At 43.0% G+C, this 71,919-nt stretch overlaps 3 protein-coding genes across 6 annotated transcripts in view; 1 reads left to right on the top strand and 2 right to left on the bottom strand.

The window, feature by feature from the left end:
* The window catches only part of SMC6 (structural maintenance of chromosomes 6), a 26,066-nt gene extending 20,720 nt beyond the window's left edge, over window positions 1–5,346 (bottom strand). For 2 of the 4 annotated variants that reach the window (XM_068142997.1, XM_068143000.1), the window contains exons 1-5: window positions 2,420–2,786; window positions 2,219–2,317; window positions 969–1,115; window positions 522–610; window positions 1–45 (exon numbers count right to left, since the gene is read on the bottom strand). The exon at window positions 1–45 is cut by the window's left edge and continues 120 nt beyond it. In XM_068142997.1, coding sequence (XP_067999098.1) covers window positions 1–45; window positions 522–610; window positions 969–1,115; window positions 2,219–2,317; window positions 2,420–2,671 — 632 coding nt within the window. In that variant the 5' untranslated portion in view covers window positions 2,672–2,786. Of the gene's footprint in view, window positions 46–521; window positions 611–968; window positions 1,116–2,218; window positions 2,318–2,419; window positions 2,787–3,210; window positions 3,314–5,265 lie in introns of those variants that run through there. The other 2 variants (XM_068142998.1, XM_068142999.1) reach the window with 2 other exon arrangements.
* A 22,927-nt stretch (window positions 5,347–28,273) lies between these two features.
* Window positions 28,274–66,829, top strand: GEN1 (GEN1 Holliday junction 5' flap endonuclease). The gene is given in 14 exon segments (XM_068143269.1): window positions 28,274–28,526; window positions 28,734–29,014; window positions 29,099–29,269; window positions 45,984–46,160; window positions 47,675–47,785; window positions 58,183–58,256; window positions 58,726–58,817; window positions 60,065–60,215; window positions 60,333–60,369; window positions 60,415–60,495; window positions 61,858–61,988; window positions 63,887–63,948; window positions 64,432–64,575; window positions 64,795–66,829. Coding segments are annotated over 14 exon segments (3,204 nt in total). The 3' UTR covers window positions 66,234–66,829.
* LOC137443488 (uncharacterized) lies at window positions 31,153–34,351 on the bottom strand. The gene is made up of 2 exons (XM_068143253.1): window positions 33,473–34,351; window positions 31,153–33,360 (listed from the first exon to the last, which is right to left on the bottom strand). Exons 1-2 carry the CDS (start codon window positions 34,349–34,351, stop codon window positions 31,153–31,155), a joined length of 3,087 nt encoding a protein of 1,028 aa, XP_067999354.1.
* Window positions 66,830–71,919: the final 5,090 nt, after the last annotated feature.

Below are 71,919 nucleotides of genomic sequence, written 5' to 3'. Positions count from 1 at the left end.
TTCCTTTGTCTTTCTGAATTTTCAGGCTCTGAAGCCTGATTAGCACTAGAAAAGATCATACTTCATTATTTTAAAAACACATATTGGCAATTTACAAGTGACATGAACTTTGCATTATCATCTCTATCATACAAAACATTTATGCAAGAGAACATCAGTTATCTAAGATTCTGTGCATTTACAAGATTTACAAAGCATAAATACAAATTTTGTATTTTTAATTTGTAGTGACACATAGCTCTCCCCAGTTACATTCCTATTAGATTTAGTTTAAGGCATATTTGTTTTCCAACACCATGGAAGCCAGACAATGAACACTATCACCAAGAAAAAAATAAAAGCTTTTCTACTCCATTATCCAAAATCTTGGTATACAAAGCAGGATTATAAATATTTAACTCTCCTAAGGTTTAAATAAGTACTTTCTGTTACTGCAGATTCTTTCATTAATCAGAAGAGCTCACTCACTGCACAGCTACATCTTAATAAATATTCACCATAATCACTGTATCTGCCTTTACCTGCTTTTCAGTTCTTCAATCCGTTTACACAGCTGTTCATCATCTTTTCCTAGGCGTTTTAACTCCACTTTGGAACGATTATAAACTACCTATGAAGGAAGTAGGGTTCACTAGTTTAATAGAAGCAAGAAATAATTCCAAAAAGAACTACAGTTTTGAGTAAACAAACACTGAACTGCATCAAAACTAACAAAGGTAAAATCAAGCATGTGAAAAATTAACTTGAATTCTATTCTATTTTTACCTAAGCTTAGCACTGCGTAAACCTGTGTAAATATTTAAAGCCCAGGGCTCCCAAAAGAAAAGTTATTCTGAAGTCAGGCAAGAAATTACACCTATTTTAACTGCACTATGGATTCAGAAAACCTATACAGAGATGGAGAAGTACATGTGTATAGCATGGAAAAGATTTAAATTGGTATGAGACTTTTAAAGCTTTTTGCCTACCTCAGCTTCATTGATTCCTTTTCTTTTTGCTTGCACATCAGCCTTCAATGAAATACACTGAGGAGGCAGAGCTTGTGCCTCTTCACTTATTGTCATTAACTTCTCTTGAATTGCTTTGTATTTTCCTTCTGCCTCATTCACTTTTACCTTAGGTGCAAAAAGGGAATGACTCAAAAGTAGTAGCGAAGCACAAATTTATTCAAAAGCTCTTAACACTACAGAATAAGTATCTCTTTAAAAGACTCCATTTGACATGTCTCATTTCTTGGTTTGTTTGGGTTTTGGAGGGTAATAAATAAAATAAATTATAAACAAACAATAAAGTTACTGTTACTAGAGACATGCTAAACGAAAAATTAACAATTAAAAAAATAATTCCTGAAGAAATTAGGAAAACAAATGACTGAAATTTGTGAAGTAAACAGCAACCTTTTTTCCTAACTCACAGCTTACTCAAATACAGGACTCTATATACAATAAGACCAAGATATGGAAAGTGAAACTGGTATGTGGACAATGTTCTTTCAACAATAGACAGACATATCCAGTCATAAACTAAGAACAATTCAATTGTAAAACAAAAATGTATCTTTTAAAAAATGTTTTTAAACATAATTAAAAATGAGTGACAAATCAAAAAGTTTGGAGAAGTAGTATAAAAAAACCTACGAAGTTACAAATAATTATGTCTAGTGTTTCTTTGCAAAAGATGTACTTAATTTGTGAATCTGAATGTCTGCAAAATTATTCTTCCTTGCTACATACAGAAGTCAAGTGCCATCCAAAAAGCCTGTTAAATTTCAAGATGCCTGCTGCAATCAGACACTGAACTTCTCTACAAGCAATGATATCCAAGGAATCCTACATGACATCTCCAAAAGACACTCCAATCTTACAAAACCAGGCATCCAGGAAGTAATTGAAATCACTGTTCACAAATTCCTAGCCAAAATAATACAACCCCCATCTGCAACTAAAGTATCATCAAGAAAACCACAGACATATACCCCTTCTAAACACCAGGAAAAAAGAAAATAGAAGAAAAAGTCCTCATTTTATTAGCCAGTTCAATGTGGAATGCAAATGTTACCTCTAAGTTCTAGTTGGCTGGTAGGTGTATAAGTGGGAATGTTCTCATCTGTTTCTGAAAAGCTAAGATAGCCACAAGCTATTGAAGTCAGTTTAAGTATTATTTTTATTCTTGAGTCAAGGGGACACAACTGGTGACATAAGCTTTAAAACATACATACCTGGCATTCTTCTAGCTTCTGAACAAACTTCTCTGCATTCTCTTCTTCAGTTCTGATACCTTCTTTGATTGGCTGTATTTCTTTTTCCATCTCATCTACCTGAATAGAAGCATTTATAGAAGCATGTCAAAATGTCCACTAGGTTAAGACTAGGTTAAACTACATTTCATATGAGAAAACATATTTTAACAAGACATTTACCACTGCCCATGCCATTTTATGTTTCAAATCTTCCAGATGATTTCTCATGTCATTCACAAACCCAATGCTTTTGTAGCGCTCCTTTGTAATGGGTTGGGGCAGACCCCCTCCCCACCACGCGCAGAAATAACAACTCAGACAAATGGATTGCAAAAGTGATGGAAAGTTTAAATAGAACAGTGAGTGCGTGCAGAGAACTAGAAATACAGTGACAAGAGAAAAGAACCCAAAACAGACCCAGAGAAATCCCATCCCTACCTGAGGGTACACCCGAGACCCCCAGGGCTCCTTCTTCCCCCTCCCATTGCTAGGCTAGTCTCAGCTGGCCAGATCTGAGACTGCCCATCCCCCCGTGGCCTTGGGCCTAGCCAGGCCCAGAGCCAGGAGATCTCTCCCCCATGTTACCGACTGACGGAGGAGGAAGAAAAGAGGAAGTGCCAGACCCCGCTGCGAAACTTATAGTGGTGCAAGGGATCATGGTAGGAAATAACCTAGTTTCCTGTGTCCACCCACTGGGCTGGACTTCTGGACACAGGAAACACCCCTGTAGCAGAGGGCACCCAGCCCAAACTACGACATCCTTCTCACAATACAGCTGCTGAAGTTCTTGAAGACGCTTAAAAGAAAAAATGAAATCAAAGAGGTCAAATTGTGAGTGCAAAATAATGTGAAATCTTGAAAATATTTTTTTATTTAATGACACTGAGATCTAAACAAATCAAAACCATGCAGTTTAACTCCTATCGTTATTGCAGTGCCCCAGATCTGCACTAATAATTACTTTTACATACCTCTACTCCTTGTTCTATCTGTATACGTGTATTTTCTTTAGTTTTTATAATAGATGTAGAATCCTCTTTCATTTGTTCCAGCTGAGTTGCCTACATAAAAAAACTGAAGAAATAAAAACATGCAGATATCAGATTCCTAAGTTTATCTAAGCAAACTCATCTCAATCTGCTGAGGGATACCCCCAAAGTAAAATAACTACTGGTATTTTTCTGAATGAGAAACTAACTTAGCAGTGCCCTAATTTCTTTTTTTTAATGAATGTCTTTAGGGAACAGAGACTTCTAAAAAAAGTTGTGTTTGCAAGTGGATAACTACTACAGTGAGAATGTGTTCTGAGTCTGGATGGGATGGAGTTAAGTTTCTTCATAGCAACTGTTATGTTGCTATGTGTTTTAGATGTGACCAAAACAATGCTGTTAACATACTGATGTTTTAGCTGTCACCAAACAGTGTTTGCACAGTGTCTTGGCCTCCTCTGGTTCTCACCCAACCCTCCCAGTGAATACACCAGCAGGGTGTGCAACAGGTTGGGAAGGGATACAACCAGGCAGATGACCCCAACTAACCAAAGAGATATACCATCCTATAAAACATTGTCATGGTGTAAACCCAGTAGGAAGCCAAGTTTCACACAGCCACTTGCTCAATGCCTGCTGTGGGATGGGGAAAGAGAATTGGAAAGGTGAAAGTGAGAAAATTACTGTTGAGATAAAGGCAGTTTAACAGGCAACACAAGCAATGCAAAATAAGCAATTCATTTACTACTTCCCACTGGCAGGCAGGTGTTCAGCCATCTCCAGGAAAGCAGGAATACATCATATATAATGGGAAGACAAATGGCCGTCTTCCTTCTTCCCCCAGCTTCTTATTGCTGTCCATGACATCACATAGGAAGGAAAATCCCTTTGGTCAGTTGAGGTCAGCTGTTCCAGTTTCTCCTCCCAAATTCTTATATACCACCAGTCTACTTACTGGTGGGGTGAGAAGCAAAAAAGGCCTTTACTCTTTAAGTGATGCTGAGTAGCAATGAAAATATCCCTCTATTAACAACATTGTTTTTAGCACAGTCTGAAACATAGCCCTATACTAGCTACTTGTAATGGGTTGGGGCAGACCCCCTCCCCACCACGCGCAGAAATAATGACTCAAACAAACGGATTGCAAAGGTGATGGAAAGTTTAAATAGAACAGTGAGTGCGTGCAGAGAACTAGAAATACAGTGACAAGAGAAAAGAACCCAAAACAGACCCAGAGAAATCCCATCCCTACCTGAGGGTACACCCGAGACCCCCAGGGCTCCTTCTTCCCCCTCCCATTGCTAGGCTAGTCTCAGCTGGCCAGATCTGAGACTGCCCATCCCCCCGTGGCCTTGGGCCTAGCCAGGCCCAGAGCCAGGAGATCTCTCCCCCATGTTACCGGCTGACGGAGGAGGAAGAAAAGAGGAAGTGCCAGACCCCGCTGTGAAACTTATAGTGGTGCAAGGGATCATGGTAGGAAATAACCTAATTTCCTGTGTCCACCCACTGGGCTGGACTTCTGGACACAGGAAACACCCCTGTAGCAGAGGGCAGCCAGCCCAAACTACGACACTACTATGAAGAAAAACAACTCTTACATCAGCCAAAATCAGCACAGTCACGCTTAGCAATAAAAAGGGAGATGAGAGGGGTCGGGGGGGAGGGATTTACCCATCTTCTGTTCAGAAACTCACCAGGCATCCACCTACCCATGGGAGGCAGTGATTGATTGCCTTTGCATCTTGTTTTGTTTTGCTGTCTTTTTCTAGCTTTTCCTTCATTTTTTAAAACAATTATTTTCTCAATCCACAAATTTTCTTCTACTCTTCCTCTCTTCTCCAATTTCAAGCAGGGGGCAGCAGGGAAGGGAAGTGAGTGGCTGTGGAGTGCTTAGCTGCTTACCTGAGTTAACTCACAACTGGCCATTAAAATTAATAATTCTGATATTTATTTATTTTTCTTTCCTCCAAATGTGACCTCTAAGATTTTAGATGAGTAATTTAATGCTTAATTGAAATGTTAAAGGATTTTTCTTACCTTGTACTTGTCACCTTCATTTTTAGACTGTAAAAAGTGCTTACTCATCTCTTGGGTTAAAACAGACACAGGATTATCTACCTGCAAAAATAATTATTTTAAGTTTTAAAGTTTTCATAAAAACACATATCCATGAAACTGAGCAAACCACCTCCCTGTTGCAACCCCAGCAATTCAGAACAACTAAGGAAGTGTTTCCAGAATAGAGAGAGAAAGGCAGTGTCACTTTTTTTTCCATTAATTTAACAAGATCATAATTTGAAATTTTGTCCAATGATATTTAAATTTTCATTACTTGAGCAAAGCATTGTATTAAATGCAGTGGGTTGCCTCATATATTCTTATTTGAAAGGCTGAACATGTTGAATATTTTAAACTTCATGTGCACTACCTCATCTTTTCTTCATCACTTAAGCAGTAAAAACACACTCAAATTTCTGCATAGGCAGGAACTGAAATAATGAATGAGCCAAAAAAAAACAAAGCTCCAGGTATGAAAGAAACATATGGATGCTAAGACTTCTGTTAACAGGATACATGGTGTTCAACAAGGCCAAGTGTAGACTCCTGCTTCTGGGAAGGAATAACCCCACACATCAGAACAAGTAAGGGGTTCATTGTGACACTGTGTTTCAGACTCAAAAGTGATTAACTCTTTTTCTTCAATCCCCACAGTTCACTTGCTAGAATGCACGTTTGCAGAGAAAGACCTAGGAATGCTGGTAGACAAGTTCACAAAGAGCCAGCAGTGTGCCCTTATGGTCAAGAAGGCCAGTGGTATTCTGGGGTGCATTAAAAAGAGTGTGGCCAGCAGGTTGAAGGAGGTTCTTCCACCCCTTTGTTCTGCTCTGGTGAAGCTGCACCTGGAGGACTGTGTTCAGTTCTGGGCTCCCCAGTTCATGAGGGTCAGGAAATTACTAGAGACAGCCTAACGCAGGGCCACAAGGATGATTAGGGGCCTGGAGCATCTCTCTTATGAGAGCAGGCAGATAGACCTGGTGCTTTTTAGCCTGAAAAAGACTGAGAAGAGACTGTCTCAATGCTGATCAATAGCTAAGGGGTGGAAGTCATGATGATGAGGCTTGGCTCTTTGCAGTGGTGGCCAGTGACAGGAAAAGAGGCAACAGCTACAAACCAGAACACAGGAGGTTTCATGTGAACTTAAGGAGAAACCACTTTCCTTTGAGGATAACAGACCACTGGAACAGGCTGCCTAGAGAGACTGTGGATTCTCCTCCTCTGGAGACTTTTAAAACCCACCTGGATGCATTCCTGTGCAACCTGATCTGGGCGTACCTGCCTTAGCAGATCCTTTCTAACATTTACCATTCTGTGATTCTATGATTCATGGCTCATAGATGATATCAAATACTTACCTGTCTGGAACAGAGTCTTATTCTACATTGTCTGAGGTATAAAATTCAATTTTCTTTTGTTATTGCACTTGATCTTGAAAGACCACAAAGAGGTGAAGCTCTCATGTAATGAAATGGAACTTTTCATTTGAAGAATTATAACATCACATGATGACATCTTAAATTACATGGAACTTAAGCATATGTTTAATTACCTGTATATTAAAGTGATCCAGTATTCCTATGAGTTCCTCTTTCTTTGAAGAAATTAAGGTCCCTAGAGGTTGAAACAAAAAAAAGAAAAATACCAATAGGTCCAAAACAAAGAGATGTACAATGCCCTAGACTTTTGTTTGGTCTAGCAGTTCTTAGTAAATGTAGAATGTTAAATTAGTTTTGTAACACAGTTTTAGTTCTAAATGAGAAACATTGGTTGGGGGTTTTAATATTTCTGATCTATTTGCATTTGTACAGAACTACTTTTAATTAAAGTCCCTCCTTGCCTCATAAGTCCTTGGTGACTGAAATTACATAAATCAGCAAATTCAACAAAAGCTCAAAAAGATTTAAAACTAAGTTCAGCCTCACCGCTTTTGATGTGCTAAAACATTCTTAGTTTGGACATCATCCTTGAAAGGTGAACCAGATGTAAGCAAAGGATAAGGATGTTTCTCATCAAAGCATTTATAGCAATTAAAAATATTTTAAAAGCTAGTAAGAACAAAACAAGCTACAACCAACCAGATTTGCTCTTCAGTTTATAACTTCTGCTTCCATCCAGATTATTGTGCTGATTCACAATAATAGAGCTACCATACACTTCTGGTTTAAACGCATCTCTGCCTTGGTTTCGCAAGGTAATGGAAATATCTGCAGAACTGAAATAATACAAAAGACAATTGAAGTTAGTTGTAAATCTATTAAATAAATAGAATAACACTCTAATTTTCCACAAAAAATGTCACAACTGGTCATAGTACCAACCAGGACAAAATACATTTATGCTGTTTGAGCCAAAACAGCATGAGACAGGTCAGAAAGCTACCACACACTGGCCTGTCTCTTTAATCTGTGCTACAGATAAGTCATGAACCAAAGAAATAGCTGTGAGAGCAGATTTCTGTCACCTTCCCTTTCCAACTAAGTGCCCCCATCTTTAGGCTGCAGAATAAAGTTCTTTATTCTCCTGTCCACAGACTTGCTTCTGTAGAAACCAGTTGCTTAGCTTCTACAACCATCTCTAGCCAAAGTAATCTAAACATGTTATCCCCACTCCTGCACCAGACATGAATCCACCTCCTGCACGTTTAATAATCCACCTGTATGTCAAGGCCTTTATATTGTATATTCATTCATGTTATAAGAAAGAACCGGAATTAACCTCACTGCTCACAGAATAATGGTAACTAGTTTCCTATGGTCTTTTTTCTTTCACCTGTAGGATATTCAAGTACATAATAAGATGCACAAGAGTGGGGCAATAGTCAGGACATATCACTACGTTAGCTAGTTCAGAAGTAACAGTGTACTACTGGTAATTTACTGGTGGTATTTCTAATGTGTTTTTTGATGTGGTTTTTTTTTGTCTAAATATGATCTCTTTGGTATTATCCTTTTATTCAAATTTGGTAGATCAAAGAAGAGAACAGGGAATATAAAGGTGAACAGAAAACTGATTGAAAACTGACCACCCAACCAGGATGAGGCGGCTGATGAGTTGTTCTACAAGCAACTGGAGGCTGTCTCAAGATCATCTGATCTTGTCCTTGTTGGTGACTTCAACCTCCCAGATATCTGCTGGGAACTTAATTCAGCAGGGAGGAGGCAGTCCAGAAGATTCCTGGAGCGAATGGAGGACTGCTTCCTGACACAGCTGTTAAGCGAGCCTACCAGGGGACAGGCTCTGCTTGACCTGCTGTTCTGCAATAGGGAAGGGCTGGTGGGAGATGTGATCGTGGGAGGCTGCCTAGGGTGCAGTGACCACGAGATAGTGAAGTTTTCAATATGCAGGGAGATTGGGAGGAGCACTAACAGAACCTCCACCTTGGACTTCCGAAGGGCGAACTTCAGCCTATTTAAAAAACTTGTCTGCAAAGTCCCCTGGGTACCAGCCCTCATGAACCAAGGGGTTCAGGAGGGTTGGACCTACTTCAAACAGGAGCTCTTGAAGGCACAGGAATTGGCGGTTCCCATGTGCCGGAAGGCAAGCCGGCGGGGAAGGCGACCGGCCTGGATGAGCAAGCAGCTCCTGGAGGATTTAAGGGGGAAGAGGAGGCTGTATCACCTTTGGAAGGAGGGGAAGGCTTCTCGAGGTATGTTCAAGGAAGCTGTTAGATTATGTAGGAATAAAATTAGGGAGGCTAAGGCCCAGCTGGAACTGAAGCTGGCCACCTCAGTCAAAGATAATAAAAAGCATTTTTATAAATATATTAACAATAAGAAGAAAAGCAGGAAGAACCTGAACTCCCTAGTGGACCTGGAGGGGAACATAGTTACTGAGGATGAGGATAAAGCTGAGGTCCTGAACACCTTCTTTGCCTCAATTTTTAACAGCAAGGCAGGAGTTCAGGACGAGTGGTCTCCGGAGCTGGGCGTTGGGGTCAGGGAGCAGAGTAATACCCTGGAAATCCATGAGGAGTTAGTTCGGGACCTGCTGAGCCACTTGGATATCCACAAGTCCATGGGACCAGATGGGATCCATCCTAGGGTGCTGAGAGAGCTGGCGGATGTGCTAGCTAGGCCACTCTCCATCATTTTCCTCCAGTCCTGGCTCACTGGTGAGGTCCCAGATGACTGGAAACTGGCCAACGTGGTCCCCATCCACAAGAAGGGTCGGATGGAGGAACCTGGAAACTACAGGCCAGTCAGCCTGACCTCAGTGCCAGGGAAAGTGATGGAGCAGATTATCCTGGCAGCAATAACTGCGCACCTGAAGGATGGCCAAGGGCTCAGGTCCAGCCAACATGGATTCAGGAAGGGCAGATCCTGCCTCTCCAACCTGATCTCTTTCTATGATCAGGTGACCCGCCTGGTGGATGTGGGGAGGCCTGTGGATGTGGTCTACCTAGACTTCAGCAAGGCCTTTGACACCGTCCCCCACAGCAAACTGCTGACTAAGCTGTCAGCCCGTGGATTGGACCACTACACTCTGTGCTGGGTTAGGAACTGGCTGGAGGGCCGGGCCCAGAGAGTGGTCGTGAACGGTGCCGCATCCAGCTGGAGGCCAGTCACCAGTGGTGTCCCCCAGGGATCAGTGCTGGGCCCTGTCCTCTTCAACATATTCGTTGATGATCTGGATGAAGGGGTAGAGTCAGTCATCAGCAAGTTTGCAGATGACACAAAGTTAGGGGCAGATGTTAGTCAATTAGAGGGTAGAAAGGCTCTGCAGAGGGACCTCGACCGACTGGAAAGATGGGCAGAGTCCAATGGGATGGCTTTCAACAAGTCCAAGTGCCGAGTGCTGCACTTTGGCTACGGCAATCCCATGCAGAGCTATAGGCTGGGGTCGGAGTGGCTGGAGAGCTCCCAGACAGAGAGGGACCTGGGGGTACTGATCGACAGCCACCTGAATATGAGCCAGCAGTGTGCTCAGGTGGCCAGGAGGGCCAATAGCATTCTGGCCTGCATTAGGAATAGTGTGGCCAGCAGGAGCAGGGAGGTCATAGTGCCCCTGTACTCTGCTCTGGTTAGGCTGCACCTTGAGTACTGTGTCCAGTTCTGGGCTCCTCAGTTTAAGAAGGACATTGAGACACTTGAGCGTGTCCAGAGAAGGGCAACAAGGCTGGTGAGAGGCCTTGAACACAAGCCCTATGAGGAGAGGCTGAGGGAGCTGGGATTGTTTAGCCTGGAGAAGAGGAGGCTCAGGGGTGACCTTATTGCCCTCTACAACTACCTGAAGGGTGGTTGTAGCCAGGAGGGAGTTGGCCTCTTCTCCCAGGCAACCAGCACCAGAACAAGGGGACACAGTCTCAAGCTGCGCCAGGGGAGGTTCAGACTCGAGGTGAGGAGGAAGTTCTTCACCGAGCGAGTCATTCGGCATTGGAATGGGTTGCCCAGGGAGGTGGTTGAGTCATCGACCCTGGAGGCGTTCAAGGGGAGATTGGACGTGGCACTTGGTGCCATGGTCTAGTCATGGGGTCTATGGTGTCAGGTTGGACTCGATGATCCTCGAGGTCCTTTCCAACCTAAGTGATACTGTGATACTGTGATAACCTGAACCATGATCACTAAACAAGATGTTCAACCTTAAAACTAAAATAGTTTCACTTACGTCTCTCCATTTTGCACAAACATTTTTAATGAGGAACCCCTATTAGTTGCAGTGGCTTTTCCACCAAGTCCAACAATAAGAGCAGTTAATACTGAACTTTTTCCACCTGTAATAGAAGCATTGAAGTTTTTTTAAAAGGAAGCTCTTGCAACTCTTTATCCAGCTGACCCATACAAAATACCTTCATTTGACCATTATATATTCAAGTACTTCAAGTCAAAATACTGTCTTATTGAACAAACAAAATAGCAATAACTCTAGAAAAATATCTGCCACTTCCAAAGTTCTCCCCCCTCCCAAAAAAATGAAACAAACAAACAAAAAAACCCACCACCAAAAAAACAAACCCAGACTGAGTCAAACTTCTGTTGCTTCTATTGAGCAACTTGTATTCAGCCTGATGTGCTACACCAGGAGGAAAGAATCTCCCCTTCCAAGCATAATTCAAAAATCATGTATGTGACAACAGAAAATCAAGCACATATTACCAGGTACATAACTATCTGAAAGGTTTTAAGCTCTCTTTCAAAATTGACATTTAACTTTGAAATTCTCTCTCCAAAAAAAGTGAACTTGCATAAAAAGTATCACTACCTTCTTCTGTAACAGCTGCTACATGACATATACTTGGATGGTTACGGTGCATTTAGTAATGAACATGAGTATCTTTAGTGTAAATATAAATTCATGTACAACTTAGCCATGAAAGATTTATATTCACATTATCTTTTGAAAATCTCCAAATTTAACATCTAAATTTTTTACCACCTTTGACCTACTGGGATAGACCTGTGCGGTTCTCAAGTCTAAAAGTAAATCTGTCTCTGTTGATAAAAGATGGCTAGCAATTCTAGCAACTCTTTTTTTAAGAGTCTTCTAAATTATTAACAAAAGTGTCCTTTGTTAAAGAAATTATACAATTAACACTTACTTCCATTGTTTCCAACAACAAAATTGAGATTTGATCCAAACTGAAAAGGCCCCAACATTGAATGGCACATAAAGTTCTTCAGCTGGATACTTTCAATTATCCCAACTTCCCCTGCAGTCTAAGGGATTAGCAATTAAAAGTGGTTTTATGTATGCACTTTAATAAGACAAGTTTATCTTTTATAAAATAGGAGAATTAAAATGACAGCAAAAAAAAATGGTATACCCATTTTCAAGTTTCTTTCCAATCAAAACATGCATTTCAAACACTGAATTTTATTTTTTTTGAGTCATTTGAAAGTGTAAGCTATGGAAAACAAACAAGTATTTGATGCTTTTTAGTAAATAATTTGGGTCTAAACTATTTTCTCTATTAAACGCTAAACCAAATACACCATACTTCACAGAAAATTTGTCACCTTCCGTTGACAAATTTGTTAGTATTCATTCTATAAAATCAGAATGGTTACTTTATAATCAACTGTTACAACTACATAACCTAAAGAAACAAGATAAGAATGAACTCATGCAGAAGTCCTCATTATAGACATTACCTCTAGTTTCTGATACATTGGTTCCACTGAAACTTGCATGCAAGATATTTATTTCAACAACAACCAAAGGCATAGAACCTTTTTGTATCAACTTTTTTATTACCTGCACTCCCAACTTTTTAAACAACTTACCGACAGTGAGACGACACCACTATCAGCTGATGTCTGTGACTCTTCTTCATTAGACTCATCACTATGTTCATCTGTGTATTCTTGTCTTTGCCTTTTATAGGATCTGGGCTTTGAAATGCCTTCTTCCTTTCTCTTACCCATGAGTACTGAAAAACAAAAGCAACGAAAGATTGTAAATTTCAGTCTCCTAGCTGAAAATATACCTACAGATGACAGCACAGACATATCAATCTCCTTGCTTTGCTAAAAAGAAATACTAAGTTCATAACACATGTAACAAATACTTTTTCAGAACTGAAATCTCTGTGAATTTCAGCCTAAGCTTAGTATGAAAAAGTTGCATTAGAACAAAAGCAGCACAACTTCACTATTCTAACCAAGGTAAATTTGTTTATTAACAAAAACAAATCAACCTTGATTTTGCTTTCCTTGGTACATTAGATTTTGAGGTATTTGCTAGAATTATTTTTGGTTAGTATTGGAATCAAAGATTAAGTTGTAAAAAGTACATTAAAAAAGTTACAGCCATTCACTGCCCAGGAGGTTCTTCCAGTACACTGATGATAACTTCTTGATACAAATAGTGGATAAACCAACTAGGAGAGGAGCACTGCTGGATCTCATACTTGCTGACAACCAGAGTCTGCTTAAGTAAAGGCTGAGGGCAGTCTTGGCTGCAGCAACCATGAGATGGTGGAATTCAGGATCTCATGTGGTAGGAACAAAATACCAAGCAGAATCAAAACCCTGGACTTCAGCAGGGCCAACTTTGGTATTTTCAAGCAACTGTGAGGGGAAATCCCATGGGACAGGGAACTAGAAGGCAAACAGGCCCAAGGTAGTTGGTTAACATTCAAGGACCACTGCTTCCAAGCTCAACATGAGAGCATCCCCATTGGTAGGAAATCAACAAGGGGAGCCAGGAGACCTGCATGGTTAAACAGAGAACTGCTGGGAAAACTCTAGTGGAAGAAGACAGTGTAAAGACCATGGAAGGAGGCACTGGCCAATAGAGAGAAATATAAGACTGTTGTTAGAGAATGTAGGGAGGCAACTAGGATAGAGGTAAGGCCTCCTTAGAGTTAAACCTTGCAAGAGAGGTCAAGAACAGAAAGTGCTGCTGTAAATACATTGCAGACAAAACTAACAATAGTGGCAATGTAGGCCCACTGCTGAATGAGGTGGGTGCCCTGGTGACAGAGGACACAAAGGCGGCAGAGCTACTGAATGCCTTGTCTCTGCATATACTGCTGGAGACTGTCCTCAGGAGCCTCAGACCCCTAAGGCCACAGAGCAAGTCAGGATAGAGGAGGAGTTTGCATTGGTTGATGAGGACTGGGTTAGGGATCCCTTAAGCAATCCATAAATCCATAGGTCCTGATGGGATGCACCCACATGTACTGATAGAGCTGGCAGAAGTCATTGCTAGACCACTTTCCATCATCTTTGGTAAGTCATGGGGAACAGGAGAGCTGCCTGAGGACTGGAGCAAAGCAACTATCACTCCAGACCTCACAAAGGGCAAAGGGGATCCAGGTAACTATAGACTGGTCAGCCTCATCTCCATCCTTCAGGTGATAAAGCAACTTACCCTTGGTGCTGTCTCTAGGCATATCAAAGATAAGAATATCACTGGGAGCAGTCAGTATGGTTTTACCAAGAGGAAGTCATGTTTAACCAATCTGATAGCCTTTTATGAGGACACAACCACATGGATAAATGATGGTAGTGGAGTGGATGTGGTTTACCTTTATCTCAGGAAAGCATCTGACACCGTCTCCCACAGCATTCTCACAGCTAAACTGAGGAAGTGTGGTCTGGATGACCTGATAGTGAGGTGGACTGTGAACTGGTTGAAGGAAAGAAGTCAAGAGAGTTGTAGTCAATGGGACAGAGTCCAGTTGGAGGTCTGTATCTAGTGTAGTCCCTCAGGGGTTGGTATTGGGATCAGTACTATTCAATATATTCATTGATGACTTGGATGAGGGCCATTGACAGCAAGTTCGATAATGACACAAACCTGGGAGGAGTGGCTGACACACCAAAAGGTTGTGATGCCATTCTGTAAGACCTAGATGGGCTGTAGAGGACAAGGACAAGTGTAGGGTCTTGGATCTGGAAAAGAACATGCACATGTACCTGTACAGGTTGGGGACTGACCTGCTGGTGGGCAGTGTAGAGGAAAGGGAATGGGGGTTCTGATGGACAGAAGGACTACCATGAGCCAGTAACGTGTCCTTGTAGCCAAGGCCAAAAACATCCTGGGGTGCATTAGAAGCAGTGTGGTTAGCAGGTCCAGAGAGGTACTCCTGCTCCTTTACTCTGCCCTGGTGAATCCACATCTGTTATATTGTGTCCACTTCTGGGCCCCTCAATTCAAAACCTCAGGGAAGAGCTTGAAAGAATCCAGCAAAGTCACAACGATAGTGAAGGGAGTAGAACGTATCCCTTACAAGAAAGGGCTGAGGGATATGGGTCTCTTCAGTGTGGAGACCTCTGTACCTCTGATAAGGGTTATGTAGGACAGGGAGGTGATTTGAAACAGACAGCATGGCTTCACCAAGGGCAAGTCCTGCCTGACCAATCTAGTTCCAGGTTGTGCCTTTGTGGTGAAGGCACATTATGCCCAGATACTGAATCTTGTCCCAGCATGTGGGCAAGTTCCCCCTCCCTCCAGGAGGAAGACAAAAGCCAAGGCATTAGCCAGGCTTGCACGCACCCAGCGCATGCAGCGCTCGTGCTGACACCAAGTATGGGCATAATTCTAGCTTCACGCTTTCTATAGGCTGAAGCCAGTTGTTTGTGAGAGTGCCCATTGGTCAAGCCCAGCCTCGAGGAATCTAGAAGTATCACCCCACTTGGTAAACAAGTTGCCCCCCCTCATTCACTTTGTCTCTGTGCTTGCTCGAGAGAGTAACTCTCGAGCTGCAGCCTTTGCCATTGAGCTTATTGTTGTTAGCTTCTGTTATACATGCACACATACTGGAAGTGTCTGCATAGTGAAGAAGCCCAGAGGGAGGACCTTCGCTGTTTCTGAGGAATTCAGCGTTGCTAGAGCCAGTCATACCGACCGGGTGTGGTCAAGAGGTTATTAAATTTATGAAAATGAAATATGAATTATGAAAATATAATTTTTATTAATTATCAAACTATTAATAACCGATGAATCACCAACTTATATACATGTTCTAGTGCTTTGTGCCTCTGACTTCGCCAGTTCCCTTTCCAATTGGGAAACCTTTTGGTCAAAGAATTTAATTTCCTCCTGCATCTGTATAATACAAGATGCCATCAGGACAGCGTGTTCGCTGCTGGGTTCGCTTAGCTTTGCGAAAATGCCATCTATATTTTTACAATTTAATTTTGCCCATTCCAAGTCTGGGGCTGTAATTTTGTATCCCAAGTTAGGGAAATATTTCACAGCTGTGCACCCTGCTCGCTGCGCCATATTGTGGTGAATAGGTTATTAAATTTATGAATATTAAATATGAATTATGAAAATATAATTTTTATTAATCATCAAACTATTAATAACCAATGAATCACCAACTTATATACATGTTCTAGTGCACGGTCGTGAAATAGATTCCACAACTGGCTTAGTGTTATGATTATGACATAATTGAACTATCTATAAACCCTTTCTGTATTTATATAACGAAGGGTGCAGTTCTGCCGCGTGGCCACTAGATGTAGACTCGGCGGGACGCGGGCGGCTTCTGGCTATACATAGCAATATTATAATCTTTCTATGCGTCAGCGCTTACTCTGCTAGACGCAGATACTTTGAACTGAGTGCTAGTGGGTGGAAAGCACGTGGACGATATTCAATCCCCTTCAGACAACAGGCATCGGTCCTGGTCGGGGTCGGTCCGTGGGGTCAGCCCTCTAAAGTCGGCTCGCACGGCGGGGCGGGACGACGGTGGCCGGTAGATGGGCTCGAACGACGGAAGCAGGCAAAGCTACGAGGGTCGGCCCGATCACGGCGGTTCTCGGGGCTGATGCAAACAGCCTTGGGGAGAGAACGCGGCTGTGTTAGGCAGCGGATTCTCTTGTACTGAGGTTGAAGGAGCAACAGGACTCTCAGAGTGGTCCCGGGTTCGGTACAGTATAGGCATGAACAAAGCTTTGGTTTTCCCTGGGATTCACAGGGCTCAGAGCGGCACTCGGCGGCTCCTCTCCCGCTACGGTAGGGCTAGGCATACGTGGACTCGGTTATCAATCGAGTCCCTTCTCCCCGGTAACTGGGCAGATCTTACCCTCGAGGGTCAGTCCAGTCCTCCAGTGGCACGATGGGCTCTCCCGGTCGGCACGGCTGGCTGTAGCAACGCTGAGCTCCTCAGGCTCAGCCAAGGTCCTCCCTCAAGGCTTTTTCACTATGCAGACGCTTCCAGTATGCGTGCATGTATAACAGAAGCTAACAACAATAAGCTCAATGGCAAAGGCTGCAGCTCGAGAGTTACTCTCTCGAGCAAGCACAGAGACAAAGTGAAGGAGGGGGCAACGTGTTCACCAACTGGGGTGATACTTATAGATTCCTCGAGGCTGGGCTTGACCAATGGGCACTCTCACAAACAACTGGCTTCAGCCTATAGAAAGCGTGAAGCTAGAATTATGCCCATACTTGGTGTCAGCACGAGCGCTGCATGCGCTGGGTGCGTGCAAGCCTGGCTAATGCCTTGGCTTTTGTCTTCCTCCTGGAGGGAGGGGGAACTTGCCCACATGCTGGGACAAGATTCAGTATCGGGGCATAATGTGCCTTCACCACACCGGGACAGCCCATCGTGCCACCGGAGGACTGGACTGACCCCCGAGGATAAGATCTGCCCAGTAACCGGGGAGAAGGGACTTGATCGATACCGAGTCCACGTATGCCTAGCCCCGCCATAGCGGGAGAGAAGCCGCCGAGTGCCACTGTGAGCCCTGTGAATCTCAGGGAAGACTAAAGCATTGTTCGTGCCTATACTGCACCGAACCCGGGACCACTCTGAGAGTCCCGCTGTTCCTTTAAGCTCAGTAGACAAGAATCCGCCGCCTAACGCAGCCGCATTCTCCCCTGAGGCTGTTTGCATCAGCCCCGAGGACCACCGTGGTTGGGCCGACCCCCGTAGCTTTGCCTGCTGCCGCGTCGTCCGAGCCCACCTACCGGCCACCATCGTCCCGCCCTGCCGTGTGAGCCGACCCCGACCAGGACCGATCCCTGTTGTCTGGAGGGAATCGAATATCTTCCACATGCTTTCCATCCACTAGCACTCAGTTCAAAGTATCCGCGTCTAGCAGAGTAAGCGCTGACGCATAGAAAGATTGTAATATTGCTGTGTATAGCCACAAGCCGCCCGCGTCCCGCTGAGTCGCCGCCTAGTGGCCAAGCGGCAGAACTGCACCCTTCATTATATAAATATAGAGATAGTCTGTAACTAGTTCAATTAAGTTATAATCAAAACACTAAGCCACTTGTGGAATCTATTTCACGAATGTGCACTAGAACATGTATATAAGTTGGTGATTCATCGGTTATTAATAGTTTGATAATTAATAAAAATATTTTCATAATTCATATTTCATATTAATAAATTTAATAACCTCTTCACCACAGCCTTTAAAAAAAGATACCTGCAAATTTCCGAGCAAATCTACAGTTGGGTGTAAAAAGGAAAACAAAGGATTGTTTTAAATGAATTTCATTGGTCAGATGCGAGATATTCCTAGAGTGCATCTCACATCTTTCTCATTCTGTTCTCCCTGCTGGCACCCATGTCTGCAAAGAGGACCCTTATCAGCTAACCTTGAGATAAGACCACAGACTTTCTAATGAAACTTTTGAACTAACTGAAATTTCTCTAACATTTCTCCTTTTCTCTTTTCTTCTAATTAACCAGAGGAAAAAGGGAAGGGAGAGGTTAAGGGGGAAGTGAGGCAGTGTCATCCTGCCCAAAGAGGATTTCTGTGTTGTTTTTGCTTTGTAAATACCTGTATAATATTGTAAATACTGCATATTTGTACATATTTCATTGCATTCCATTATTGCTTGTAAATACAGCTTTTCTATTTTGCTTCCCCAACTGAGTTCAGCCAAGTTTTTGTTAATGTGGGTGGGTTAAACCATCACAGAATGATTATATTAGTGGAGAGATAGGAATTTAATGGGTGGCCTGCTCAGTGGATAATTGTTTGGATGGTCATATCCAGAAGATGGTGGTCAACAGCTCTATGTCCAGATGGAGATCTGTGACAAGTGGTATCCCTCAAGAGCATGTACTGGGACCAGTGCTGTTTAGTATCTTCATCAATGACACAGTGTGATTGAGTGCACCCTCAGCAGGTTTGCAGATGACATCAAGCTGAGTGGTGCACTTGACGTGTCAGAGGGACATGAAGCCATCCAGAGAGATATGGAAGACCTTGAAAAGTAGGCCTGTGTGAACCCCATGAGGTCTTGCACCTGGACAGGGCAATATCTGGTCTTAACACAGGCTGGGGAATAAAAACATTGAGAGCACCCCTGTGGAGAACTTGAGGGTATTGGTGGATGAAAAGCTGGGCATGAGTTGGCAGTGTACACTTGCAGACCGGGCAAAATGTATTGTGGGCTACATCAAAAGCAGCATGGCCTGAGAATCAAGGGAGGTGTTCTCCACATCTACTCCATTCTGTTGAGAGCGCACCTGGTGTACTGTGTCCAGCTCTTGAGTCCTCAGCACAAAAAGGACATGAACCCACTTAAGTGGATCCAGAGAAAGCCCTCTGATCATTTTTTGTGGCCTGAAACACTTCTCCTATGAAGACAGGCTGAGACAGTTGGTGTTTGTGACCGTTTGAGGCTGTCCCCTTAAGAAAGGGAATACGGTGGTCGGATGTTTGTAAACGAAAGACGGATATAAACTAATTTCATTGGTAGATTGGGGGGAAGCACCTTTTGAACTGGGAGTGCAGGAGAGAATCCTGGGCATTCCTGCACTTTTCTGGTTAGTCTGTCTTTCTCCTCCTTCGGTGGCTTGCAGCTCGCAGCTTCTGGGCTTTCGGCCAAACTTGACCTTGAAACTGATAAATTGCAAGGCCTGTATTAACCGCTTTCCAATTAACACATAACTGCTTTTAATTTTTTTTCTCTTTTCTCTCTTTCTAACCCTCTCTGGGGAAAGGGGGAGAGAAGGGGGAGCAGAGGTGGAGAAGAAGAAGACTAGGGAAGGTGTGGGCCCCCTCAGAAAGGAAACTGGTGACATGGTCACATGTGATGAGGAAAAGGCTGAGGTACTTAACTTCTTTACCTCAGTCTTCACTGCAAGGGCCTCTAGCCACACTCCTGATGTTATGGAAGTCAAAGCCAGGGACGGGGAGGAAGAACTGCCCATTGTAAGTGCAGATCAGGTTCGTGATCATCTGAAGAACCTGAAAGTGTTCAAGTCCATGGGACCCGACGGGTTACACCCACGGGTGCTGAGAGAACTGGCAGATGAGGTTGCTAAACCCCTCTCTATTATATTTCAAAAGTCCTGGCAGTCTGGTGAAGTCCCCACAGACTGGAAAAGGGGAAACATTGCCCCCCTCTTCAAAAAGGGTAAGAAGGAGGAACCAGGGAACTACAGGCCAGTCAGTCTCACCTCTGTGCCTGGAAAGATCATGGAACAGATCCTCCTGGAGTCACTACTCGCTCAAAAGAATAGTGAAGAGGTGATTGGGAACAGTCAGCATGGCTTTGCCAAGGGCAAATCCTGCCTGACCAACCTGGTGGCCTTCTATGAGCAGGTGACAAAATTAATAGATGAGGGGCGAGCAACTGATGTCGTTTACCTGGACCTGAGCAAAGCCTTCGACACTGTCCCGCACCACATCCTGGTCTCCAAACTGGTGACACATGGGTTTGATGGGTGGACCACTGGATGGATAAGGAACTGGCTTGATGGCCGCACCCAAAGAGTGGCTGTCAATGGCTCCATGTCCCAGTGGAGGCCAGTGACAAGTGGAGTCCCTCAGGGATCAGTCCTGGGACCTGTCTTATTCAACATCTTTGTGGGGGACATGGACAGTGGCATTGAGTGCACCCTCAGCAAGTTTGCTGATGACACCAAGCTGTGTGGTGCAGCAGACACGCTGGAGGGACGGGAGGCCATCCAGAGGGACCTTGACAGGCTGGAGAGGTGGGCACAGGCCAACCTCATGAAGTTCAATAAGAGCAAGTGCAGGGTCCTGCATCTGGGTCGAGGCAATCCCAGGCACAAATACAGGCTGGGCAGTGACTGGCTGGAGGGTAGCCCTGAGGAGAGAGACTTGGGGGTGCTGGTGGACAAAAAGCTCAACATGAGCTCTCAGTGTGCACTTGCAGCCCGCAAAGCCAATCAGATCCTGGGCTGCATCAGGAGAAGTGTGGCTAGCAGGTCGAGGGAGGTGATCCTCCCCCTCTACTCAGCCCTGGTGAGACCCCACCTGGAGTACTGTGTCCAGTTCTGGAGCCCCTATTACAAGAGGGATGTGGAGGTGCTGGAACGTGTCCAGAGAAGGGCCACGAGGATGATCAGAGGGCTGGAGCACCTCTCCTATGAGGACAGACTGAAGGAGTTGGGGCTGTACAGTCTGCAGAAGAGAAGGCTCCGAGGAGACCTAATTGTCGCCTTCCAGTATCTGAAGGGGGCCTACAGGAAGGCTGGGGAAGGACTTCTCAGGATATCAGGTAGTGATAGGACTAGGGGGAATGGAATGAAGCTGGAGGTGGGGAGATTCAGGCTGGATGTGAGGAGGAGGTTCTTCACCATGAGAGTGGTGAAACCCTGGAATGTGTTGTCCAGGGAGGTGGTCGAGGCCCCGTCCCTGGGGGTGTTTTAAGAGCAGGCTGGATAAGGCTCTGGGCAGCCTGATCTAGTGTGGGGTGTCCCTGCCCATGGCAGGGGGGTTGGAACTAGATGATCCTTGTGGTCCCTTCCAACCCTGAATGAAACTATGAAACCCCCTCAGCAGAGGGGGGAACTCTCATTTCTGTGCTATTTTGTTGTATATTTCTGTATATATTGTAAATACTGTAAATTCTGTATATATTTCCCTGCATTTCCCTAAACTGCTTTGTAAATATACAGCACCCACTGCTTTGCTAATTCAGCTGTGAGGTTTTTTTTTCCTTTCCCTTCAATTTTCTTTCCCTCTACTCACAGTGGGGGGGGAAGGGCCTGGCCTTTCCCCCAACCCTATGACAGTGTTGCTTAGCATGAAGAATCCTCTGGGGAGACTTTATTGTAGTCTTTCAATACTTTAAATGGAGCCTACATGAAAGATGAGGACAGCCTTTTTCGCAGCCTTTAGGGTCCATTGCAACAGGAGAGGGGGCAATGGTTTTAAACTAAAAAAGGGGAGATTTAGACTAGATATAAGAAAAATTTTTTACAATGAGGGTAGTTTCATAGTTTCATTCAGGGTTGGAAGGGACCACAAGGATCATCTAGTTCCAACCCCCCTGCCATGGGCAGGGACACCCCACACTAGATCAGGCTGGACAGAGCCTCATCCAGCCTGCTCTTAAACACCCCCAGGGACGGGGCCTCGACCACCTCCCTGGACAACCCATTCCAGGGTTTCACCACTCTCATGGTGAAGAACCTCCTCCTCACATCCAGCCTGAATCTCCCCACCTCCAGCTTCATTCCATTCCCCCTAGTCCTATCACTACCTGATATCCTGAGAAGTCCTTCCCCAGCCTTCCTGTAGGCCCCCTTCAGATACTGGAAGGCGACAATTAGGTCTCCTCGGAGCCTTCTCTTCTGCAGACTGTACAGCCCCAACTCCTTCAGTCTGTCCTCATAGGAGAGGTGCTCCAGCCCTCTGATCATCCTCGTGGCCCTTCTCTGGACACGTTCCAGCACCTCCACATCCCTCTTGTAATAGGGGCTCCAGAACTGGACACAGTACTCCAGGTGGGGTCTCACCAGGGCTGAGTAGAGGGGGAGGATCACCTCCCTCGACCTGCTAGCCACACTTCTCCTGATGCAGCCCAGGATCTGATTGGCTTTGCGGGCTGCAAGTGCACACTGAGAGCTCATGTTGAGCTTTTTGTCCACCAGCACCCCCAAGTCTCTCTCCTCAGGGCTATCCTCCAGCCAGTCACTGCCCAGCCTGTATTTGTGCCTGGGATTGCCTCGACCCAGATGCAGGACCCTGCACTTGCTCTTATTGAACTTCATGAGGTTGGCCTGTGCCCACCTCTCCAGCCTGTCAAGGTCCCTCTGGATGGCCTCCCTTCCCTCCAGCGTGTCTGCTGCACCACACAGCTTGGTGTCATCAGCAAACTTGCTGAGGGTGCACTCAATGCCACTGTCCATGTCCCCCACAAAGATGTTGAATAAGACAGGTCCCAGGACTGATCCCTGAGGGACTCCACTTGTCACTGGCCTCCACTGGGACATGGAGCCATTGACAGCCACTCTTTGGGTGCGGCCATCAAGCCAGTTCCTTATCCATCTAGTGGTCCACCCATCAAACCCATGTGTCACCAGTTTGGAGACCAGGATGTGGTGCGGGACAGTGTCGAAGGCTTTGCTCAGGTCCAGGTAAACGACATCAGTTGCTCGCCCCTCATCTATTAACTTTGTCACCTGCTCATAGAAGGCCACCAGGTTGGTCAGGCAGGATTTGCCCTTGGCAAAGCCATGCTGACTGTTCCAAATCACCTCTTCACTATTCTTTTGAGCGAGTACTGACTCCAGGAGGATCTGCTCCATGATCTTCCCAGGCACAGAGGTGAGACTGACTGGCCTGTAGTTCCCTGGTTCCTCCTTCTTACCCTTTTTGAAGAGGGGGGCAATGTTTCCCCTTTTCCAGTCTGTGGGGACTTCACCAGACTGCCAGGACTTTTGAAATATAATAGAGAGGGGTTTAGCAACCTCATCTGCCAGTTCTCTCAGCACCCGTGGGTGTAACCCGTCAGGTCCCATGGACTTGAACACTTTCAGGTTCTTCAGATGATCACGAACCTGATCTGCACTTACAATGGGCAGTTCTTCCTCCCCGTCCCTGGCTTTGACTTCCATAACATCAGGAGTGTGGCTAGAGGCCCTTGCAGTGAAGACTGAGGTAAAGAAGTTATTAAGTACCTCAGCCTTTTCCTCATCACTTGTGACCATTTCACCAGTTGCCTTTCTGAGGGGGCCCACACCTTCCCTAGTCTTCTTCTTCCCATTAATATACCTGTAAAAGTTCTTAGTGTTCCCTTTAATCTCCCTGGCTAGATTCAACTCAAACTCTGCTTTGGCTTTCCTAACCAGGACTCTTGCTGCTCGGGCAGCTTCCTTGTATTCCCCCTGTTCTACCTGTCCTTCCCTCCACTTCCTGTAGAGTTTCCTTTTAAGTAATAGTGTGTCCAGTAGCTCCTTGCCCATCCAGGCAGGCCTCCTAGCATTCTTACCTGCTTTTCTCTTTGTTGGTACACAGAGCTCCTGGACACAGAGGAGGTGGTCCTTGAATACTGACCAGCTGTCCTGGGTCCCTCTTCCCTCCAGGGCTTTGTCCCACGACACTTTGGCTAGCAGTTCCCTGAAGCGATCAAAATCTGCATGCCTAAAGTCTAGGGTCGTGAGCTTGGAATACTTCCTCCTGATTGCCCTGAGGATGTTAAATTCAACTGCTTCATGGTCACTGCAGCCAAGGCCGTCTATGAGCCTCACATTGCTTACCAGCCCTTCCCTGTTGGTGAGAACAAGGTCCAGCATAGCACCATTTCTTGTTGGTTCCTCCACCATTTGGAGGAGGAAGTTGTCTTCTATGCAGTCCAGGAACATCCTGGATTGCTGGTGCCTTGCTGTGTTGTCCCTCCAGCAGATATCCGGGTGGTTGAAATCACCCATGAGGACCAGGGCTTGTGACCTGGAAGCTGCGTCTATTTGCCTATGGAGGGCCTCATCTGCTTGGATCTGCTGGTCAGGTGGCCTGTAGGAGACCCCCACAGTAATATCTTCTTCCCCTGTCCTGCCTTTAATTTTGACCCATACACTCTCAACTAGCTTATCATCCCTCCCCAGTTGGAGCTCCACTGATTCCAACTGGCTATTGACATAGAGGGCAACACCTCCTCCTCTCCTTCCCTGCCTATCCTTCCTAAAGAGTTTATACCCATCTATGCCTACATCCCAGTCATGGGATTCATCCCACCAAGTTTCAGTAACAGCCACTATGTCGTGGCATCCCAGCAGCACAGTGGCCCTTAACTCATCCTGTTTGTTGCCCAAGCTGCGCGCATTCGCATAGAAGCACTTCAGCTGGGCTGGCCCTGTCCTCCTCTTGTGCCAAATCCCCTTGGATTCCACAGAATGTCCTGGTGGATCATTCGTGGCTTGCCTCAGGGTAGCAAGTTGAGAGCCCTTACCAGCTCTCCTTCTCTCTACTGCTGGTGAGCTGCCCCTCTGTTTGTCACCAGCCAGCAGGAGACTATTAACCCCTTCCCCCTTCAAATCTAGTTTAAAGCCCTATCAATGAGCCCTTCCAATTCCTGCCCCAGGATTCTTATCCCACTCTGGGACAAGTGTGTCCCATGAGTTGGTTTCAGCTCAGGTGCCTTGAAAACCAATCCATGATTGTGGAACCCAAAGCCCTGTCGATGGCACCAGCCCCTGAGCCATGAATTGATCTGTCGGCCCTTCCTCAGTGTGTCCTCATCCATTGCTGACGTTAGAGGGATGGCAGAGAACACGACTTGAGCCCCTGATCCCTTTAGCATTTGCCCTAAGGTTCTGAAGTCTTTTTTAATAGATTGTGAGCCTCTCATTGTTACATCGTCACTGCCCACCTGAAAGACCAGCAGTGGGTAGTAGTCCGAAGGACTCACGAGGTTGGGAATTCTATCTACAACATCTTTTACTTGGGCACCAGGGAGGCAGCTGACCGCTCTATGAAATGGGTCTGGTCTGCATATTGGGCCCTCTGTTCCCCTCAGTAGGGAGTCTCCTATGGCGATGACCCTGCGAGGTTTCTTTTCTGGGTAAGTTTTGATGGCTGGCCTGAGGCAACCTGTCATTGGTGCAGCTTCTGACCTTCTTGGGTCCTCGACCTTACCAATGACCTGTTCCTCCTGCAGAGCCTCATACCTGTTCTGTAACTGCACTGGAGGCAGCGTGCTGCTCACAGGAGCAGACGTCCTTTGTTTGCATTTCTTCCGTCGGGCAGAGACCTGTTCCCATTGGCCCTGCTCATGGGGGTTACTACAGGGAGGTTGAGAATCTTGCTTCTGGGAAGGTATCAAACTCCCTGTTCCCCTAAGTGTTACCCCCTGTTCTGGTTTAGAAGAGATTACATTATGGGAATTGTCAATTTTCTGCTCACCATCTCTTCTAGCTCTTAGCCTTTCCACCTCTTCTTTTAGTTTGACCACCATGCTCATCAGATCACTGACCTGCTCACACCTGAAACAGGAGCTGCTCCCTCCAGCCTCCATGTCGAGTGCCAGGTTCCAGCACTCACTGCAGCCACCTGCCTGAACATCTGCATGCTTGTGTGTGGTCTCTGTTTGGGTGCCCACTGTCCTTCTGTTAGCCTTTGCTCTAGTGGTGACCATCTTGCAGTAACCACCCTCTCCACACGGCTTTTTTTTTTCTTTTTTTTTTCCCCCCCCCCCTGTCAGTGAGAAGGCGAGCTGCGCTTCTCAAGCTGCCTCTCTCCTCAGCCACGCGCTGGGGTCTGTTTGGTTTGCGCGCGGTCTCCGCGGCAACCCCTCCCCCAACTACGTCACTGCCCTCCAGCAGGTAGGCAATCTGAGCCCGATGCCCCTCCTCCTCTCTTTGGAAAGTCCCAAGCCACCAGCCCCTTACCGCCTGAAAAGCACGGGAATCAAAGCCAAAAGCCAAACTCCCAGAGCTGCGCTTCTCAAGCTGCCTCTCTCCTCAGCCACGCGCTGGGGTCTGTTTGTGAAACACTGAAACAGATTTCCCAGAGGCTCCATTGCTGGAAAATTTCAAGATCAGACTGGATGGAGGATATGAGCAACCTGATCTAATTAACCTGCTCACTGCAGGAGTTGGGACTAGGTGACCTTCTAAGGTCCCTTCCAACCCAAAACATTCTGTGATTCTAATCTGTCACTTCCATTTGACATTACAGAGTTCAGTATCATACACATAGATGCCAAGGAGTAAATATAATACATTATTTCAGTTACATACCTTTGGTATGCTACTTTCGGTTTCCTACATTAACGTGTCTATGCTTGAACCACTCACACCAGGAAATAGTCACTTGTATGTTCTTGGAATTTATCCATCACCCAAATGTGAAGCCAAGTATTCATTCTCTCTAGAAAGAAGGGAAAAGAAAAGATTTAGGTGTTGTAAAGTCTGAAATAAAGATTAGGGCTATGAGTTCCATCACTATGCCATCTGGAAATTAAGAAAAAGAGTGTAAGAGTGGAAAACAGAATAAAGTAAGATGGAAGAAAATTCACTCATGCACTCTAAATATGAAGGCACCCCAGAACTCTTGAAAAGCTAGAATTGCAGACCGTACTTAACTGGAACAGCAAGCATACTTTATTGAAGTAACCTCAGAAGTTATGACAAATACCAGAGGATGCAATACCTAAACTGAATATAGAAAAGCCTGAAGGAAAGAGAAATTGACTGCAGCAACAAGGAATCCTAGAAAGACACCACAAGAAGCAAAGCTTTACAAGCCAAAGGAAGAAATTATCAACACTAAAAAAAAACCAAAACCACCCATAGAAACTGATACATACATTTGAATTTTACCTTTAGTCTTGACATTTTTTGGTGGGAATTTTTTTTTTTTTTTTTTTACATCAACTGCTCCCAAAACACTTTCACCAAGACACCTCTAATTTTTCTTCGTTGCATTTTTAATTGAAAAAAATATTTTTTTCAGTCTCAGTACCATTTACCATAACTTTAACAACAGTTTGGAAATTCATGACAAAGGAAAATCAACTGATATATCTGAAGGCTATTAAAATTGACAATCCTATGTAAGGGCAAAACATATCCTATTACCAAAAAACAAACAAAACAAAAGAATTACAGGATCACTACAAATTACTGAAAATAATTATGATGCATGAAATAAGAGCATGAAAGAAAAATGTAATTTTATACAGCACATTTGGAGATTATCAGGACTATGATCTGTTATAATAAAAAAGTATTTACCCCGTTAACATTAAAGTATAGGAAAACAGAAGCTGCATCCACTGGAACCAACATGAACTGATGCCCTTTCATAGAATCATAGAACTGTTGAAGTTGGAGGAGACCTTTGAGATCATCATATCCACCTGCTCACCTAGAGCTCGCAATCCCACAACTACCACTAAACCACCAATGCTGATGCATTGCACACTACGTTTGCTTAGAAAGACAAAGATGGTGATAAACAACAAATTTACTCTACCAGTTTATAATAATGAAAGAAGGTAACACTCACTACCTGTTGTACAGAAAAGGCACGTCTCAGAGAACATAAATCAGAACCCCAGCTTCATACCCAGCAGTGGAGTTCCATATATTTTTGGGGACTATGCAAGTCAGATGTCCCATGCTAGACTACACGGTTCTGACGTTCACGGATCCTCTCCAAATACGAAGCAAACATGTAAGTCTATACCACTCCATTCAGACACTGCGAGAGCACCATCTGACCAACATCGGCACAGAGGGCAGCTCCACTCCCTCGAGAGGAAGGAACAAAGAGGGGACAGAAATCCGCCGACCCACCCCCCACCCCCAACTCGCGCCACCAATCCCACGGTTGTTTGTTTCTTGGGCAACACTTTCTCCGGACGATATGACATGGGAGGATCTACTGAGCTCTCAGAGAAACGAAACTGGTCCCTTCGCGGCTGGGAAGCCCGACTTGCACCCACTCCCCAGTCTCTACCCGCTTCCCCACTGTCTTCACAGCGCCGGCTGCCATCACAGCGCGGGAGCCCTCACATCAGGCGGAGCAGCCATGCTGGGCAACGGGTGACAAAAAACCAGCTCCGACTGATAACAGGCCCTCACAAACCCACCTACGAAAGCCACCCCGGCGCGGGCAGGATGGGTGCGGCGGGGCTCCCAGTTCGGCACTGCCCTGAAAAAGCGCGCCGGGGCGGGGAGAGACAACACTGCTAACCTGTAACCGACCGATCTCCCTCTCTTCCTCCCGGCCACTTCCAAAGAGCAAAGGGGAGCCCAGCCACCACGACACCGTCCGCCAGGACCCCACAAAGACAGCCTACCCCTAAGCTACCTCTCCTTATCGCCGAAGCCGCCGGGGCCGTTAAACCGCCACAGGCTCAGAGCCTGGGAAGATCCCAAGCCCGCGTGGTGGAAGGGTTGGGCCAGGCAGCGACACAGCCACTCCGGTGCGACGGAAGAGAAGCCGCGGGCGCGGCGCCTGCGCGCTCCCAGTCCACGGCGCAAGAGGGCCGTTCCTGTGCGCCCGCCATTTTCGAGAAGGCGGAGCAGCGGCTGGGGTTGCGGACCGCGCGGCTAAGTGGCTTTGGGGCTCCTTTCCCTTCGTTTTTCTCTATTGTGGGGGCCTTGGGAGTTAGTGGCTAGGTCTGCTCGCCTCTCTCTGGGCTTCTCTGGAATGAAACCGGGATGTAAATTTCTAGTAATGCCTCACTGAAGGCAGAATCCCATTTGTCGGGGGCCTCGGCTCCGCAGGTGTTTGCTCACCGGCAAGAAAGATCGGCGTTGCGAGATAGCAGCCCACTTTCTGCCTCAAATATCAGTGTGCAGGGAGAACCCTCCGAAAGGCTGCTTGTCTGCCAGTGGGTGCGCGAAACGTCTGTCTCAGTGGTGCGTTGTATCTGTAATTCATATCAAGGCGGGAATTTTAATTGCTTGTGTTCAAAACGCTGATGCGTCTTGTTTCGCGTTCAGGCAATTTCTCGGTTGTCTTTTCATCGGGGGGAGGGAGGGAAAGAAGTTTTGACTTAGAGAATGACACACAAGAGACTCAGTAAGTTTCTTGTATTATGCTTCTATTCTGGCGCGCCTGACACAGGTAGAATCATTTCAAAAGACCTGTGTGTATTCAGAGAGTTTTGGGCAAACTTTTATACAAAAAGTTATCTGTCTATAATGGCAGAGGTCCAGATGCTTCCTATCTATACAAAGCTTATCTAGCTAAAAAGAGCAGAAGTATACATATCATGCAGGTGTCCTTTATCTTATACAAAAGATCATCTTGTCCAAGACTAACAGAAGTGAATCACTGAAAAATACTGCTATTCCTTATCTATCCAAAGGCTGTCTGCCAACCCCTCTCCCCCTCCCTGCATTCCAGCATTTCAGCTAACAAGCAGAAAATTCTTATCAACTCTGTTACTCTGTTAATGAGACTTTTCTGTTCATCAATTCCCCCCTTTCTTACAGCCAACAGTATATTCCTATACTATATTTTCTTAAAAGAATGTCCTGTTTCCAGCTCATGCCTGAGTTTATAATTTTTATAGTTCTGGTAGGATTCTACACCACTCTTTCCAGTACACATCATTATCTTAATCAAAACTAACAGTAGTATTATCCAACAGTTAGGGAGATTAGTTTACAAAGCCAATTCTTGACTAACATTTCAGTACCTATTTCCTTCCCATCCCTCAATAGTATCAACCAACAAACAAATCACAATTATCGATACAGCTTGAGCTTCAGGGGTCCCTGGGATTCAAGTTTCCATTCTTTTGCTGAAGTCTTCTTGACTCTGGTGTGGTGAATCCAAGCAGCTTGTTCCTTGATTTTGATGGCTGTGAAGGATGTCAATAACACCTGATATGGTCCGGTCCACTTGGGCTCCAGAGGGTTCTCTGAAAGAGATCTGACATAGACATAATCTCCAGGTTCCACATCATGGACTGGTCCGTCTAACCCTCTCACATTGGTTCCAATCACCTGTTTGTTAACAATGCTCAGGTTCTTATAAATTTGCTGAACATACTCGTTCAACATTTCTTCTCTAAATTGCCCTGGTTCAGAAGGGTCCATAGTTCCTACTACATAAGGTCTTCCAAACAGGATTTCAAATGGGCTCAACCCTTCCTTTATTCTTTGCTTAGTTCGAATTCGTAACAGGGCAATTGGTAATGCTTGTGGCCAAGGAAGGTTTGCTTCCTGTCCAATTTTTACTATCTGGTTTTTGATTAAATGGTTCATTTTCTCCACTTGCCCACTCGAATGTGGATTGTAGGGGGTGTGGAGTTGCCAATCAATCCCTAAAATTTTGCTCACCTGTTGTACCACCTTGGCCACAAAATGAGGTCCCCTGTCTGAGGAAATAGCAGCAGGTACCCCAAAACGAGGTATTATTTCTTGTAACACTGCCTTAGTAACCTCCCGTGCTTTGTTTGTGCGACAGGGAAATGCTTCTGGCCAACCAGAGAAGGTGTCAGTGAGTACCAACAGGTACCGGTATCCCCCCTTTCTTGGGAGCTCAGTAAAATCAATTTGCCATTGTTGTCCTGGATAATTTCCTTTGCTAATTTGTCCCAGTCTAACTCCTCTTCTTACTTTGGGGTTAGCCTTAAGACACATCTCACATTGCCGGGCTGCCTGTTCGACCGTGGTGTATAACTTCCGTGCTATACACTTCTGAACCAATTTTCGATACAGGGCTTCTGTTCCCCAGTGAGTCTTTGCGTGTTCCATCTGAACAAAAGCCCAGAGAAGGTTCGTGGGAATGATTAATTTCCCATCCGGTGTCCTGGCCCAGCCCTTTCCTGTCCTATTCCCCAAAAGGTCTTTAATTTCTGATCCTCTCTGCTATACACAGGTTCTGGCTCTTTTTGCTCAATTGACAGTTTACCATCTGGGATCAAAACAAACTCTGACACCTTTCTCCCCTCCCTGGCCACCCTTTTAGCTGTTTCATCTGCCAGTCTGTTGCCTCTTTCTTGACCAGTATTCCCTTTTTGGTGTGCTTTGCAGTGCATTATGGCTACTTTGCTTGGCTTCTGCACTGCTTCTAGCAGCCTCAGTATTTCTTCTGCATGTTTAATACCTTTTCCTTGAGATGTCAACAGTCCTCTTTCTTTCCAAATGGCTCCATGGGCATGTACCACCCCAAAGGCATACTTGGAGTCAGTCCATATGTTTGCACTTTTCCCTCGGGAAAGCTCAAGAGCTCTGGTGAGTGCTATTATCTCTGCCTTTTGAGCGGAGGTGTTACTTGGTAGGGCTTCTGCCTCGATTACCTCTTCTCCTGTACTTACAGTGTACCCAGCTTTTCTTTCTCTCTGGATCACAAAACTGCTTCCATCAGTGTACCAGTTATAGTCTGCCTTTTCTAGGGGTTCTTCCTTCAGGTCAGGTCTGCTGGAATAAGTGGCCTCAATTGTTTCCAAACAATCGTGAATAACTGGTTCTCCATCACCGCCCTGGAGGAAAGAGGCTGGATTGACAAAGTTAGCAACTTTAATTTCTATATCATCCTGCTCCACTAGGATGGCTTGGTATTTAAGAAATTGTTGTGGAGACAGCCAGTGTCCTCCCTTGGCTTCTAGAACAGCAGAGATGGTGTGTGATACTAGGACTGTGATCTTCTGCCCCATTGTGAACTTTCGAGACTCTTGAATGTTAATTGCAACTGCTGCCACAGCCCTCAGGCATCCTGGCCATCCTTTGCTTACCTCATCCAGTTGTTTAGAGAGGTATGCCACCGCCCTTCGGTAGGGTCCTAAGGTTTGTGCTAGAACTCCGAGTGCTATCCCTTGGCTTTCATGGGAATACAATAAAAAAGGTTTAGTGACATCAGGTAGGCCTAGTGCTGGTGCCCTCATCAATTCCTTCTTTAAGGTACGGAAAGCTTGTTCAGCTTCTCCATTCCATTGCAAGTCCTTATCAGTCTCTTTCAATAATTCATAGAGGGGTTTCACAAGCAGGCACCACCCTGTCATTCCCAAAAAGGTTCGGAGTGCCTTTACTGTGTTTGGAAGTGGAATAGAACAGATGGCCTCCTTTCTTTCAGGGCCCAGCACTCGTTGTCCTGCTGTTAATTCATATCCCAAGTAGGTTACTTGCTGCTGTACTATTTGGGCCTTCTGCAGGGAAACTCGGTACCCATTAAGTCCCAGGAAATTCAGCATACTCACAGTCCATCTTTCACATTCCGCTCTGGTCTGGGTGGCCAGCAGGATGTCATCTACATACTGTAGCAGAACTCCGTTGCCTTCTGGCCTGTTCCACTTTTCTAATTCTTTTGCGAGCTGATTTCCAAAGATAGTAGGGCTGTTCTTAAATCCTTGGGGCAAGACTGTCCAAGTTAATTGACACTTTCGGTTAGTTTCTGGGTTCTTCCATTCAAAGGCAAACAGTGGCTGGCTCTCAGGGGCCAGGGGTAAACAGAAAAAGGCATCTTTTAGATCCAAGCCTGTAAACCATTCTAATTCTGTTCTCAATTGAGTCAAGAGGGTATATGGGTTTGCCACCACAGGATGGATATCCTTTGTTATTGTATTTATAGCCCTTAGGTCCTGCACTAACCGATACCCTCCAGCTGGTTTCCTTACAGGTAAAATTGGAGTATTGTAAGCTGATTCACACTCTGTTAGCAGCCCATACTTTAAGAATTTTTCTACAATAGGCAAAACTCCTTCCCTATCTTCTTTCCTTAAAGGATATTGTTTTAATCTAACAGGTTGAGCTCCAGGCTTAAGATCTACTATCACAGGTAGGGCATTTTTGGCCCTTCCAGGCTGCTCAGTGTCCCAAACCCCAGGATATACTTGATCTTTTATGCTTTCTTTTATTCTGTTTTTCTCTTGTTGAGGGCTCATTAATGCAAGACTTAAAACCTCAATCAACTGTTCCTCCCTCACTCTGAATTCTACCTTCCCCTTATTAAATTTAATTTCAGCTCCCAATGCTTCCAACAAATCCCTCCCCAGCAATGACTGTGGGGCATTTGGCATATATAAAAAAATTTATGTAAGCCCCAAGTTTTACCATATTTATATTTAAGAGGTTTAAAAAATATGCCTTCTCAGTTTGACCTGTAGCCCCTACCACAGAAACATAGCTCTCATCCAGAGGCAGCAGTGCTTGATTTAAGACTGAAAAGGTTGCTCCCGTGTCAACTAGGAATTCCAGTTTATTTTCTTGTTCCCCTAGCTTCATTATAACCAGAGGATCTGCTAGGGTATTTATAGTCTCCTCCGCTCCTCCCAAATCATCCTCTTCTAGTTGTGCCTGTATTCTATTTTTCTTGTTCCTCTCTGGACATTCTCTTTTCCAGTGTCCCTTCTTTCTGCAAATCGCACACTGATCCTTTTCCAACCGCACTCTATTAGTCCCTTTAGTCTCCTTACTTTCCTGCAACGCTGCTACCAACATTCTCTTCTCTTTTCTCCTACTTTCTTCTTCCCTGTTAGAAAATACTCTCCATGCTACATCCAAAAGTGCCTCTAAATCCCTTCCCTGCAGGGGTGACAACTTTTGCAGCTTCTTTCTGATATCACTAGCAGATTGGCCAATAGATAGGGATACCAGTTGTTGTATACCTACTTCTGATCCGGGGTCAAGAGAGGTGTTTTTCCTCATGACTTCCCTCAGCTTATCTAAGAATTCTGAGGGTGATTCACCAGGTCCTTGTCTGACAGAGTATAACACAGACCAGTTAATTGCTTTCGGAATGGCTTTTTCTATTCCCCTGGCTACAAACTCCCGGTATTCCTCCAATCTAGTCCTTTGCAGGGCATTGTTCGTATTCCATTCCGGATTTTGGAGTGGAAATACATCTCCAATGTTTGCCCCCCTTCCCCGGGTTTGAATTCTTTCTGTTGCAAGCTCCAATCCATGTTTTTCAATTAATTGTTTCTCTGTTTCAGTCATTTGTTCTAATAATAACTGGATATCGTCCCAGTCTGGATTGTGCTGCCTAACCATGAATCGAAAATGTGTAGCCGTCCCTGTGGGATCATTACGATAATTTTTAGCCTTTTCCAACTATCCAAATCATGACTTGTAAAAGGCACCTTAATCCAGACTGGGTCCCCCTCAGGCCCTACTGCTTGTCGCAGGGGGCTTGAATGAGTACCTGGGAAGCCGGGGCATTTGCTTGCTGTCCTCGGGTCCTTCTTGCCACTGGGCTTCCCTGAGCATAGCTCTGGGAACTGACTCCAGTATCACTCTCTGAATTACTGCCACCGACATTATTTTCCGAACTCTCTGTCACTACCTCTTGCAATTTTCCTGGAGATTGATAAAATTCAGGCAGGTCTTTTATTTCCTCAAGTTTAAGACACCTCTGCCCTATGCTGCACGCAGAGCAACACCTTTTCAGCCGTGTCTGCCTCTTATTCTTGGCCTTGTTTTCTTTTTCAAGGGCCAAAACCATTGGATCTGAGGGAGCTCTAACACCACAGTCCCTTTGAAACTCCGGATGCTCTCGGAGATAGAAAAACATATCAGCATATATTGTCTCATCCCATTTCTTTTCTCTTCTTAAAAACAACATCAATTGCAGTAAAGTATCATACTCCATACTCCCATTTACAGGCCATTTCTCTCCACCATCTAATTTATATAATGGCCACCACCAGGTACAAAATTTAATTAGAGTCTTTTGATTTGTTGACCCTCCTGGGGGGCCTCCAATTTCCCCCAGTGGGCAAGTATACAACCAAGTGGGCTATGTCTTGGGATCTCACTACTTTGTCTCCCTCCCATTTTACACATTACAACACAGTACTTTCTTTTTACAGCACACAGAACACAAAACAAATGCAAATACAACTACAACAATAATGACCGGTCCTTATCACACAGTTATTGGCCACACACACTCAGCCACACATTCAAAACCTCTAGTACTTTATGTTCTTTAGGGACCCTCTTGGCCCCTCGCACACTTAAACAATACTTATAATTCCCTTTGGGACCCCCCTGGTCCCACACTACAAACAATGTTCATGATACATAAACAATGCTTATAGTTACCTTTGGGACCCCCCTGGTCCCAACCCAAGAGCTCTTTTACCTAGGGGTGCAATAAATGCCTCTCTCCCGCGCAGGGCGTCCCCTCGCGACTTACAGAGCTACCCCTTGTATAGAAGCATACCTTCTCTTTGCTGGCAGTCTTGTCCCTGCAGCGATCTGATGAGCAGCGGAGCTCTCCTCGAGAATTTCTCGGCGGGCCCTGAGAGGTCCGGCTCCTCAGCAGGTCCTGCAGCCAAACAGAGTCGTCCTGCCGTAGTCGCCAAATTGACTTAGAGAATGACACACAAGAGACTCAGTAAGTTTCTTGTATTATGCTTCTATTCTGGCGCGCCTGACACAGGTAGAATCATTTCAAAAGACCTGTGTGTATTCAGAGAGTTTTGGGCAAACTTTTATACAAAAAGTTATCTGTCTATAATGGCAGAGGTCCAGATGCTTCCTATCTATACAAAGCTTATCTAGCTAAAAAGAGCAGAAGTATACATATCATGCAGGTGTCCTTTATCTTATACAAAAGATCATCTTGTCCAAGACTAACAGAAGTGAATCACTGAAAAATACTGCTATTCCTTATCTATCCAAAGGCTGTCTGCCAACCCCTCTCCCCCTCCCTGCATTCCAGCATTTCAGCTAACAAGCAGAAAATTCTTATCAACTCTGTTACTCTGTTAATGAGACTTTTCTGTTCATCAGTTTCAGAAAGAATGTGTAAGTGCAGAAGCATGCCATTGCTATGTTTCAGGTGCTCAGGTTAATTGGCAAAGCAGTGCCGGGTGCTGGGGTATCGCAGTAGTGCGGAAGCAGTGAGGGAGTTGTTAATTGCGGTTTCCCTCCCGCCATCCCTTTTCCCCATTTTATTGTTTTTAAAGGCTTCTGTGTTTTCTGGCTGTGGAAAAACATCAATAAAAAACACACCCTTGTAGTCTTAAAACACAGTTTGTGGAACTTAAAAGCTATATATGGCATGATCTTTGCAGTAATTTCTAAGTATACAGAAAAATCATGTTCAGTCACATGTCTTTGGAAATTAATCACTGTAAGCAGGTTGGAGACTTGTGATGGATGAAGCTTCTCAATATAATCTGAATAGACTGATTACTTCTGTTAAAAGTAGTGGATCTCTTTGTATACAAGATCCAGATCCAAACATTTCACAGTATGCTCAGAAGAGCAGAATGGCAGGTCTTACTGATTTTCACAACTCAACCTAAAATGCATGTTGAGTGGTGATAAGGAAAACTGTTCAAATAACAATATTTTCTCACAATGGAGAAAAAAAAAAGGTTGGTTCTGTTGTTTTGGTTTGGGGGGGGTTGTAGTTTTCTGAATGTTTATAGTTAATTTTTCATTATTATTTGTAATCTTACAGTGTTCTTTGCTGATAATAATGAATTATTACTGTGTGACATTCCATAACAGTATTTAGAAACCAACTAATCACTTTTAAACAAAATTGTACTGCTACAGACTGGCAGGAACCAAGTGATAGCATGAAAAGACATCTCTTTTTTTGCTAAGTGATCTCATATTAAACCTCACTGAAGTTGAATACCACACTTGTCTTTGCGATCCCCTGTGCATGAAAGACGGTGATTATCCTGAACTTCAAGAAATTATGCCATGTATTTGCATGCTGTATTTGTATTTTTAATTAATTTTATGTGCTTGAAATGTAACAACCACACAAGTAAGATATTATACCTTGTATACATACAACTAAAATCAGGTTGAGTGATGTAGCAAAGAAATAGATTAGAAAAACATTATTTCTTTTGAAAGTACATCTTGACATGAGAACTCAATCTAAAAACAACCCTGGACTGATTAGCTGCCTTGCTTTACAAAAGTTACAAAGTGTAGAACAATGCCATACAAAGACAGGCTTGCTCTTCTGACAGACTGTGATGATGTGGATAAATGTAGAAGACTGCTGAATTTAACATACCCATGTTCACTAGAGGCCACACGGTGGCTTAGTTCCTCGCATGTCTGAAGCAGATCTTGGAGCACAGGTAGCTCGCTCATCTAGTCATGGTTTATTCAAAGGGGGCTGTATTTTATCATGAGTATACAGTAGTTTCAGAATCGGAGAAATAGCATTCCAGGTTATATTTGATTTTTGTCTTCTAATATTGAGAGAGAAGAGGGAGAGGGGAAAAGTAGATAAATAAGTGTGAGACAAACAGTGCAGGAATAGATTGGTATTGTGAGGAGGGAAAAGCAGACTATTAGAAGCTTTTATAGAACTGGCAAAGTATGAAAAAAAGAATAATGAAAAAAGGAAGAAAATTAAATTGGGGAATGGGATAGCATGGGGAATAGAACTATATAAGTAAAGTTAAATAAAAGACAAATAAGTATACCATGTAGCGTGTATGTTTTCAGTTCGCATTCATTATAGGTAGTGCCAGTCACATAATACCAAAATTAAAATAGTAAAAACACAGTCTGGTGTATTTCTGCAATCATAGTGTTATAAATGTTGAAATGTTTGTTGAACGGGATCTCTGGAGGCCATTAATGCATCCCTTGCTTAGAGGGAGACTTCCACCTGTATTGGATTGATAATGATTCTGCAGACTGATAATGACAAGATGTTGAAAATCTCCAAGAATGAAGGTTCTGCAACCTCTGTGCAACCAGTGCTGCAGTACCCTCTGTCTTTCAGTGATCTGGATGAGGATATGTGGTTGGTTTAAGAAGAAGGGCTCAGCCTTTGCCCCCCCACAAAAAGGAAGAAAGAAACCACAGTGTGACCGTTTGAGGCTGTGCCTTTAAGAAAAGGACAGTACTGGGACACTATGGCTGAATGTTTTGGAATGTTGATGAAAACAACCCGATATTCTAAACTAATTTCATTGGTGGATTGGTAAAAAAGGCAGTTTTGAGCTTAAGTGCAACTGGGACTTTCCTCAGTTCGCTCCTTCCCTTCTCCCTTTCCAGCTCGTCCACTTCTGGGCTCTCTGCCAGACTGACCTTGGACAGATAAGCATGTGGCCTATTAACACTTTGCTTTAATTAATAACTGCTTTGATTAACAATTGCTCTTTTTCTCTCTTTCTAAGCCTCTTTGGGGAAAAAGGGGAGAGAAGGGGGTACAGGGGGGGAACCCTCCTCAGCAGAGGAGGGAATTTCGTTCCTGTATTATTGTTTTTTTTACTTTTCTGTATATTTCTGTGTATATATTGTAAATACTGTAAATTGTGTATATATCCTGCATTCCCTAAAAATTGCTTGTAAATATAGCATTTCCCTTTTGCTCCTCTGGCTGGCTAGCTGCGGTTTTTATTTCTTTTTTTCTCTTTGTGGGGGGAGAAGGCTGAGCCCTTCTCTCAAGCCCACCACACACAGCTAGCCAACCGGAGGAGCAGAAATGTGGTGGGTTTAAGAAGAAGGGCTCAGCCTTCTCCCCCCCCCACAAAAAGGAAGAAAGAAACCACAGCTAGCCAACCAGAGGAGCAAAAGGGAAATGCTGTATTTACAAGCAATTTTTAGGGAATGCTGGATATATACACATGTGACCGTTTGAGGCTGTGCCTTTAAGAAAGGGACACTATGGCTGAATGTTTTATAAACAAAGGACAGGTCTAAATGGATTTCATTGGTGGATTGGTAGAGTGCAGCTTTAAGTTTTGAGTCCAGCTGACACTTTCCTCAGCTCACTTTCCCTCCTCCCTTTTTGCAGCTTGTGGCTTCTAGGCTCTCTGCCAGACTGACCTTGGACTGATAACACAGTCTCAAGCTGCGCCAGGGGAGGTTTAGACTCGAGGTGAGGAGGAAGTTATTCACCAAGCGAGTCATTCGTCATTGGAATGGGTTGCCCAGGGAGGTGGTTGAGTCACCATCCCTGGAGGCGTTCAAGAGGAGATTGGACGTGGCACTTGGTGCCATGGTCTAGTCATGGGGTCTGTGTTGATAGGTTGGACTCGATGATCCTCGAGGTCCTTTCCAACCTAAGTTATACTGTGATACTGTGATAAGCGTGAGGCCTGCAAACCTACTAACATTTTGCTCTAATTTATAACTGCTTTTAATTAACAACTGCTCCTTTCCTCTCTTTCTAACCCTCTCTGGGGAAAAAGGGGAGAGAAGGGGGTACAGAGGGGGAACCCTCCTCTAGCAGGGGGAAGGGAATTTCATTCCTGTGTTACTTTGCTGTATATTTCTGTGTATATATTGTAAATACTGTAAATTGTGTATATATACCTTGCATACCCTAAACCTGCTTGTAAATATAGCATTTCCTTTTTGCTCCTCCGGCTGTGGTTAGCTGTGGTTTCTTTCATTTTTTTTTCCTCTCTTTGTGGGGGGGAGAAGGCTGGGCCTTCCTCTCAAACCCACAACAACACAATTTACAGTATTTACAATATATACACAGAAATATACAGCAAGGTAAAAAAAGGAAACAATACAGGAACGAAATTCCCCCCCCTCTGGAGGAGGGCTCCCCCCCTGTACCCCCTTCTCTCCCCTTTTTCCCCAAAAAGGGTTAGAAAGAGAGAAAAAGAGCAATTGTTAATAAAGCAGAATATGTTAGTAGGCCTTAGTTTGCTTATCTGTCCAAGGTCAATCTGGCAGGGAGCCCAGAAGTGGACGAGCTGGAAAGGAGAAAGGAAAGGAGCAAACTGAGGAAAATCCCAGCTGCACCTAAGCTTAAAACTGCATTTTTACCAATCCACCAATGAAATTAGTTTAGAATATCTGGTTGTTTTCATTAACATTCCAAAACATTCAGCCATAGTGTCCCCTCACTGTCTTTTTCTTAAAGGCACAGCCTCAAACGGTCACAAATATACCCTCATTACGTCAGCAGGTGACAGCAAATTGGGCAGGAGTGTTAATCTGCTGGAGGGTAGAGAGGCTCTTGACAGAGGGATCTGGAAAGGCTGGATTGATGGGCTGAAGCCAATGGTATGAAGTTTAACAAGGCAAGTACCAAATCCTACACTTGAGTCACAACAACCCCATGCAACACCACAGCCTTGGGGAAAAGAGGCTAGAGAGCTGCCTGGTGGAAAACAACCTGAGGGTGTGGGCCAGCAGCCAGCTGAATATGAGCCAGCAGTGTGCCCAGGTGTCCAAGAAAGCCTGTGTCAGAAATACTGTGGCCTGCAGGACAAGGGAAGTAATTGTCCCCCTGTACTTGGCACTGATGAGGCTGCACCTTGAATACGGTATTCAGTTTTGGGCCCCTCACTACAAAAAGGACATTGAGGTGTGTTGTGGGTTTAGGCCCAGTAACAGCCAAGCCCCACAGAGCTGCTCACGCAACTACCCCCCTCCACCCTTTCCCCCGGTAGGATAGAAAGGAGAAATTGTGAGCAAAATGCAGTACAAAGAATGAGGGAAAACCAGGAATAATAGTAATGAAGAGGGAATGACATAAACCACTGACCCTATGCAGCCAAAGCTTGATGAGCACCAGCAACCTCCTTATACAACCTGAGTGATGTTATATTCTATCAAATATCCCATTGTTTGGTTCAGCTCACCTGGGTATGGTCCACTCTGAACTTCTTGTACAGAAGATTAACCTTATCCTAGACAGACCCAGGAAAAGATGCTGGAGCATGTCCAAAGGGCAAGGAAAAAGGGAGGCTTAGGGAAGACCATACTGCTTTTGTAGTAAGGTGGGGTTCAGTGTCTTTTCCCAAGTAGCAAGTGAAATGAAGAAACAGCCTCAAGATGTGTCAGGGGAGGTTTAGGTTGGATATTAGAAAATACTTCTTCACTGAAAGGGTTGTGAGGCATTGGAACAGGCTACTCAGATGTTGTGAAGAGGTTATTAAATTTATTAATATGAAATATGAATTATGAAAATATTATTACCAAATTATTAATAACCAATGAATCACTAACTTATATACATGTTCTAGTGCACGTTCGTGAAATACATTCCATAAGTGGCTTAGTGTTATGATTAGAACTTAATTGAACTATCTATAGACCATTTCTATATTTACATAATGAAGGGTGCAGTTCTGCCGATTGGCCACTAGATGGCGGGACGTGGGTGGCTCCTGGCTATACACAGCAGTATTATAATCTTTCTATACGTCAGCGATTACTCTGCTAGACGCAGATACTTTGAACTGAGTGCTAGTGGATGGAAAGCACGTGGAAGATACTCTCTAGCTGTTGTTTGTGGCAAAGTGGGGGTCCGGCAGATGACTGTCGCTGGACTGGTTCCTAGTCGAGTTGGACGGCGGCATTGGGTTACTGTGTCCACTCTCCACAGCAGTGGAGAGCGAATAATGGACCCTGGGCTTAGCTCGGAAGCAGGTTCCCTTCAGGACTCGGTCGATTCCCTCCAGACAACAGGGATCGGTCCTGGTCGGGGTCAGCCCGTGGGGTCGGCCCTCGGGAGTCTGCTCATATGACAGGGCGGGGCGACGGTTGCCAGTAAGCGGGCTCAGAGGACACGACAGCAGGCAAAGGCTACAGTGTCGGCCAGCTACGGCGATTCTCGGGGCTGATGCAAACAGCCTTGGGGGGAGAATGCGACTGCGTTAGGTGGCGGATTCTTGTTTACTGAGCTTAAAGGTATAGCAGGATGTTTGGAGTGGTCCTGGGTTCAGTGCAGTATAGGCACAAACAATGCTTTAGTCTTCCCTGAGGTTCACAGGGCTCAGAGCGGCACACGTGGCGGCTCCTCTCCCGCTATGATGGGGCTAGGCATATGTGGACTCAGTCTCGATCAAGTCCTTTCTCCCTGGCAACTGGGCAGATCTTACCCTCGGGGGTTGGTCCAGTCGTCCGGTGGCACGGTGGGCTCGCCCGGTTGGTACGACTGGCCGTGACGATGCTGGGCTTCTTGGGAGCAGCGAAGGTCCTCCCTCTGCAGATGATCCTCATGATTGCTTCTCACGATGCAGAGGCTTTCAGTATGTGTGCATGTATAATAGAAGCTAACAACAATAGGCTCAAGGGCAGAGGCTGCGGCTCGAGAGTTGCTCTCTCGAGCAAGCACAAAGTGAAATAGGGGGCAACTTGTTTACCAGCTAGGGTGATACTTATAGATTCCTCGAGGCTGGGTTTGACCAATGGGCGCTCTCATAAACAACTGGCTTCAGCCTATAGAAAGCATGAAGCTAGAATTATACCCATACTTGGTGTCAGCACGAGCACTGCATGCGCTGGGTGTGTGCTGGCCTGGCTAATGCCTTGGCTTTTATCTTCCTCCTGGAGGAGGGGAACTTGTCCACATGCTGGGACAAGATTCAATATTTGGGTATAATGTGCCTTCACCACATCAGGTCACTATCCCTGGAGGTATTTAAAAGACTTGTAGGCGTGGTGCTGAGGGACATGTTTTCGGGTAGATTTGGTAGTCTTAGGTTAATGGTGGGACTTAATCTGGAAGATCTCTTCCAACAAAAAAAATCCTGTGATTTTTTTCCTGAGGTCCAGCTGGAATTTCCCAAACAAAAATCTGGTTGTTGGCCCTTCTTACATTGTCTTGGAATACTACGGAAAATTTTCATAGAATCATAGAATCAACAAGTTTGGAAAAGACCTCAAAGATCATCAAGTCCAACCTGTCACCCAAGACCTCATGACTACTAGACCATGGCACCAAGTGCCATGTCCAGTCTCCTCTTGAACACCTCCAGGACAGTGACTCTGCCACCTCCCTAGGCAGCACATTCCAATGGCTAACAACTTTCTCCTCACCTTGAGCCTAAACTTTCCCTGGTGCAGTTTGAGACTGTGTCCCCTTGTTCTGGTGCTGGTTGCCTGGGAGAAGAGACCAACCCCCTCCTGGCTACAACTACCCTTCAGGTAGTTGTAGACAGCAATAAGGTCTCCCCTGAGCCTCCTCTTCTCCAGGCAATCCCAGCTCCCTCAGCCTCTCCTCATAGGGCTTGTGCTCAAGGCCTCTCCCCAGCCTCATTGCCCTTCTCTGGACACATTCAAGAGTCTCAATGTCCTTCTTAAATTGAGGGGCCCAGAACTGGACACAGTCCTCAAGTTGTGGCCTAACCAGTACTGAGTGCAGAGGCACAATGACTTCCCTGCTCCTGCTGACCACACTCTTCTTGATGCAGGCCAGGATGCCATTGGCCTTCTTGGCCACCTGGGCACACTGCTGGCTCATGTTCAGACATCTGTCAATCAGTACCCCCAGGTCCCTTTCTGTTTGGCAGCTCTCCAGCCACCCTGACCCCAGCCTGTAGCACTGCATGGGGTTGTTGTGACCAAAGTGCAGTACCCGACACTTGGACTTGTTTAATGACATCATGTTGGACTCTGCCCATCTGTCCAGCCTACCAAGGTCCCTCCCTTCTTCCCTCTAACTGATCAACAACTGCTCCCAACTTGGTGTCATGTGCAAACTTACTGATGATGGACTCAATCCCCTCATCCAGATCATCAGTTAAGATATTAAACAGGATGGGGCCCAGCACTGATCCCTGGGGCACACCACTAGTGACTGGCGCCAGCTGGATATGGCACCATTCACCACCACTCTCTGGGCATGGCCCTCCAGCCAGTTCCTAACCCAGCACAGAGTGCTCCTGTCCAAGCCACGGGCTGACAGCTTGTCCAGGAGTTTGCTGTGGGGAACGGTGTCAAAGGCCTTGCTGAAGTCCAGGTAGACTACATCAACAGCCTTTCCCACATCCACCAGGCAGGTCACCTAAAAATTTTAATTGTGTCATCACTGTAAATATTCCTTAAGTGGATTTAATCTATTTCTGTTTGAACCAGAAGCATTTTAATGTGAATCCTCCCATTCCTGATCAGGAAATTACTTCCTTTAGAGGTGTGATTTTTCTGTGTTTTTAAACCAAACTTGGATTGTGTGTATGTAACAGGCACATGAACCTTGGAAATTAATTATTTTTCTCTGTGTGTGTTATATTCTGAAAGCATTTCAATATGCTTGATCTTTACAGTTAAAACTTCAGACTGATAATAAAGAAGTTAGAACAATGGGAGTGACTAATCTGTGGCAAATCCTAGAGCCTGTGAGACAACCTGTCAACTTGAGCAGTCTCAAGGGAAAAACACTTGCTGTTGATTTAAGTCTATGGGTTTGTGAAGTACAGACCGTTAAAAAGATGATGGGAGTAGTTACCGAGCCACATCTGAGGTATGGTATCTATATAAATTACTGTAGTCAGAAGTCTTCTAGATGTGTAAGTTAGGTATGACACTCCAACTTTAAGACTACCTCTGAAATTTGTATGATCGTGTTGTTTTGATTCTGCTGTTAGCTACATACATAAAAGGTTTGAAGTCATACTGGATGAATTCAAATTAATGCTCAGATGCAAATAGCAGCTCTTGAGCCCAGGCTACCTTTTCTTGAGGCCTCAGCTGTAGATAAGGATGAGATGGATGTAAGCAGAATTGTGCCTGGTTTATTGTGGTGTAGCACTATGTCATACAGAAATCATTGGGGAACACTAATGCTTTAATTCCTGTATATATTTTGGAGGCTGTGTGGTGGAAGGTAATATGGGTGTTTGTTAGTAGTAGTGTAACTACTCAGTTTAAGAAGGACATCGAGACACTTGAACGTGTCCAGAGAAGGGCAACAAGGCTGGTGAGAGGCCTTGAGCACAAGCCCTATGAGGAGAGGCTGAGGGAGCTGGGATTGTTTAGCCTGGAGAAGAAGAGGCTCAGTGGTGACCTTATTGCCCTATTGCCCTCTACAACTACCTGAAAGGTGGTTGTAGTCAGGAAGGGGTTGGTCTCTTCTCCCAGGCAACCAGCACCAGAACAAGGGGACACAGTCTCAAGCTGTGCCAGGGGAAGTTTAGGCTCGAGGTGAGGAGAAAGTTCTTCACTGAGAGAGTCATTAGTCATTGGAATGGGCTGCCCGGGGAGGTGGTGGAGTCACCATCCCTCGAGGTGTTCAAGAGGAGATTGGACATGGCACTTGGTGCCATGGTCGAGTCATGGGTCTGTGGTGACAGGTTGGACTCGATGATCCTCGAGGTCTCTTCCAACCTTGGCAATACTGTCATACTCAAACAGCATTGCTTCACAAAGATGAACATTCCTTTCTTACTCTACTTTTGAAAAGATCCTAAATATCTATTTAAAGTGTAAAGAACTTTGTGAAGGAGTAGCCAGTAAACATGCTCTAATCAATTAAGTTGTGTAAATGACACAGTCTCAGGCTGCGCCAGGGGAGGTTTAGTTTGGATGTTAGGAAGAAGTTCTATACAGAGAGTGATTGCCCATTGGAATGGGCTGCCTGGGGAGGTGGTGGAGTCGCCGTCATTGGAGGTTTTCAGGAGGAGACTTGATGGGGTGCTTGGTGCCATGGGTTAGTTGTTTAGGTGGGTTGGATTGGTTGATGGGTTGGACGTGATCTTGAAGGTCTCTTCCAACCTGGTTTATTCTGTGTAATTCTATGTAATAATACACTGATCTTACTTGGATATTTCTTCTTACTGTTACAGTAAATTGTTTCTCCCTAAGTAGTGCTTGTATTGATTTAGTATTCTAATGGCAGTGTCAAGGGAGCAGGGTTTATATACACTTATGCCTGAAAAAAGGCATGCGAATAAGCTGATCTAATTCAGCATTCAATCTCACTTTCCTTTTGGATTCCTTCTTTTAGTGTCTCGAACTGCTGGAGTGTTTAGGTGTCCCTTGGGTTCAAGCAGCTGGGGAAGCAGAAGCAATGTGTGCCTACCTAAATGCAAAAGGACATGTTGATGGCTGCATTACCAATGATGGAGATGTCTTCTTATATGGTGCTCAAACAGTTTATAGGAACTTTGCCATGAATGCTAAGGTAATGTACTTCATCCCAATCTCATCTTTAGACTCTTTACCCAGAATGAAAATAGAAGGAAGGGACTTGAAACCATTTCTTAGATACTACTGTACTTGCCCTCTATTAGTTTGGTTTGTTTAGAATAGTACATTTAAGGCAAGAACATTTGTTTCATTTGATTCACTGGGAAATTGTGTATTGGATGTGAGAGTAAAACTACTGAACTGAAGAACACTTGTGGTTTTACTATCTGTTTGTCGTGCTCTGTGATGTCTAATACAAATCTACTAGCAAACTTTTTTCCCCCTTGAACTTTAGTGAGGTAATTGCTTTCTATCATTTACCATCAGGACATCTAGGAGTAGTCAGCCTCCTAGATGTAATAACAGCATTCACATACTTGCATCTTACAGATCTGTTTTATTATTAAGGTATTTATAATTAATACTATTAATGACCTTGAGGTGAAGTGGTCATTTGGTAGGTATGGTTATCAGCGACGGAGATAGGAATCAATACGGCTGACCAATGTGATCGAGTATTGTTCCTTTATTGTTCCAGTGTTGCAGGCCGATGGTGCAGGCCTGAGGTGCAGGCCTATGGAGCAGGCCTGTAGTGCAAGTATAGCACAGTAAAGTGTAGAAGAAACAGGAGACAGGAAAGGCAGAAGTGCGTAGCAAGGCAACTGCTACAACTTATATAAACTCGGAGTGCCCTGTTGGCATGGCTTCATTGCTCCCTATGAGTGACCACACATTGCACTATTACAGATTATTGGTCCAACTACTAATGACACAACGAGGTTGTTGATGCAGGTGCATGTCCTGTTGTCCCAAGATAACTGTCCATGTTTATAGCTACCAGTGTCTTGTTTTAGTTACATGCTGCAGGCACAGCACTGTTTTGCTCCACTGCTAGCTGGCTCTGCATTTATGCTGAGCATGGCCTACCACCATGTCAGGCTCTAGGCCTGCACTGCCAGATTGCTCACACTGCTCGTCGCTGGCATTGCCACAGGTAGGAATGCAGTTTTCCAGAACTGGTTAAAGGCAATTTTGATTCCCTGTTATTGTATTATAGTCCCTCTACCCTTCAAAGCTTCAGGTGTTCCTTTAACTCATGTCTAATGTGCTAGGTAACATTTTTTTCTTGTTTTACTCATGTAGTACTTTAAAAAGTCACTAATACTGGGTAATGTTAGTTTTGCTGCTTTTTCTACAAATAGTAAACAACAAAACCACCTCTTGACTACCTAATTTTATTTCATTATTTAATGCCTATACTTAAAACTTGAAATTCCAGAATTATAGTTATTCATGTGGTATCTATGAATTGCATTATGAATATTAATTGCTGTTGCTTTGTTGTGTTGGTTTTTTTTTTTTCCCTGTTGGACTGGTGTTATGGGATAGACCCATTTCCTGCAGATGTAGGTAGAAAGGGGTGGTCAGATAATCACAACTGAATATAAGACAGGTCAGTTCCTTCCCTGATATTACAGCAGTAATATGCATGGTAATTTTCTCTCACAGGATCCATATCTTGACTGTTACACAATGTCGTCTATTAAGGAGAAGCTTGGTTGTGACAGAGAGTCTTTGATCGGGCTGGCCATTCTTCTGGGTTGTGATTATATTCCAAAGGTAGGCATTATAATCTTTTATTACTGTAATGGTTTAGAGCAAGGGATAACCTGCCTGTTTCCCCAACACAGAAGTGAGGGGAAGAGTAACATACACAACTCAGGGCTGAGATAAAGAGATAAGAGTTTAATATAACATAAGACATCATAATCACAATGCGTAATTATCTTAGCTAATAATCTAATCTTATAATACAATACATGATTACCATATCTTAGCCTATTTGCAGAAGCAGCACAGTGAAATACACAGGGGGCGAAAAAAAACAGTGTAAAACAGGAAACCCAAACCAGCAGCTACCCAGCTCCCACTTGTTCTGCTGCCATGCCTCTGGAGTGCTGTGCCCACCCAAGAACCTGGAACCCAGAAGCAGCAAATGGAACAGGAAGCCTTCCAGGTTGCAGTCTGAACTTCAAACCCCATAATATTTTGCTCTAGTTAGCACTTCCATTTTTTGAAGCTAGCATGACTGCAGCATGGTAAGAATAACAGCAGCAGGGTCAACTCAGTCCATGCCAATTACCAATTTACACTGTCTTGAAAACCAGAAAAATATATCAAGGGGTGACATGTGCATGCTGACAAAATTGTAATCAGTGCATGATTACTGAGATCTAGTTGAAGAAGATGCTTAATTAGTTGCTGTAAATTTGTGAAGGCTTAGAGATAATCAAAATGGTTCATTAACATTCATTGTTTTAAAACTGTTATATATTATTCCAGACTTTTTCTATAATGGAGGGGAAGACAAATGTTTAGCTGTTGATTACATCGAGCAAAGATGTAAGAATTCAGATGTTGGTGAGGATGCTTTTATACTGGTGTATAAGTACATTCCTCGAAGAGCAGCTGTGGAAAATGAGAGAAACAACTTTGTCTAATTTGGAAGAATTTGGAAGACTTTAGTAGTGATGATTTTGAAATGTAGTTATTAAAAATTCCAGTTCTGGATGCAGTTTGGATGTATCCCCTTGACTTGCATTATTTATATTATTTATATTATTTATATTTATATTTATATTTATATTTATTTATTTATATTATTTATATATATTTAACACAGCACTTACAGGATGGCCAAGGGATCAGGCCTAGCCAGCATGGATTTAGGAAGGGCAGGTCCTGCCTGACCAACCTGATCTCCTCCTACGATCAGGTGACCCGCCTGGTGGATGTGGGGAGGCCTGTGGATGTAGTCTACCTGGACCTCAGCAAGGCCTTTGACACCGTCCCCCATAGCAAACTGCTGGCCAAGCTGTCAGCCCATGGCTTGGACGGGAGCACACTGCGATGGGTTAGGAACTGGCTGGATGGCCGAGGCCAGAGAGTGGTGGTGAATGGTGCCACATCCAGCTGGCGGCCAGTCACTAGTGGTGTGCCCCAAGGATCAATGCTAGGCCCCGTGCTCTTTAACATCTTTATTGATGATCTGGATGAGGGCATTGAGTCCATCATCAGTAAATTTGCTGACGACACCAAGCTGGGGGCAAGAGTTGATCTGCTGGAGGGTAGAGAGGCTCTGCAGAGGGACCTCGACAGGCTGGACAGATGGGCAGAATCCAACGGCATGAGATTTAACACATCCAAGTGCCGGGTTCTGCACATTGGCCACAACAACCCCATGCAGTGCTACAGGCTGGGGTCAGAGTGGCTGGAGAGCAGCCAGGCAGAGAGGGACCTGGGGGTGCTGGTTGATGGTAGGCTGAACATGAGCCTGCAGTGTGCCCAGGCAGCCAAGAGGGCCAATGGCATCCTGGCCTGCATCAGGAACAGTGTGGCCAGCAGGAGCAGGGAGGTCATTTTGCCCCTGTATACTGCACTGGTTAGGCCACACCTCGAGTACTGTGTCCAGTTCTGGGCCCCTCAGTTTAGGAAGGATGTTGACTTGCTGGAACGAGTCCAGAGAAGAGCAACAAAGTTGGTGAGGGGCTTGGAACACAAGCCCTATGAGGAAAGACTGAGGGATCTGGGGTTGCTCAGCCTGGAGAAGAGGAGACTCAGGGGTGACCTTATCACTCTCTACAACTACCTGAAGGGAGGTTGTAGACAGGCGGATGATGGTCTCTTCTCCCAGGCACCCAGTACCAGAACAAGAGGACACAGTCTCAGGCTGCACCAGGGGAGGTTCAGGTTGGATGTTAGGAAGAAGTTCTATACAGAAAGAGTGATTGCGCTATGGAATGGGCTGCCCGGGGAGGTGGTGGAGTCGCCGTCATTGAAGGTGTTCAGGAGGAGACTTGATGGGGTGCTTGGTGCCATGGGTTAGCTGTTTGGGTGGGTTGGATTGGTTGATGGGTTGGACACGATGATCTTGAAGGTCTCTTCCAACCTGGTTTGGTTTATCTAATAAAGGTTTATTTGTAAATATATGATATATGAAGAACTAGAAGTCACTATTTGTAAGCTTCTCTTATGAATGAAGTGAGAAGGATCTCATTTGTTATTACTATAGGTTTTTTCCTTTTGTTTCTTTTTTTTTTTCTGTAAGCTCTGGAATATTTTTTGAAACTTTGAACAGAGGCTGCTGCAATGGTGTGGCAATGCCAGCGACGAGCAGTGTGAGCAATCTGGCAGTGCAGGCCTAGAGCCTGACATGGTGGTAGGCCATGCTCAGCATAAATGCAGAGTCAGCTAGCAGTGTAGCAAAACAGTGCTGTGCCTGCAGCATGTAACTAAAACAAGACACTGGTAGCTATAAACATGGACAGTTATCTTGGGACAACAGGACATGCACCTGCATCAACAACCTCGTTGTGTCATTAGTAGTTGGACCAATAATCTGTAATAGTGCAATGTGTGGTCACTCATAGGGAACCAATGGAGCTATGCCAACGAGGCTCTCCGAGTTTATATAAGTTGTAGCAGTTGCCTTGCTACGCACTTCTGCCTTTCCTGTCTCCTGTTTCTTCTACACTTTACCGTGCTATACTTGCACTACAGGCCTACTCCATAGGCCTGAACCTCAGGCCTGCACCATCGGCCTGCAACACTGGAACAATAAAGGAACAATACTCGATCACATTGGTCAGCCGTACTGATTCCCAATCTCCGTCGTCCTACATCTGGCGCCCGAATAAACCTGAACTCATGGACAAGGGATCCTCGGAGTACAATACTGATCGACTCAGCACAGAGGTACGTCCGAGCGATACGGAAAGCCGGTCGGACAGATCTGCCCCGGTGCTGGAAAAATTAACAGCGCGCGCTCACAAAGGAAGTGAATCTCACCCTGGCCCGGTGAGCGACCGGGGACGGGCAAGGGGCAGCACGCCACCATGGAAGAGGCTGTGCTAAATGCTCTCCACCTATCCTCTCCGTGAGAGGTATTACTGGCAATTCTGGGATCGTAAAAGGGCTATTAGCCCTTATCAGTTCGATCAGGATTCGCTTCTGCCGCTATTGACGTGGCAGAAGCAGATTTTTCCGCGTGAAAGGATGGTAATAGAGAGCCGCGATTCGTGTAGAAGGATTAGCGGGCAATTGAAATTGAGGAGGATGCTGACGGAGCGGCAGACGATGTGGAGGGAGAGAGGAGGGGGGCGGAGGGCGGGGAGTGCCTTCAGAGTCTCCCTTTCTCGTCTCGGTTAGAACCAAACGCCGCAGCAGCTGAATCGGGAGTAGCCTGCTCTGCTTTTTCGATTGCAATGTCCGTGACGGTCCGTCACACGGTGCTATAGTGAAAAGCTGCTTTTTTAAGCATTTAGCACCTCATCCCACAGCTGGGCTGCGGCTCGGCTTTTTCCATCCCCTTCATCAACATCTTCCTGATACCGCCAGCGATGGCTTGGGTTTGGAAGCCGGACAGTGCGAACTTTGCCCTAGAACTCCTGGAACGCTTGCAGGCTCGCGATCACAGCATTTTTGCACTCCCGCCCCGCCGTGAGCCCCAGCCGCCCCGATGGTGGCCCCCACCACCCCGGCAGCGCTCACCCCGGGAGCCCTCAGCCCGGCGGTGCCCGCCTCAACAGCGCCCCACACTCTGGCAGTTCTCCCGGCGATGCCTCCTGCGACCCCACCATGGCCCCCGCGAGTACCGACGGCTCCGATCAATTGGCATCGACCGACGCGGCCCCGGCAACAGCCATCCCCACGACAGCGGCAGGAACGGCCCCAGTGGCCCCTTCCCCCCAGCGGTTTCAGCTGCGCTACAACCCCCCGCCTCCTACATTCCACACGTTAACAGCACTCGGACGGAGATTTCAATTGAGTCCCGATGGGGCGATCGGGAGGTGGGAGGGACACGGAACTGTCCCGCTGAGCTGGTGGAAAGGTATTGTGGGAAACGTAGTCACAGATGGAGAAGGTTAACAATGACTATGGTAATCTGAACTGACTAATGTTCTTTAACAGAAGCTAGACAAGCCATAGCTACCTATGGGCTACAGTCAGGATTTAGTGATCAAAGGGTGGTCCACCATCCAGGAAAATAACTCTGATCCTGTGTTTCTTATTACTGAGCAGGGTCTAACAGGGACACTTGGTTCCTTTGTCAATACCATCCCTTATGTACGGCATTCAATACTAATTCAGACCTGACTCATGATATGAAGGTAGAAATGTGGATATTTTGGAATTTGACAATGCTAATGAAGAAACTAAACAGGTTCTCAGCATTTTATCAACAGGTGCTACTGCCTCATGGCTGCAGGACCACAACGAACAAAGGCATCGACAAGCAGCAATGTATCTAGCCACGGCCATAGAAGCAGTCTTGAAATCATCATGCCTCTGAGAAACCTAGGTACCTTAAAGTGTCTGACTGTTGGACAGACTCGAAAGGGTCACAGATCTAGTCATTTTACTCGAGATCGTCACAGAAGCTGCTCCTGCAGCGTGAATATACCCCGCACGACGACACCAAACCATGGTCCTTACACCGCGCTCCCCCCCCTTCCCCCCCCCCCCTTCCCCCTCCCTCTTGCAGCGCATAGCGGACCTGACAACAGCCGCATATCACCTTTTGAATCCACAAAGCGTTGTCGAGTTTAACTGGCATGGTCCTTTGGGTCACAGACCCTGTGCTCTGTTAATTGGCAGACGACAGTCTACCCTTAGACAGGGCATCCTTATAATTCCTGGTTCAATACATTCTGATTATGACTGGGCTATGAAAATTATGCTCTATACCATTGCCTCTCCTGCTAGCACTCTTGTTGGGACAGAAATTGCTTAGTTAACACCATCTGAGGCCCGAGTGCCTAAAACTTCTAACAGGATCCAAGGGCAAGAAGGCTCAGGTTCCACCGATATGCCTAATACCTTATTAGTCCTAGAAATCCAAAAGGGAAAACTGGAACAGATTGTATCTGTCAGACACCCTTGTGGACAAATTATACAATTTTCAATTATTGTGGATACTGGAGACGATGTCATCATTATACCTAGTCATAAATGGAATGGTCACTAGTCATTGCTCATGGCAAATGTTGAAGTCATGCGTTTAAAAGGTATCCAAACAACCTGGGTTAGCAAAGAGCCAGTGCAATTAGCTTTTAACTACAGCAAATCAATCACTGTAAGACCATACATGTTAACCCTTCCAGTTGCTCTATTGGGCTGATATGCCTTAAGTCAACTAGGAGCAAAACTTGTTACCGTTCCTTCTTTGTAGTGGCTACTAATCAGCAACCAACCCTCAAATTAAAATGGAAAACACATAATCCAGTATGGGTGGAACAATGGTCGTTCAGACACGATAGGCTGCAAGTCGTTAACACCCCAATACAGAAACAATAGCAACTAGGTCACACCTTGCAGGCCACCCACCCCTACTACCCCCACCCCCAGAAAAGGGAGGATTTTCTAGTACTACTCTTGCCAACCAAAGCTCTGCTCTGATTTAAAGTTGCAGTGATAATTTCCTTATTTCTGATTGCAATGTCCTTAAGAGATTTGTTATTTAAAGTTTTGCTAAGTTTTCCTGGTAAGTATAATGAATGGTAAGCATTTTATATTTACAGATACCTAGTACATAGTAATTGCAGTAAGGTGTAAGTACTTAGTAATGAGTTCACATTCTAAGATTTATTTTGGTTCGAACCTTCTTAGTTGTGTGCCATGGCATTTCAAAGGAGCTCCATGTAATATAGTTAAGATTTGTGGTAAATAGGTATTCATTTTAAAAAGTATTCCTTAGCTAAGGTAATGTCTTTATATTTCCTTCTTAGACATAGACTAGAAAAAAAATACAAAAAAATAAAAAAAAAAAGGTAAACAAAAAAACCCCCATAGAAATATATAACAAAAGCACAAAAACTCTGGATACAAAACAGAGTGCTAAATAACAGAATAGTAATAAAAAAAAAAGAACAACAACAAAAATAAAATATTAAAAACAAAATATGACACATTGAAAAATCATAAAGATTACTAACACAGAATAGCTTTTAACAGAAAAAACACAAGAATTGTTAGCAAAAAGTTAAAATAAGGATTATCAAGACTACTAGATTAAAACAAACAAAAAATTATACAAAGAAAAAGTTGAGAAAATTAAAATGAAAAATTATAATAAAAAAGAATTAATAGAAAAGGTTAAAAAATAATAAAAAATAAAAAATGAAAATTAAAATAGAAAATAGATTAAATAAAACAAACATGCAAAATAAAAAATAATTACAATAAAGAATATAAGATAAAAAATAAAATATTAAACACTAGGTAAAAAGAAAAAAAATAGAAATTACAAAAACAAAAGAAATTAAAAGAAAAAATTTATTAAAATAACAAATTAAAATACAGATTAAAAAATTACAATAACAAAAGAAAAATTACAATAAAGAAGGTAAAAAAGAAATAAATTGAAAATTACAAAAAGTAAGTTAAAAATAATAATAAAAATTTAAAGAACAAATAAAAGTTAAAATACAAAATAACAAAAATTAATTGAATAAAATATATATAAAAATTAGATTAAAGTTAACAAACAAAAAAGTTAACAAAAAATAATTTAAAAGAGCAGATTAAAAAAATAATAAAATGCAATAAAAAAACACATTAAAACAGTATAAAAATAATTTAAAAGCAAAAATTAAAATGAATTAAGGATTAAATAGAGAACTAGATTAAAAGTAAAAATATTAAACATATCAAAATAATAAATTCACAATAGAAAATAATAACTAAAAATGAAATAAAATAACAAAATGAAACAAAAAATAAATAATAAAAGAGATACTGGATGGCCACGATCAGGTCACCTCGAGCCTTCTTTTCTGCTAACTGCAATCATCACAATAAACAATGGTGGAAGAATCAAGACCATGAGGGCACAGCATTTCCCATGCAGTCGGACATCAATCACAATAACTGCTATGATAATCTGGGATCAAACAGCATCACTCAGAAGAATGCACCACAGCATCATGTGAATTAGGATTGAATATTGTGGTTGCTTGATAACTTTGTATTCTCTCTTGTTAACTAAATGTGCCTCTGAATGTAGACATCCTAGAGGATACAGTTTCATCTTTACATTTTGCTTAGTAGAGATTATTAACAAAAAAAAAAAAAAAAAAAAAGGGGAAAAGAGAGAATACCCCATAGCAAAAAATTAGCTCATGGCAACCCTAGAAATGCTGTAACCCTAGAAATATCAACCCTAGAAAATGTTGTAACCCTAGAAAATGCTGTAACCCTAGAAACATCAACTTTGCAATGTGCTGTAACCCTCTCACCACAAGACAGCACGAACACGGCACAACTGTCATGAAAATGACAATCAGCAAACCTGCTTAGCACTGACCTCAACGACTGTCACGATAAACCAAGATGTCAACAGAAAGCATCTAACTTATAACTGAGTGTCGTGACTGTTTAACTGTTGTGTGAACATTAAGAGATCAGAATTACTAGGATGAGCAAAAACACATTATTCAGTGTAATTTTATACTGGGCAAAGCAATGAAGCTCTTTTTGCTCTTGCTGTTTGCCTGCAAGTTTTCTGTCTGTGAAGCTAGAGCCTGGCCAGATCTACCTTTACAGATTAAAGAAATCTTGCTACCATTAAACAATTCATGATTTTTGACCATCCTAGAGAAAATAAAGATGCAACATAATCCTAAAGCAGATTGTAAGAGACAGTGCTAAGGATTGCATTTGTGCCTTAATCTCTATGTGCAATGTGTTCAGGCATAATCAAGTCTTCTCTGTCAATAAGAGGAGTGAAATGTAAAGATCGGAACTGTTAAGATCTAAGTTCTTCTTTACAGTGTTTGTTATCTTTGACCATGTATTATGCCAGCTCTGTAGAGCATTGTAACTAGTTCAACTTAAGCTTTGTGCCTTGTATGGGTTACATCAGTCTGTTAGACATGCTGCACTACAGAACTCTTGCTTTTGCTACACAGCTTAGCTTTACCTTGCTTGCTTCTGTGTTTGCAGTAGCATCTTGTATGGGATGAGAACAACTCCCATGACCAGATTGCTCACAAAAACAAAAAGGGGGATTTGTGGCAATGCCAGCGACGAGCAGTGTGAGCAATCTGGCAGTGCAGGCCTAGAGCCTGACATGGTGGCAGGCCATGCTCAGCATAAATGCAGAGCCAGCTAGCAGTGTAGCAAAACAGTGCTGTGCCTGCAGCATGTAACTAAAACAAGACACTGGTCGCTATAAACATGGACAGTTATCTTGGGACAACAGGACATGCACCTGCATCAACAACCTCGTTGTGTCATTAGTAGTTGGACCAATAATCTGTAATAGTGCAATGTGTGGTCACTCATAGGGAACCAATGGAGCTATGCCAACAAGGCTCTCTGAGTTTATATAAGTTGTAGCAGTTGCCTTGCTACGCACTTCTGCCTTTCCTGTCTCCTGTTTCTTCTACACTTTACCGTGCTATACTTGCACTACAGGCCTGCTCCATAGGCCTGCACCTCAGGCCTGCACCATCGGCCTGCAACACTGGAACAATAAAGGAACAATACTCGATCACATTGGTCAGCCGTATTGATTCCCAATCTCCGTCGTCCTACACAATGGATATTTGAAGTGGAAAGAAAGTGGGATGAAACTTGATTTCCATACAGTTTCTCATACAGTTGCTCCCATTCAAGCTTTCAGTGGATATCTACTTACCTTTAAGTCCAATTTGATACTACTGTCACTTTAAACAACTGATACTGCTGAAAGAGCAATTAGCTCTCAGAATTTTTTTTCTGAAAGACTTGCTTCTGTTATACAAATCTTTAAATAGTTATTATTATTACAAAATAAATGTATAAAGAGAGAGGGAGTAAAAATAAGTAGTGACTAATCAGTACTTATTGTAATGGATCTAGCATGCGGCAGAATGCCAGGTTATTGCATAGTCCTAAAGTGACATGATTATGCAATGTCAGGTCTTTTGAGTTACTGCAGCTCAGCAAAATGGATCATGACAGAAACTTCTGAGGAAAGCTGAATTACAGGAATGTGTTTGGAATGGGCATTGGCAGAATAAGTGAAAATGCCACTCTATAATTGCACTTACTTTGTTCAATATATGTCAAAATGATGCTTTCCTTGGAGAAACTGAACATCTGACTTCCTGAGTAGATGTAGTTCAGTGAGAACTTCCAATTGGTTTTGGATGTGCATTTATTTCATCCGTTTGCTTATATTCAGTTCAGCTATTACAGATGAATAAGAATAAGCTATGGATTTATTTATAATAATACTGTAGAAACACAGTCAATATAATCTTTATATTCAGTTGTACTGATTCTTACCAAAATGGGATAAGGATTGAAAGAAGAACTGGAACAGCAAGTTGCTCAGAGCCCTGTCCAAACTGACCTTGAATGTTTCTAGGAATGGGGCATCTACTACCTTTCTAGGCAACTTGTTCCACTGTTTCACCACCTGCATTGTAAAGAACTGATTCCTGATAGAAAAAGTCTACCATTTTTTAGTTTAAAACTATTACCTGCTGTCCTGTCTCTTCTATCTCTTAAGTTCCAGTCTTTTGACTCTAAAATTCAGAAGATCTGTCTCCATCTTTCCCGGACAATTCTGAAAAGCTTCAGCTCTCTGGCATTAGCTGGCATGAATGTTACCAGTATTTTATATTGTTATCCTGTTACCCTGTTGCAGATAGGAAGAAGGCAAACAAAGCAAACAAAACCTCTTTTCCTGTTTTTTTCTACTACCTTCTTTCTCTACCTTGTTTTATTGGAGCTGCTATTGAGCTTAAGAACACTTTGTGCAGCTTGTGTGTTTACACAGGTAGCACACTCATAATCTTTCACCTTCTCTAGCTTTAGAACTTAGCCAAAAATTTTTTTTTTCAATTTATTCTCAAAAATCTGTGATAATTTTTGTAATTTCTCTACATAATGTTATGAAAATAGTTTTTATGAAAATCTAAATGCATCTGTTTGTCATTAAATACTGCTTCACATTTTTCTCTGTGCAGGGTGTTCCAGGAGTTGGGAAGGAACAGGCTTTAAAGTTAATTGAAACTTTGTGAGGTGAAAACTTACTGGAAAGGTAAAGTGAAAATTGACGTTGCAGGCTGAAATACTTCAGCTCTAAGAAAACATTTGTAATACTTTAACTTGAAGAGAGGGGGAAGGTTACTGCATTCCTTACTTGGTTTGCTAAATGAATTATGTGTTTTGCCAGGCAAGCTTCTTAACTGTTTTAAACATTAACTGACTTCTGGCTCTTGAGCTAGCACATGTGTGTTGGAAAGGAAGTCACAGGGACTGATGAGAGACTTTTGCTGATCTTTAATTGGGTCAGAACACAAGATACTAAATGCTTTCTTCATTTGTTATCACAATGTGTGTGATAAAAGTATAATGAGATGATAAAGATATAAAGATGTAATGTCCTGTAAAGAAATCTAATTCATACATTAGAAAATTCTCTAAGATTTATAAAAGGATTATTTTTTCAGTGTTTGAAGTATGAAAACTAAAAATATTTCTTAATCCTTTCAATATCATCCTTTTAGGTTTGAGCAATGGAAAGAACAATTTCAGTATGATAATAATCCACTTTTGGTTGTTAAAAGAGAAATTCACTGTTCTGAGTGCCATCATCCAGGTCAGTGTGAGAAGGGCTGAATAACCTCATTGTTTAGTTTTTGTTTTGGGGGTGGTTTTTTGTTTGTTTGGGTTTTGATTATTTATGGCTAACATTAAAAACTGCTTTTCTTGTCATTCAGCTTCTGGGCTATCTTCACATTTTCAATATTGCATATATGTATATTTTTGAGTCTGGGGACTACCTTTCTGCAAATGTCAGGCTAGTTGCTATCAGATTGAATGTGCCTTTTTAAGGTTATCAGTAAAGAAAATATGCTGTACTGACAAGCAACTACTTATTTAGTTGTCTGAATTGGTCTTGCATTGAGGACTAAATCTGTTAGCATTGTTGGGTTTTGCTGCAGTGTTTTCTTAAAATTAAATTCATCTTAAGGAATCTCATTTTGGTAGCATCTTTGACCAGTGAACTTGTTCAAACTCATTGGCTGGAGAAGGAAAAGCTTGTTTCAAATATGTTACTTATGTACATGTGCCAGGTTGTCAGGACCACTTCTGTAGTTTTGGGGTAATAAAGTTTTCAGCATAAGGTGTCAAACTGTTGGGAGAAAGGTCTTCCAAAAAAAATTAAAGGTTGCTTATATTTGTCAGTTTTCACTGTTGATACACAAATACAGCTAATGCACTCAGATCTGCTTACAGCTACTATTCATATCAGATTCATGTTTTTCTGATCTTTGTATTTGTACTGTGTAATGGGTTGGGGCAAACCCCCTCCCCACCACGGGCAGAAACAATGACTCAGACAAACGGATTGCAAAAGTGATGGAAAGTTTAAATAGAAAAACAATAAAAAACAGCAATGAAAGTTTTACAGAGAACTACAAGCACTGTGACAAAGAGAGAGATCCCAGAACATACCCAAGAACATCCCATCCCCACCTGGGGGTACACCCAAACCCCCCCAGGGCTCTTTCTCCCACCCCCCCCCACCCCGGCCTTGGGCCTGGACAGGCCCAAGGGAGGCAGCTCATGCCATTTTAACTAGGCAGCAGTAGGGGACGAAAGAGGAAGTGAAGACCCCCCATGGACATTTTATAGGGGAGCAGGGCATTATGGGAATGGAATACCTGGTTTCCTGTGACCACCCCCTGGGCTGGGCCCACCCCTTGGGACCTCCCAGGTGTGTTCTGTGCAGTGGCATCCGGGCCAGCACCCAGCCTAAACCACCACATACTGTTAGCTTTGTGTGTCTGGAGATTTTAGAAACCTCTTTTCACCTCATGCTTTCTGTGTCTGCTTCTATAGGATCTTACAAGGAACATGAGCACAGTGGATGTCAGTTCTGCAAAAGCTCTAGATACTGCAAACCCAATGACTCCAAACACTGCTGCCCTTGTGAATGGCATCGGTTAGAACGAGTAAAGCAAGCAAATGCAGTGGAAGACAATATCAGAAAGTAGGAATGACTTGAAAATTAAACTGCTTTGCCTTGTGTTCATGTGCGGGATGAGCATTTGAATTCTACATTTTTCCCATTTGTATTCGGTTCCTAACATCTTACTTTTACCTGCAGAAAAGCTAAGAGTTGTGAGGGGTTTCCATTCTCTCAGGTTTTTCTGCCTCTCTTAAACTGCCTATTTTTTGTTTTATCCAAGGTTATCCAAGAATTTATTGTAAACAAGAATAAATTGATCAACATAAAGGAATATCAAAGGCCAAATTTATTGTCTTTTCAGGTATATAACAAAATACTGGATATTTGGTATTTTTTTGCTGTGATAACTTTGATTTCTGTTGGTTATTTTACTGGAAATAAGAATTAAAGAACCTCTCTATAACTTCTCCCTCATTATTTTTGAAAGGCTAAAATTGAGGACTTTGAAAAATTTCAGTTGATGTAAATAGTTTTGTAGAAAAGTGGAAGAAAGAGAATGCAGAAAAAAGTTCACCTGTTTTGTTTTTCCACTACAGTGCATTGCTGAGTGCTTCATTAACTGATAAAGTACCATGTCATTATATGGCATAATATATGCTTCAGAGGTGTTACCTTTTCATCTGCCTTTCATAAAGGCATTAACAGATAAAGCTCTTGTTTTTATTTGTACTTGCTTCATCATTGTGCTGGCAGTGTTTTGGCAGGTCATGATTGTGGACTTTTTAATGTTACCTTCCTTTTCAAAGATACTTTTTTGAGATAGCCAGCTTCTATATATATATAGGAAGCAGAAGTGGCTTTTATTGTGAATCACAGAATTCTTTTCAGTTGGAAAAGACCTCTAAGATCATCAACCTTAAGGCCACCATGGCTATTATACCATGTCCTAAAGTACCATGGCCAGTACCACAGCCACATGTTTCTTGACCAACTCCAGGGATGGTGACTCCATCACCTTCCTGGGCAATGTTTTGTGTTTTTCCAAAAACAGATGGCAGGCTTGTGTGTAGCACAACACTGTCAGCTTTCAAGTTCAGTTTCAATTCAAACTACACAGAGCTCAAAAGTGGTCTAGTTTACTCTCTTTCCGTAGAAGAAAAGATAAATAACCTGTGAAGCTTCATTTTGGTTTGAAGTTAGGGTTTTTTGAGGAGATGAGTATGGTGTTAATATTTGCATGTTAGCATTGTTTTCTAAGAATAGTTTTTGTTTAAAGGAGGTCTTTTACAATGTTTCACTTTCCAAGATGGATGACACTGTGAGAATTACATATAGCATATTAGAACTCCCTTAAACAGTGTAGCTTTAATGAAGGTCTGGGCTCATCCTTCTCTCACATGCAAAATCTGTAATTTGCACAGCTCCTTCAATAGCTGATGTGAATCTGATGAGGTATTTGGCAACTGTCTTACCTGTGCTGCTGCCACTACACAACTGTTTCCTTGGCTTGTTATTGCCAGCTGATGAATCTGCCCTGTTCTGGACTGTTCCTTCCCATTGCAGTGAGATGCTGTAGGGCATTGCACTAATGTACATAAAAGCATTCTAGATATTTCAAGTATTTCATGTTGTGTCCCTACTACATAGCTATCTACATATGACATCTAACATAATAAGAAAGTTTTCAAGTTTGGGGTGTTGATTTGTTTTTTTATACTAACAGATATTTGCAGCTGAGAAGATGGAATGGGCCAAACATTATGCTTGTAAGAAACTGTTAGGACTATTGACACGATATGATATGATCCAGAGAAAATCTGGATACACCAATTCAAAACAACTGCAGGCAATACGGTAATGTACTTTGATTCCTTGGACTTAAGATGCTTACTTATGCTTCTGGATGAAAATCATGGATTCTTTTTCCTTTTTAAGGAAATACAATGGTTTTCTTTAATCCCCGTTTCAAGCTTTGTGCTCATTTTGACTAGACATAAAAATTTAGACCGGCACACCAATTCTTGCACTGCTGGTGCACAAAGAAATGCATATAACAGCTTCCTTTATGTGAAAATGCCTATGTTTCCTTATGTGTGCTTTCTGTTTTGTATCTTTGGATCTGCATGTGAGATTACTTATGTTACTTATGTACATGTGCCAGGTTGTCAGGACTACTTCTGTAGTTTAGGGGGTAATAAAGTTTTCAGCATAAGGTGTCAAACTGTTGGGAGAAAGGTCTTCCAAAAAAAATTAAAGGTTGCTTATATTTCAGCATTACAGGTTTGATCCTCCTCACAGGTTCTTAGTAAAAGTTTAATTGACTTCTGTCATTCAAAGTGAGAGTCTAGGCTTGGAAATGAACATCTGCAGATTCAGTTGTGGTCTGGTTCTTTATTAAAGAGGCAGTCATTATACTATGTGTCTGACAAATCATTGGCTTACAGTTTTGTTCTGCTATCCCTTCTTCTCAAAAGAGCATTTTCATTCACAACTGCTGCATTTAGGAATATAAGAATAGCCAAGTATCCTGTTACAAAGAATTGATGTGCAGGCATTAAAAAACTACTAAAGCCAAAAAAACTCTACAAGATAAATGGGCAACTACTTTCCCCCAGAATTTTTCCTTGCCATCAAGGTTTCTGTCACTCAGGGGTTTTCTGTGCTAGGATTGGTACCTATGTATTCTATCAGCCCTCAATGTATTTCTTTTTTTTTAATGATCTGATATTTTACTTAAGTTACATAACCTTTTGGAATGTTCAGTGTCCATTAACAGATCTCTGCTTAACTTCACTGTGTGAAGGGAATTGTGACTTATTTAGTATAAAAGAGTTTCATTTCCCAAATAAAACTCAAACTCCCTCCTCCTCTCTGAATATTAACCTTGCAAAAAGGTTATTAGGGTTTTTTCATGTTCCTTCATGATGTTCAGTGTTTTATAGAGCTTGATTTTGGGTGGACAGAGGAACAGTCAGTAGCAATTTGATCACTATCACTTCTAGGCTGATGAAATTGTGTAATGAGTGCTTCCAGAGAAGCTGTTCTTTTCGGTGTTATGATTCAAAAGAGTGGAGAGACCATTTGGGGTCTGCTTTTTAAACAGATTGGCTAGATACCAGCATTTATTTTGAATTAATTGATTGACATCCTCTGTTCATAAGACTTTCTAGTGTTTGAGGTGTTTCCAAGCCAGATCATGTGTGTTCTGGAAGGTTGCTTTTGTGAACAAGTGCTTAAAAATGCAGTAATGATTTGGCAGGAGCCTTTTAACACTTAGCAGCCTATTAAATTGGGGTGTAGATAATGTTTTAGAAAAATCCTGTAGACTGTTCCTGCTCATCTCATGTTTTATCTTCCTTCATGCTCATGCAAAAGCTATAAATGACCTTGTCTGGCCACTCAGAAAGTCACTGCATATGGCAAGAGCCTTCTCTGTGACTAATGTTTGTAGAAGACTGTCATGGTTGTCTGTTATGGACTAGGTTTTTGACTTCCTGTTGTGCTCCTCTGAGCTGTATAAGTAAAAAAAAATAAAATGTTTCAGTACTCAAATCTAGATCCAAAATTGTACTGGGTAACTTACACAGGGAAGTAGTGTATTTCTAGGAAGGGATATTAATTTCACGATTAAAAGAATATTTTTTTCCTCTGAATCATTAAAAATTAGAGTGCTGAAATATTTTTAGGCACTTGACATTATTAATTTCCTGTTTAAACAGTATCATTTAATGGGCTTCTTTTTGTTCTTACAGGATAGTCAAGACACGTGTTAAAAATGGAATTGCTTCTTTTGAAGTTAAGTGGCAAAAACCAGGTTGGTCTGGTTCCTATCTACATTATGGAACAAAACAGTTCATAGAAAAAGATAAAAGCATGCTTTAAAGTGGACAAGAGTTTGACATCATTAAGAGGAAATGAAATGTGGGTGAGATTAGGAAGAGTTCTATGAAAACAATAGAAAATGTGCATTGAATTTCATATACTTTGAAAGTAAAAAGTAAAAATAAAAATCTACCTAGAAAACAAGAGAGTCTTGTCTTCAGGTACTTTTTTTGGTATGTTTGAATAAGACCTGGACTCTGTTTCATATCTTATTTCACTATATACCTGACTGTTTGCTAGCTAGAAATTTTTCTATACTGACAGGCTTCTACCTTTAGTATACTTGGAAACTGGCAGAAAGCAGGCAGCTTCACTTGTAGCTAAATCTCAAACATCTTTCATTCTTTGTTTTTCTTATTCCTTACTTTGATATGTGTGTATATACATGTCTAATGTACAATCATCAATTTTTTAGATCATTATGTTGATGCAGAAGATCAGCCTGCAGAGTTGTTTGTAGTCACAGTAGAAGAGGAGTCTTTGTTTCAAGCTGCTTATCCTGATGTTGTTGCCCTTTATCAAGTGGGAAAATCAGAAGTTCTGAAGAAGAAACAGAAAAGTAAGTCCAAAAGCTTATTTCTTACAAACATATGGGTCTTGCCAGAATACAAGAAGGAAAAGCGACATTTATTCCATTGAGCAGTATCATGGTTTGTCAAGATCAGTGCGTGATGTTTTGCAGGGATTGCTCTTTTAACTTACTATTATCTTCTTTAGCACTGGGAAATCTGAACTGTGATTAATATGCCATTTTGATATGCCTTTTTGTATTTTTCAGACAGGAAAGACAGACCGAAAGAAAAGGAATCATCAAATGTTTATGATGAAGTTAGTGACCTTCTGTCTCAAATTAATTTAAAATCTAGATGTGGAATTCTTCCTGTGCCAGACTCCATGCCAGATATAAAACCTCCCCCAGAAGATCAGGCATGCCAGAGAAGTACTGAGTCAAAAGCCTTAGCTGAAGGTTCCCATGTGATAACTGCTCAAATGGCAGCATCAGCAACTGCTCTTCCTCTGACCATATCACCTTACTCACTCATACACAACACATGGACTGATTCATCTGTATTGCCAACACAAGTGACTAAAAATTCAGAGGTGTCATTGTATTCCTCTGTAACAGCTGGTCTTCAGCTGAACAGTATTGACTGGAAAGGAACCTTGTTCAGTGCTTTACCAGCCTGTGGGGGTGGTACCCATGATCCAACAGCTGACTTAACTGAATGTTTAAAACACAGGGATCCACTAGTTCATGAAATAGCAACAAGTAGCTCAGAAGATTCTGATGCTATGCAGTCTGATCAGCATCACTCTGATAGTGTAGTTGATTTGGTTTCAGATGATGCCATGGAACCACTTCAGAAGTGGTCTTTAAGTGAGCAAATACTTAAGAAGTCTTCTGTTCCATCAAAGCCCTTGTTGTCTGAAGATGTTGTGCAAGTGGAGACTTTGGAATGTTTTAAACAAACAAAAGAAACATTGAGAGCTGATAAAGAGGTCTCTTCCTCGTGTCAGTTCAATAAACAAGTGCAAGGAAGTAAGAATGTGCTATTGGAAAACTGCGCAAGAAAATCTAGTGTACCTGTGGATCAAGATCAGTACAAAAAGGCTGACAACCTGGCCAAGATGATGCAAAAAGACCGTGATCTAAGCAGTTCAACATCTCTAGCCTTCAGTGGGCAACCAGAGACACTCCGTCCTGGGCATGGAAGGCTTCCAGCATCTAAAAAGCCAGCAGGTGTTGGAAGTGGCTGTCATATTGAAAAAGCTTGTACTCAGACTGCTTGGAAAACTTCTAAAAAGAGTGTGTGTTGGAACAGATGTTCTTCTAGTGAAGACAGTGATGACATGAATAAAAATCTAATCTGTGAGCAGCAGAAAAGGCAACCGAACCCTGGTCAGTTTAAAAAATGTTACAAAAAGAGGAGTAATGCTGTTACTAGCCAAAGAACAAACAGTGACTCAGCCCTTCTAATTAAAGGGAAACAGAAAAAGACCGACTTAAAAGAATCTGGTAATAGCTTCTCATTGCAAGTATCTCCAAAACAATCCTCTGTAGGGGAAGTTAATTGTTCCCAAAGTCCAGAGCAACCATTTGAAAGGTTGGGTTCTGGTCCTACACAACAAGCCGAAAATGCTCTTCTGACCTGTGCATGGGCAGACAGTCCCCTTCCCCTGTCTGAAAGACTAAAAGGAAGAATAAGAATCAATTAGGTTCTCTATAAAATAGGTTATGATACTAATTAATTCTGAACATTCAGATTTTCCCAAAATTATTTTCTCAACATTTCTGCATTATATTCTTAGCAGTTTTAAGTGGACATGGTCTTGGTTGAGTAAGAAGTGCTGTGGACTGCTGCATAGTGGTGCTAAAATTTGAAACTAAAATGTCAGCAAAAATACCAAATAGGTGTTTATAGGTAAGTGCCAGGTATTCTGGAGTGGTACATAAGCATCAAGATACAGTGTACAAGGCATCAGGAGGGCAAAGGTACCCAGCCCAAACTGCTACATCATGAAATAAGAAGGTTGGGGTTTTTTTCCCAGACAATTGTAAGGTTTTTGTGCGCTGCTGTTGGCCCTTCAGGTTGTAAAAACAGACTTACTAAAATGGTGCCTGCACAGCTGTTGGAGATTCTTAATAAGGCAAGGTGATAAAGCTCTTTTCAACTGACATTTTCCATTTTGCTGCACCAACTTAATTTTGCTAGTTTTAAAATGGCCGTTCAAATTCTGGTGTGCCCAGTTGCATTGATTATATCAAAAGGACCAGGTAGAGATGAACAGCAGATGCCCCTTGCAGGGCAGCTAAATTTATATCTGCTGTGCCCTGCAATAAACTTTGCTTTGCGTGTGAGCATTTTCCAAAGAATGGAATAAGCCAGGTAAGGATATTCTGGTTTTGTAGCTGTCATACCTAATATTTAAAGAAAATTGATGGCTGTTTTTAATCAAACATTTATGGTATGTGACTTCTTTTTTTCTTAAAAATTAGATGAAATTCCATCTAACACTCACTTCTACTTATGACAGAATGAAGGTTAAGTTACAGAGAATCAAAATCTAGTGAGTATATTGGAGATTCTTTGAATGATAGAATGTGTGGTTTTAAAGCAGGAGCAATTCCACCCTTCAAAGGTGTTCTTCCTCTTTACTGTAGAAGCAATGTTTGTTCACACACACAGAAAAAAAATTGTTTTCAACAGCTTATAAAAGTGCCTCATTGCTTGCATATAATTGCTCATAACTTCTATGGACCAAACAGAAGGAAGGCCACTCTTATCAAGATACAAAGTTAACAAGAGAAATTTAGAATCCCAATGCCTTAATGAAAATATCACTTCTTTCTTCATAAAGGCCAAGGCTTTAAAATTTAGGAAGGTAAATTCCAGATGTGTTTCAGGAGAAAATAAGTAGTCTGTAGATAATCAATAATTACCCAAATCAGTAGTTTCTCCATCTGACCACAGAAGAAAATAAGAAAGTTTATTTATAGTTGGTTTTCCAAATGAGAAATATGTTATGGAAACTAGAAAAAAAAATACATTGGAAATGTCTTTTCCATTTTGTAGATAGTCTCTATTGTGGAGACTCTTAACCACCCAACAGATGTGAGAGGGTAGCTAGAAAATAAAATTGCTAAGGAGTCTAAGAGTAGCAGTTACCTAGGGACTGTAAATGGAAAGACCTTTTATTGAGTGATCAGCTGGGGACAAATCAGACCAATTTTTGTGGAAAAATATTACTGCTTTTGCATGATTGTTTTCCTTTTTGCTGATTTTGAATACTGAAATCTGGAATCAAGAGTTTGAATTTTCATTAATAAAAATGCCAATATCATGTGAACAGCCTCTTGTTTATTCTCTTCCAGTATGGGAATATGCTGGTTTGGTGGAAGGGTCTGTGTGTGCTTTTATGATTTTTATGTTTTCCTTGGAATTTGGGGCAAGAGCAGTTTTCTGAGTCTTTGTATTCCAAATCTGGCTGGAACAACTGCTTTAGTGGATGATTCACTGAAAATACTGTGCCAGGATATTTTGCAGATGATGAAAACCAGCAATGAGATATGATCGTAACATAATAAGAGCTGCAGAGGGGAAAACAAAAAAACCCAACTCAATCAAACAAACTAAAAAGACTGTTGTTGACTATCAATACAAATTGATCTGGTTTTATAAGTACAGTTCAGGCATGAAAAGCAGAAATAATTCGATTTTTTCATTTGCAATGCAACTCAATTTTGTTCAAGTTTTCTGCCTCTACTTTAGGAGCAGCAATAGATGTGAAAATGACTACATATAGGCTGTCCTGTCTCATTTGGGCTGTAGCTGCTGATTGCAGCAAATAAACATAATAGCATTTATCACTGGGCATGACTGTTGCTTGAATTAAACTTGTGATTTGTTACAGAAGGGGAATTACAATGTTTTGATTTCTCATCTTTCTGTAATGTACTCAGTCTAAGGATTAGGGATTATTTTTCTACTTTGGAACTGTTTTTTACAGTACCATAGCTGACTGCTTTGCAATGTCTCAAACTTGCAAGGCTGATGTTTAAATTAATTGAGTGGGTGTAACAGATTACTTTCTTCTTTAGGAAAAATTGCTTCAAGTTTATGTTAAACTGGCTGTATGTATACATGAACATGTGCATCAGCTTGATGACCCTGAATAAACCATTCTATGATTCTGTGATCTGTCCTAGTCAGCCCAAAGACTTACCGATATCAGGGTACTTCATCTAAAGTAAAAATAATATACCTGCTTTGGAGGTGGGGCAAGGAAAGAATACATTGTTCTTCACATACTTTTCTGAAAGTGTTTCTGCAGAACTACTGTACCAGACAGAGTATGTTAACTGGTCTGTCACTCCTGATGTTGACATCCCTCTAGTTTGAATGATTGCTGCACAGATGCAGAGCAGATCATTAAGTTTGCACTTGTAAAGCTTCACATAGACATAGCAAATGTATTTAGCATAGCTTAATGAAGGAAACATTTATTTGGCATACCTTGTGATTTTTATCTCGCAATTTCAGGTCCATGCTGTTTCAACCAAGATAGGAAAATAAATATTGTTTACATAAAATAGAGATAGGGAGCTACAAAAAAAATATAATGTGGAAAAAACAACCCTAAATGTCTATATATCCTGCTTTCAAGCTACACATTCACACTTTTTTTCATTAGAAGATACTGAAGTCCCAACATGAACATGCTTAACAAAAGACAAAAATAATTTTAATAGTATTTACTAATTTCTGCTTATAGAACTGAAACTCTATTAATCTTTTGCTAGTTAACAGAGAAAATTCCTACTTTGAGAAGAGAATTATTTATCTTTGAGGATTTGCACAGGCTTGGATCTAGGCTTTTATGCTTGGAAATATCACAGTGATGGCAGCTGTTACTCGAGACAAGATAGTATTTTCATGTCTAAAAGGGTGGCAAACCTGCTGTATTATATCATCAGATTAAAGGAAACTGGAGTTAGAATATTACTGACGGTAGTTATAAAACCCAGTTGTCATAAGGTTGGGGGAAAGGCTGGGCCTTCTCCCCCCCCGTAAGTAAAGGGAAGGAAAAAAAAATTGAAAGGGAAAAAAACACACAGCCGGATTAGCAAAGGAGTATGTGCTGTATATTTACAAAGCAGTTTAGGGAACACAGGGAAATATATACAGAATTTACAGTATTTACAATATATACAGAAATATACAACAGAGTGACACAGAAATGAGATTTCCCTCCTCTGATGAGGAGGATTCCCCACCCCTGTATCCCCCTTCTCTCCCCTTTTCCCCAGAGAGGGTTAGAAAGAGAGAAAAAAAAAGAGCAGTTGTTAATTGGAAAGCAGTTAATACAGGCCTTGCAGTTTATCAGTTTCAAGGTCAGTTTGGCCGAAAGCCCAGAAAGCTGCAAGCTGCCGCAAGGAAGAAAAAGAAGAACTGAGACTAGTCCCACTGGGAATCAAAACTTAAGGCAGTGCTTCTGCCTCTCCACCAATGAAATTAGTTTAGACCTGTCCTTTGTTTATAAACATTCAGCCCCAATATCCCCTTCCTTAAACGGACAGCCTCAAATGGTCACAGTCCGCCCCTTCTAAAAATTTCATTGGCTGTTCATACTGTCCATCCAATCCAAGATGACATTTACAGTTCGTGAGTAAAGTTCATAGTCCATTCTGGCTATACTCAGATGCAGATGATTCAAAAGTCCAAGAAAATCAGAAAATGAGAAAAATGGAAAAGAGTTTGTTTCTTTGCTGACGAAGCGAAGAAAAGGGAAACAGGGCTTCTCAGGGTCTCTTAGTTGACTCAGGGCTCTCAGGGTTCTCAGGGTTCGTGCACCGTAGATTCCTCGCAGATTCTTCCTTTGGACGTGATGTAGCTGCACACCAGTTCGAAATTAAACTCTTTCATCTAAAGTTAAATTTCTTTGTGGAATACACTGAATTTCACCATTCTCTTGCAGTACCCAATAAGTGTGACCCGGACCTTCAGCTGAAACCACCCCTCAGACAGGTTTAGCCTCTCCTGAGGGAGAAAATACCCAAATAGTTTTACTTAACAGATTCTTTTCTCTAACAGGAACTCTATCACCTTCTACTTTCTATAGCAAATCTCAATGTGTAGGTCCAGCTCGGTTCACTGAACCTCTACTATTTACCAGCCAGGTTGCTTGTGCCAAATGTTTTTCCCAGTTTTTCAAAGATCCACCCCCCATGGCTTTAAGAGTGGTCTTCAACAAACCATTGTAGCGTTCAATCTTCCCTGAAGCTGGTACATAGTAGGAACTGGACGTGTTCTGGAGCACCGCCTTTCTCCAGAGCATCGTGGATCACTGCATGACAGATGCTTGAGCCCATTGATCCAGCCCATTGGCAGTCTGTTGAAAGTGTACTGGATTCCTCTCCAGGTGAAAGCAAACTGAGACCTGCATTCCTCTGCTATGGGAATAGAGAAAAATGCATTAGCAATGTCTATGGTAGTGTACCATTTGGCCTCTTTGGATTCCAGCTCATACTGTAGTTCCATCATGTCTGGTACTGCTGCACTCATAGGTGGTGTCACTTCATTCAGGGCTCGGTAGTCGACCATCAGACGCCAAGTCTCCATTCTGCTTCCACACAGGCCACACTGGACTGTTGAATGGTGAATGAGTTTTGCTGACGACTTTCTGACTCTCCAACTGACGAATCAGATTCTAAATGGGCAACAAAGAGTCACGGTTGGTTCTGTATTGTCTGTGATGCACAGTCTGAGAAGCAACCGGCAATTTAATGTCCTGTATCTTATGTTGTTCCACAACTGCAGATTCATCAGAAAGCTTAGGTCTAGCAGACAGCTTCAGTTTTTGTCCATCAATTTCTATTGAAGCTACTCCAAAAGCCCATTTGTAACCTCTAGGGTCTTTGAAACGCCCTTCTCTCAGAAAATCAATTTCCAAAACACAAGGTGCATCAGGTCCGGTCACAACTGTATGCTTCCTCCATTGTTTACCAGTTAAACTTATATTAACCTCCACCTTACTTAACTCTTGAGATCCACCAGTGACTCCCAGAATAGTTATAGACTCTGATCCCTGATAATTTGATGGTATTATGGTGCACTGAGCTCCTGTGTCAACCAAGGCCCTGTACTTCCAAAATTGTGAAGTGCCAGGCCACTGGATGTACACATCCCAATAGATTCTGTTATCTCTGTTATCCCTCTCCTCCCCCTGGCGGGAGGCAGGGCACCCCTAATTATGGGGAACATGCCCACATGTGCATTGAGCACAGCGTGCAGTGTTATAGCTGGAGCCACTGTTGGAGCTACTAGAGTTGTTCTGGGGAACTGTGGAAGTAACAGCTACCCTTCTGGTATTGCTGCCTCGGTTTCTGCCACTTTGCAGTTCC

The sequence above is a fragment of the Melanerpes formicivorus genome, unplaced genomic scaffold (assembly GCF_026170545.1).
Source record: "Melanerpes formicivorus ecotype bairdi unplaced genomic scaffold, bMelFor1.0.p_v2 SCAF_9, whole genome shotgun sequence".
Lineage (NCBI taxonomy): Eukaryota > Metazoa > Chordata > Aves > Piciformes > Picidae > Melanerpes > Melanerpes formicivorus.
The sequence above is the reverse complement of the archived record's forward strand: the minus strand, read 5'-3'. Positions and strand labels throughout refer to the sequence as shown.

Excerpts from the sequence above, each read along its gene's own strand:
- LOC137443488 (XM_068143253.1), bottom strand. The coding sequence starts at position 34,351 with ATGGTTAGGCAGCACAATCCAGACTGGGACGATATCCAGTTATTATTA. Across the intron at positions 33,361-33,472 it reads ATGAGAGCTATGTTTCTGTG|TCATTGCTGGGGAGGGATTT; the intron begins GTAGGGGCTACA and ends AATGCCCCACAG.